Raw genomic sequence first — 72089 nt, 5'->3', positions numbered from 1 at the left:
ATTTCTGTTATCACCCTATCTACCAGAGGATGCATAATTAACTTGCTGCAATTTTCCATTCATAATGTCATTCTACTTTTTGTAGTAGTCTTTAGCCATATGACCCATTTTACCACAATAGTAGCATTCAACATTGCTGTTTGCATTTTGGCCTCTCTGCCATCCACCACGACCTCTTTGGCTCCCCCTGCCTCTAGAGTTACCACGTCCTCCTCCATAGGACTGGTTTTCTTGAGCTTGCTGCACATTCTGATTTCTACCATGGCCTCCAAATCGACCTCCTCTACCTCTGCCTCTACCTCTTCCAGCATTTGAGGAGAAGACAGTTTCTTTTGAAGTTCCTCCTCAAGAAGATGCACCACCATTTCTCTGCTCTTCAGAAATTAGAAGAGCAAACAACTCTTCAAAATCAGGAAATTTTTCACGGATGGCAATCGATGTCCGAAACTGTGCATAATCCTTTCTAGACCATTCAAGGTCACAGAAACTAAATCATCATCTTCCACTGGCGACCCAATGGAAGCAAGTGCATCTGCAATTTTCTTCACCTTCATGTGGTAGTCATTGATGCTCATATTTTCTCTCTGCACATTGTGCAACTCCTGCTTGAGTTGCATTTTCTTGGCTTGCGTATTTGTGCTGTACATTTTTGCCAAAGTATCCCATGCCTCCTTTGGCGTACTTGCATCTTGAATATGCACAATCATAGAATCCGAAATACTGATAGACAGCCAGTACATAGCTTTTCTAGCTTTTGCAAATCTGCACAATAGGATGTGCAGTATCATCACTAGTCTCCACAAATCCTAGTTTTTCTATTTTCCTTGCATCTTGCATCCATTCTGCATGACCTATCATGTGGTTTGACGCACTTGAGTCAACATACCACACATCATTGCTTTCTTCTGTACTTGTCACATGTGCTACACCATAAACAGATGCTCATTTCTATCATCACCCTGTCTACTAGAGGATGCATAATTGCCTTGCTGCAATTTCCCAATCATGATGTCATTCTGCTTTTTATAGTAGTCTTTAACCATATGACCCATTTTAACACAGTAGTAGCATTCAACATTGTTGTTTGCATTTTGGCCTCTTTGCCATCCACCACAACCACTTTGGCTCCCCCTGCCTCTAAAGTTACCACATCCTCCTCCATTGGACTGGTTTTCTGGAATTTGCTGCATATTTTGATTTCTACCACGGCCTCCAAATCGGCCTGCTCCACCTCTATCTCTACCTCTTCTAGCATTTGAGTAGAAGATAGCTTCTTTTGAAGTTCCTCCTGAAGAAGATGCACCACCATTTCTCTGCTCTTTAGAAATTAAAAGAGCAATCAAGTCCTCAAAATTAGAAAAATTCTCACGGACGGTAACGGATGTCTAGAATTGTGCATAATCCTTTCCTAGACAATTCAAGGTCACAGAAACTAAATCATCATCTTCCACTGGCGACCCAATAGAAGCAAGTGCATCTACAATCTTCTTCACCTTCATGTGGTAGTCATTGATGCTCATATTTTCTCTCTGCACATTATGCAACTCCTGCTTGAGCTGCATTTTCCTGGCTTGCGTATTTGTGCTATACAAGGGATTGTAAGTTCACATATAATACCTTGTCTATGACTATATTCTTGAAATTGCTCAAATACTCTCCTCCATTGTCTGACCTAAGAATCTTGATTTTGTGCCCGGTTTGAAGCTCTACCATATGTTGATAGTCGACAAAACATTGAAATTGTTCTGATTTTCATTTGAGGAAATAGACATGCGTCCATCTAGTGAAATCATCAATAAATGTCATGTAATAATAGCTACCTCCCTTTGAAGGTATAGGCATGGGGCCACATATGTATGTGTACACAAGCTCAAGTGGTGCATTAGCATGAAGTTCTTGTCGATAGAAGGACCTATGAGCATGCTCACCAAAGATGCAAGACTCACAGTTACCAAGTTGGGGATATTGTCACGATGGAGCCGATGCACCAAGCCATGGTTACACATGTATTTGATAGCGTGAATATTGTTGTGGGCAAACCTCTAATGCCAAAGATCCATAGTGCTCTTACTTGTGGCTAACATTACCACATTTTTGATATCATGGGCATCTATAAGCATGTACAATGACTATTGCTAAACCCCACAAGCAAATGTCTCTCTTGTGACCTCATCACGTATAATGCAACCACTAGCATCAAACTCTATGATCATCCGCCATAAGTCGGGCAATAGAAATTAAACCACGTTTGAGATTTGGAACATACAATACCCCATATAGTCAGAAACATCACTAGAGATGAACTTCTATATCACCAACACCTTTGATTGAATGCTATGAGTCATCTCCCATTCGTACATTACACTTGATAGTGCATGACTTGAAAGTGATGAACCAATCACGGTGGTATGTCGTGTTGGTTGGCACTCGAATCTAAGATCAAATTGTCCACTATCTTGATGTGATTCCTTCATGCACATGATGCATCTATGGCTTTTCATAAGTATGGTCAATGGAGGACTGATTTGACTTGATCTTGTTCAATTGTTTTTTCCAAATCTGCAAGTTTTCTATGACATTCAAATTCAAAATGACCTTCAATGTTGCAATATCTACATTTACATTTCCTTTGTGTGCCTCTTCCTCTTGAGAAAGATTTGTTTATAGGTGCTACCATGTTCGATACTAGTGCATGCTCTGTAGAAGTATTCTTGATCATGCTGAGATCAATACGCATAGTCTCCTCCTCATGAAGTGCATCAGCTCTGCTTGATCCCACATTAGAACTCTATTTGTCATTAAGGCACCACAAAAATTATGCCACGAGCTTGGAAGAGATTGTAATAATTTGAGCTTCTATTATTCGACACAAACCTTGTATGCATCTCCTGCTCTAGCAAGCTGATTGAAGAGCTCCTTCATTGCATGCACATCTATCCTCAAATCCTTGCCTTTAGTATATTGCATGTTCTCTAACTTGTATGAAAAATGTGGAGAATCTCCACCTTGGAATGCTTCTCATACTTTTGTATGAGCCATTCCCAAAGGCCATTACTTGATTCACATGGAACTTCTAATACAATATCCTTCTTCAAACTGAGCCTGATTGTGTCTAGGGCTTTGTCTTATCTAATTTTCCATGCTTTGGGCTCTGCTTGGTTGTCAAGCTTTTTCTCATTGCCAATCATGATAGTGTAAAAGCCTTCTTCCTTCAGATGCAACATCATCATGCGTTTCCAAGCTTCCAATCCTGTGCCATCGAACAATGGGACCAAACAAAGAGTGGAGTTGCAGAACTCATCTTCTTCAACTATTGATCAATCAAGCTAAGCAAGCAAATAACTATGTTAGCCAAGCTCTGATACCAATGTTGGAAATGATTAGTAACCTAATCGAAGCTAATGTGTTCGAATGCACAACACAATAATTGAAAACATCTTGAAATGGAGATGATAGACTTGAATACACATTGCATAAAGAGCAAAAACTAATGGAGATGATAGACTTGAATACATAACAATAGTATCGTGCATACACCGTGTTGTGATTGGTATAAAACCTTAGGACTTATAGACCTTCTGCACCGCTTCATAAGCATGAACTTAGCCTAGAAAACTAGAAACCATGTGATTTTACGAGTGGATTTGCATCAATCAATACATATCAATGAGATATCACCATGCATGTGAAATCTCCATGTGGCGAATCAATCAGTTCACATGCATACATGTGGACACATACATGCATATACCTGAAAGTTGGAGAGGGACATGGTTGACTCATTAATAAGCAACTAGCAATGCATGATGAGACTGTTGAGATATCGAGCTCCACTCGTGATCTCTCTGGAAATACCAACAACTCTTTGCAAACTCATGGGCATCTTTAATGATAGTTGGACACCACAACCCTGCTCGAAAAACTTTCTTTGTCATAATGTCACTTGCAAAATGACCATCGAATACACCTTGATGTGCCTTTGCCAATACTGTATTTTGTTCATGCTCCAATACACATCACCTTAACACTTGATATGCTCCTCTGTGATACAGCATTCTAGAAATCACTATAAAAGGTAGGCTATCCAATGCCATCCGCCAAGAAATTCTATAAGGACACGAGATGATTTGGGCTGATGGCTTGCTAGAGGTCAGTGATCCATGTCTAATCTAGGATGCTACAATTTGTCACTTATGTCTAAGGGCAAGGAAGATGATGATAATTTAAAATTCCATGTTCAATACTCTAAAGATGATGGAGAATTATAGGGTGCCTTGTATGGATGGCTTCCTTATAGAATTTCATAGGGAATTTTGTAGCTGTAATACTGGGGCAACCTTTAGCAATCGAAATTCCTTTTGTTGTTCTTGCCCCCAACTGAACGAAGCGTCCTTCTTCGTCAACCTGGTAAGGCAATGGCAAACATATGACAAGTAGCGCAAAAATCGGTTGTGCCATTTCACTTCATGCACAAACCTCTATAATTCCTTGACATTCTAGGGAACCTTAGCCTCCTAGATGGCTTCTACCTTTCTAGGATCAATTGCCATTTCTTCTTCTGAAATGATGTTACCTAGTAACACTCCTCTCTTTACTGCAAAAGCACACTTTGCTGAATTCAAACTCAACCTGACACTTTGACATTTATCAAAACATAAATGTAATTCGTCTAGATGCTCAACTTTTATTTTGAAACACTAAACTCATCCAAAAATACCTGCATGAAGGTGGTTCAAAGACCTTCTATATCCATGTCTAGAATATGGGTGGTCCATTCTTCAACGCAAACATCATTACATTGTTGGCATAAACTCCCCATTTTGTAACAACCACCATTTTATCCTTGTCCTCCTTGGCCATCTAGATCTAGTTGTACCAACTAAAGCCATCTAGAAAACTCTACATTTCATGACCCGCAACCGCATCTAACAAGGTATCACAAAAAGGCAAGGGAAATGGATCTGTGATCATCACTGCATTTAGCTTTCGATAATCCACATAGATCTAAAGTTTCTCGTTCTTCTTTGGAATGATTACTATTGGAGACAACCAGTTTACCTTATATGTTAGATGGATGAATCTTTTCCTTAACAACTTATCAATTTCCTTTTTCACTTGCTTTGCAAAATTTGGATTCATCTAATAACACTGCTAGATTAGGGGCTTGGCATGTTTCTTTCGGCTATTTTAATGAACACAAGAGGGTCAGATCTACTTCTTCATATCCATGTATTCCCATGCAAAAACATCTTTGTATTCCTACTTCAAGCTAAACCAATTCTTGTTAGAATGCTTCGTAGCAAACACGCTCACTTTGATTGGTTTCACATCATCTTTTGTTCCAAGTTTAAACTCCTCCAAATCATCCTCTTTCACTCGAGACATCCTTTGCATATGTTCTTCATATGCTAATCCGGCCATTAAGATTCAATCCTCTCCATATTTTTGGTAAAGTGCTATCTCTCCCTCATTCGGTTTAGGATCTAGTATGGTCGGTTGGCCACCCTCTAGTTTGAATACCTCATTTGGCATTGGATCTTCTTGTTGTTTACTATTCAAAAGCCTATAATGGGCTATGTCCCCCTCAATTCTCTGCTGGACTATTTCCTCCACATCTATCTCAAACAATGGAACCACTAATGGATTCGCACCTAGGAACTTCTAATCCTTGTCATCATCATTTTTGTCCCCATATTCACACCTTAGACAATGATAGGTCACTATTCTTCTACATGACTGTACTCATAATCATTTGCATCTTTAGTATCTTCTTACCATTTCGTATGGTGATCATAGAAGAACCCCAATCTTGCTTCAAACTGGTAGCTTTAAACCAATCCTGCTTCATTCAGGTAGCTTTAGACTAAGTCCTACCCAACAATAGGATTATGAAATTTATGCAAAGCATGCGTACCAACTAATTACAAACTATTCCAATGGGTTGATTTCTCCTTTAATCCACCATGCGAACCTAAAATGGGGTAGGCTCCAACCCAGAAAGTCCCAATTGCCTAAACATGTATTGTGGTAGGATGAGCCTCCATCCAACAAGACTCCTATCAATTTTTGGCCTTGGTACCTCACTTTTACTACCAGTACCATGTCATCCACATCATCAATTTTTGCCCGACATACGATTGGTATATCCCTATTCACATGCTTTGGTGGTATGAACTCCAAGCTTGAAACTCTAGGTGGGGCCACATCATATGTGCCACCAACCTTTTCTTGACTTTAGGGACCATCCTAATAGGCATTCTATCAGAATCGTCACTTTTTCCTTCTTCAAGGATGTCAGCAAGCCTTCTGAAAACTTTCCCAATACATGAGTTTTATCACATGAAGATGAACCATAGGTCTTACCTCCATATCCTTCCATTGTGCTATACTGGTTCCAAGAGACATGGACCTAGCTTCCCATAATTCTAGTGTGACTAGTCACTCCTCCTCTTATTGTTTACGGCCAGCTTGAATCTTCTCAATTTGCTTCAAGGTTGCCATGCGAACCTCTTCCTAGTCTTTCCACTTCAACCACTTTTCCATCTTTGGTAACACCTCCTCTGTAGCTTCTTGAACTAGGACCTTAGACCACGTTACTGCATAGACATTGATTTTTTCTCCCTCAATGTATGACAGCTTGCCCTACTTTATGCATGTCAAGCAATCACACTGCTGCCACTTGTACATGTATAGTGCACTTTGTCCAGCATAGAAATGTATCTCCCCATTCTTCAATCACATTTGTGTGTGTCAGTGGCCGCTCCTGTTGAGGTAGTCCTCTTCTTGGTGGCCAACAAGTGATCTCTAAACCTCTCTCCATTCTATGTTTGCACCACAATGGGCAGTCCAGGCCCTATCTGTGCATGTTCTCCAAACAATACTTGCAATTGTTGTCGATTCTAGAATTATGTTAGTCCCACACTATTCGTGGATTCTAATTTCCCCTCTAATTTCAATTGCCTCTCTTATTCTAGTTGTTTCTCTGCTGAATTTGGACCACATTTTGTGCTACTACTGGATCAATTACTGCTTGATTGGTAGTTGTTGCTTGTGGGTGAGGTACCTATTGCACCGAATTCATACAAGCATTTGGGTTATACTAGTAGACCTCCTTTGGGTGGTCTTCATGAAGATATGCCACTTTAGCTGAGACGTTGAGTTTATTGCTCCTAAACCCTTCAATTTTTCTTCCAAGAGTCTCTCTATCTCACTTGTTTTCTTCTTCTCCTTTTTGGATTTCTTTGTATGTTTCTTGCCTAATTTCTTCTTCTTATGCTTGCTCTTCTTTTACGACTTAGTGTTCTCATATTTTGAGTCACTTTTGGATTCATCACTACCAGATTCAGGGTCATTATCTGTATCACGGTTGAATTTGTTTATTTGATTTTGACTCATAGCTGGAGCCATCATCCTTGGATCGGCTTTTAAATAATCTGCACCATCATTCTACTCTTCTGGCGGCATCCACCAAATCATTGAAGCCATTCAGGCCTTAGATCTCCAATCCACTCATTGCACTATGTATCTCTTTCCATAATCCCTTGCAAAAATGCTCTACTAATGTCTCAATGGTGGGTCTTTCTACCACATCCAATCGGGCATTTTGGTTTCAAAATTTTGGGCATAGTCTTACACCATCAATTTCTTCTGATGAAGCTCAACCAACTTCCTAAGGATATCATTTAGTGCCTTTTGCTTATGCAAACTATGTAGGAAAGATGTTCCCAGTTCCTCATAGTCCCTAAACTGTGCTAGGCCATATAGGCTGAACCAATTCATTGCCCTTCCACTCAGGGTACTTGCTCATCGCCCTTCCACTTAGGGTACTTGCAAACTACTATAGCTTTTTTATATTCCCAAACATGGTGTCAAATCCACTAGCCTACCGTTGGGATTCAAACTGCCCCATGTGGCTATCTGGATCATCCTTCTTCTGGCTCCTAAACTCCGTGAGCTTGCACTTCAAGCTTGTTGCATGTTGATTCATTGGATTGGCTAGTAGTGCTAGTATTGGTACAATTGTCATGACTAGCACTTGTGGTATTGTTGGCACTACTGGCACGTGTGGTATGGTTGGCACTACTTACACTTGTGGTACAGCTGGCACTACTAGCACTATTGGTTTTAGTACTCCTTTCAAAGTTGATTGCATTGCCAAATTTGGCTAAACTATTGGATTAACTTGTGCTTTTAGATTCAATTCATTTTCTGTATTCCATGGGGAAACAAAATTCACTTGATTTACCGAGATTAATGGATCTACCAGATTTAAGAATGTGGATGGATTGAATTGGCTTACTGGATCTTTTTGTTTGTTCGAGATGAAAAATTTTGCAAAGTTCAATGTTGTGAAACTAAACTCCTGAAATGGATTCAGTTCGTTACTTTGTCCTACTAAATCCTCAAATACTATGCATGCTTAAATTTTACTAGCCTCTCCTTTTGCCTATGTTCGGCCTGATCCAGCACGTCTTGGAGCATAATGGTTCTGGCCTCTCCTTGAATTGCTACTAGATTCGGATACTATGGGCTACTATGGGTACTGCTAGACTATTGATCTTTGTCAGATTCTTATGTTGCTTCTTTGGCTATGGGTTGCAATCCTTCTGCTATTGGCATATGACTTTCCTCATCCTCAAGTTCTATGGCTAGATTCTTTTGTCTAGTCCTTCTAGCTTGAAGTGGGTTATATTGTATTTGATAGTTGATTTGCCACTGCACCAATGCCATGATTTCAATTACCAAAACCAAATCACATTGTAGGCATTCTTCTGATAGAGACGTACCAATGTCATCCTGAGATGCCATTGGGATGTTTCCATCCACCCCTAAAGGTTCTTCTACGTTTATTGTTAGTTCAACAACATGTGGATCTGCATCCGGCTCTTGCAAGCACTGTTGTTGTGATTGCATATGCAAAGTGATGGGTCTCAACTGATCCATGAAATCTGACATGCAAACCATTGCTCATTTCTTTCCATTCCACCCATACTACCAAATATGCTTTGAGAATGCTTCTCCTTTGCACAGCATCTAATCTTTATCAATTCCATAAGCCCAATAATTTTGCCACATAATTGCATCTGTTATGCTTCATCTTTTGCCTGGAACATTAACTTCTATGGCAACTTTGTTCTTAGAGTTGGCCAGGTATACGAAGAGCAAGATTGCCAATGTTCTGGGGTTAATTTTAGACTAACAATTGTATTGCTCTCATCTCTCAAAAATAGAGAAGATTCTATCAAAAAACTCAAGAACGTTCTACAACATTGCACTGTATCTTAAAGGTAGTGCTAGTATTATGGATTGCACAAAAGATCATCATTGTCACATAAATCAAAAACTCATAACACTATCGAATTGCAAAGAATGAGTCAATAGATACGGAAAAGTAATAGACATTCAAAAACTGTATATGCTTATGGATAGAGGAAAATATCTCATAACAACAACTATCCACAAAACATTTCATTCTGATTCTCATACATTCCAAGCGTGGAATTGAAGAGGTACATCAGATAGGTGGTGATTCTTCATATCTATAAGCACTTAACTATGCATAAATACTACTAAAATACTATCTGGATGTCATAATATGATGAAAATAAATAGGTGATTACCAAGACAAGATCTTGGCCAAATGCATTAATGATGCATTTTGCATGCAAATGCATATGAGAACGTACTTTCATAAATGCAACATAAGATTGCATATAGAAATTTTAAAAGAACATTTAGAAAATCAATACATTTGGACTATTCCATCCTGCAAATCCAATGCCGATAAACACCTTTTTAAGGCATGTACATTTTGTAAATTAGATACGTCATGCATCCAATTAAATTTTGTTTATACATTAAAAGAAATAGCTAGGAAATAGTTCCACTATGGACTAATTAGCTCCATTTTCAAAAAAAAACTATAGCCACAATTGCCCTCATTGGGAAGAAATAGTGCCACTAAATCTTCAAAAATGTTTCTTGCCACCACAATCATTTTAGTTTTTCCAAATCCAGCCTTGCTTTGCTTACATGACCTTCATCTAGTCCTACTATTTCAATGGTTGAATTAGCAATTCAAGAGAAAATTCCATCCTATTTGTATCCCATGTACCAATTTTTTTGTCATCAACTTTGGGTCTATTAATGGCCATATCCATCACATCTTTATCTAACTTACATGTGCTTGATTGTCCAATATGTACCCTTATTTTGGTCCCATTACTTTGTTATGATAATTCTACCATTTTTTATATTCTCTTGAAGTTTCTATGGTCTTGATTTCTTAATGTTCATATGTAGTATTATATCTTCTCAAACCCTTTTTGTGTTTGAATTCTTGTTGTGAGATCTAACTCTATTGGTTTATTCTTTCCTTAGTCCTTTTTTTTCCATGGCTCTTCCTCATGGGCCACCTTTGGATCTTTTCTTTTATCTTCAATATGTGTTCGTGCATCTTTGATAGAAATGGAATAAACTGTAGATGAAGGAACTCTTCCTTCTTCATGTTTTTTTGTTTTGGCCTTATAAACACCTCGACAATCCCTTGCAATCTAGATTCTACAATCCACTCTATAAGATTTAGAATTTATTAGACCATCTTAACTAAAGAACTTTATTTGTTGTTTGTTCTTGGCCCCATCATAATAGAAGAGTACCTTGGCCATTGAAATGCTATCCCAAATAATCCTCTCTCTTTTTGGCATAGACAACTTGAGCATAGTTACTTAGGACACCATATCAAAGTGGTGGTATTATTCATGTTAGGCCAATTCCCTTGCATTTTGTAACCTTTTGCATTGTGATTGACATAAAGGTAAGCATCTCATTTTTCTCCATTTGGACCAATGGAGTCCATATATCAAGATGAAGCATCCAAGAGCTGAATTTATCATCCACCTCTACATCCAAGGCTAGAAAAATATATAGGTGAGAAATCATTCCCCTTCTGTCATGTAGTTCTCTTCCACAACACCTACCTCTCTCCATTTTTATAATCACACCATGAATGCTAGAGCAATCCTATAGGAGTAAGCCAAGCATTGCATACACGTCTTTTGCTACCCATGGACATTATGGAGTCTTGAAAAACTCATCTCGTCAACAAGTAGTGGAGACATTGATGAACTCTAGGCATGAACTCATGGAAAGGGATATGCATGTATGTAACACACACACACACATGTATGTACACATACATGCGTGCATATATGCATACATACATACATACATGTGTGAGACATGTGTGTGCATGTGAAGATGAAGTGTAGACAAGATATAGTTTGATGGAGTTTTGGCATTACATTAATATGTAGTGTGAACAAGATGTAGTTCATGGATTCATGGAATCTTGGCAACAACTTAATTCCATCAAGAAGTAGTGTAGACAAGATGTAGTTCAAGGATTCTTGATGGACATGGTTTGTGAGGATGGAGCTCATAGAATTAGAGTATTTAGTCCTTTTGCTATACAACCTCCTGTCAAGCATCCCTTTTGGCACTTAAAGAGCTAAAGTCATAGAAGATGATACACAAAGTGAAATCAAAATTTAGATCCATGCATTGGCCACAATTGTTAACTACAAGACAATACATCCAATGTTGCTAGATGTGGATGCACAAATAATGCAATTAGAACCACTAATATAGCATGAAGTACTAGATATGGTGAACTCTCCAATCTTCATGGAAAGTCTAGTGATCAAGAAGATATGATGCAAAATTTGACTGCGACCTAGAAACAGAGGCTAACAATGCCATATTAGAAGCCTTAGGTCCAAGTCTTTGATAATAATTTGGCAATACTTTAAGAATTAATGGCAGGTGAGTAGCCCAAGCTAAACCCTCCTACACTAGCAAATAGTAGAAGGTTAAGGGAAAAGAAAAAGCATGTGCAATGTCAGAAAGATAAGATGGAGAACTCCAATGAACATGAAAGCATACAAGAAAAAGTGGTGGAATTTCCCTTAACAAAGCCCACACAAGAAAATGTGCTTCTAGAGGGCTAGTAGTGATGAAAAATTCGAGGTAATGTGGTCACAAGACAACCAAAGTGGACCAATATCTTTCCATAAAGCCATTGATAAAAAATGTTGGTTTAAAATTTCTTATAAGGATGGCTGCATGCCCTTACAACAACAAGGTGGTATCTTTTTTTTTGGAAAGAAGAGTATGCATAGGAAGAGTAGAAAAGGAGTGGCTAAAAGTAGTGGACAAGGATGGATGCTTAAAGGTAAACTACTTTGGCATAAAAGATTGGTCTTGATTTGATGGAAATAGAGAGCCAATCAAAAGCTAAAGGCTTGCATGGAGTGGATGTGATCCCATGGAGTTGTATGGCAATGAAGGTGCAATTTGGCAAGGGAGTGAAGGCACATTACTCACTTGTAGGTCATTTGGTTGCCCTTTGATGGCCTTGTGTGAGATTTCAGGTGCTCATGGGGTTTTTAGTGTAGGCATCCTCCAAATAGCTTGGTGGCGACTTCTGAGGATCATTTTAGATTGTGCTACAAGAGGCAGGCAAGCATGGTGCATGCTGCTTGTAGCAAGTCCGAGATGATATGAACCAGAGGCTATTCTGCTTTCTCATTTGCAATAAGAGATAGTATGCTTGCAAGTTGTAGCAAGCACTTGTGAATATTGTTGTCGAGCATGGTCTTGTTGTGAGAATAGATGGCAAGGCTTGCTTGTGATAGCAAGCACCTGGTGATGGTTGCTTTACTTGATCACAAGAAAAGTTTCTATAAGTGATTCTTCAAGTAAGCAATTCGGCAGATAGCATAGGTGAGCACAGTTTGTTTCTTCAAGTAATTGATTCTTCAAGTAAGCAACTCGGCAGATAGCATAGGTGAGTATAGTTTGTTTCTTCAAGTAATTGATTCTTCAAGTAAGTGTTTGGGCAGATAGCATAGGTGAGCACGGTTTGTCCAATAATGTAGCATCTTGGACAACATTTTGACTTTTTTGAAGGCTCTTGATTGGGCCTAGGATGAGTCTCAAGCTCTCACTATCCTACTCTTGGATTTTGAGAAGGTGTATGATAGGGCGGAGTGGCCCTTCCTAGAGGACACTATGTAGTTGTTGGGTTTCCGAAACATGTGGTTTAGAAGCATCTCGACTTTGTATGTAGGCAGCTCTAGCTAGATGGTTATTGGTGGTCATGTAGGAGATGCCGTCTCTCTCTCTCAATCAGTGCAGTAGGGCTACCCCCTTCCTTTTTCTTTTTGTGTCGAGGACCTTGGTTTACCTTTTACGCTCGTAGGTGGGGGTCTTCACAAGAATGAGACTTCCACTCTAGCAGGATGATGAGTTGCTAGGCTCAGAGTTCACAGACAACACGACACGGCTTGGTAAAGAGTTTGAAGGTGGTTAGGAGGCTCTACCGATGTATTCCATGGCCTCGAGTTCCAAGATCAACTAGGCTAAATCAATGGCCTTTCTTACAACCACCACTAAGGAGATTCATGGACCCCCTCAAGGGAGAGGCATTGGATCGAGTAGGAGGTCCTTAGGGAGATTATTCCTCATTTTTGGTTGCATCTCTGGTCCAACCTATGACCACAAAAGATCTCCTATATTTTCTAGAGGATTTCCCATATCGGCCCGTGGCTAGAGTAGATCAAGGTCGATGGCAAATGCCACTATTGCACAGATGGAGTGACTGAGATGATTCTACTTATGGGGATGCCTTACTGCATAGAGAGTCTGGTGAGTAGCTCTTTGTATAGTAGCGAGTACCCAGCACAAGGAGAGGGACTTCACATGGGGGATGGTTGCCTAGCTCATGGGGGGAGCCAACGCATTCTTGATTGACCCCACAACCCCTGCCTTTTGGATTCACAACTAGACAGTGACCAGGGTTGAGGCACATGAGGCAGTTCCTCCTAGGCAGGTGCACCCCTTAGCCTTTGTAGAGGATACTATGTGGGAGACACCTGGAAGACAGTTGCTAGCATCACCGCATGGCACATCTAGGTTGCTTGATGCAGATGGGTGATGGGAGGCTAGCCGAGGGAGGCTAGCTAATCACTTTAGTGGTGGGAGGCACATGAGGCAGTTCCTCCTAGGTGGGTACACCCCTTAGCCTTTGCAGAGGATACTATGTGGAAGACACCTAGGAGACAGTTGCTAGCATCACCGCGTGGCACATCTCGGTCGTTCGATGCAATTCAGTGATGGGAGGCTAGCCGAGGAAGGCTAGCCGATCACTTTAGCGGCGGCCACCCTTGTCGCCATCTGAAAGGATATCATTTTTTACACACTAAGATCTATTTGGAAGCGCAGGACTCCTAGGTCTAGAGTGACCACCGAAAGGTGGAAGTGCTTTTGCCTCAAATAGCCTGCAAGCTCCTTCTATGTTTTTACGAATAGAGGTATTTGATGGTTGTATAGGCCGCCACTATGATTGTTAGCCCCCATTCTAGAGACTCCCTAGGCAATAAGCTAGGAGATCAAGAAATAGGTTGGCCCTATTCAGGCAGAAACAAATTTTTCCTTTTCTTTTCCCATGGTCAGCACCTTCTTGGTTTTTTGCTAATTTGCATGGTGGTTACTTCAAGCATTAATAGAAGTTCCTTTTTGTAGGGAAAAAAAGGTACATCAACATCAAGTGAATGAGGTACCAGTCTTTCTATGTGTACTAATAGAATCTCTGTAAGATTTTGAGTATGTTTAGTAATTTCAATAACTTCTACATGCAGCTCAAATTAATAGTGCTCTAACGCACCATAGAGAGCAACAATCTCAAGAATGCTCAAAGTTGTCACATCATAGACAAAGTGTTTGAAGTATCCCAATAAGTATCTCAAGATCTTTATGGATGGTACGGATTAACAGAAGGCCTATTTGCCATAGTTCATGAGAGTATCAAAATATATGAAGGAAAAGACATTTGTGCAAGCACATCTATGGGAGGTCTTTTGTGTCACAAAAAGATTCTAGCTACGGTATTTTTCAAATTTTCATAATGATCCAACAATACCTCATTGCATGATCATGTCATGGGAAGGTGCCCTTCCAAGAACACTATATATCCATCTTGACAATATGGCAAGAGAAAATAAAAGCCAAGCATTTCTCATGTACATGTGTATGCTTGTGGATAAGAGAATTTTTGAAAAGATTAAAGTTGGTTTCCTCTTGGTTGGTTATACTCACTATCAAATAGATCAAATGTTCCGTACATTCTCCAAAAAACTTGGGAGAATTGATGGATTCACTTTGGTAGAGATGATGGAGCTTGTGAAAGAATCTTATACTCCATGGCATGAGGTTTATCAATTGAAAGAGAACTACAATTTCAATAGACTAATTCAAGGAAGAGAAGGTGAGAAATGTTGTACCAAGAGATTGAATGACTTGAGCTTTTAGTATCAACTTAAAAAAAAGAACATATCTATATGCTAAGCAATATTCTTGTTCTCTAGATTGGGCCCATGGATGCTTTGCACTTTTTTACTTCATTCTAGTCCGTGAAATTCATGCTTGGTACAAGAACCTTTATAGATTGATAGTGATGTGAAACAAGCACGAGATCAAGGAAGGGAGGTTGACTATGAAAGGTGCATGTCTAAGAGGAGAAGCTTGATTCAGAAGGAAAAACCATACTCTAAGAGTGGAGATAATGGATTGTGGTGAAATACTTTCTTTGAAGAACAAGCCTTATCCTTAATCTGATTCAAGAGTAGCAATATTACTTTGTGCAATCCTTTTGTATGGCCAACACCTTCTTCTCCTTCAAGATAGCCTGTACAACCTCAGAGTTTATTACTTGAGGTAGAAGCTTTAATCAACATACCTATACTAGAGATGTAACTTGGCACACACCGATCTTACCAAAGATTCGCCAGAGATTTTTATCGCCACCCATGTAGATGATCGTGGCCCATTGATGCGTTGCCTGGCTGCCATGCGATAGTCTAGCCATGCATTTAATGGCACACCTACATGTGCACTAGTGTGCCATTAGCCATGTGGTACAAAGCCCCCATGGTTCTTTGTGTCTATGTCAACACTGTGTTGTCTACTTCTACCCATTAAGAAGTGTGCATAAATTCTACCACCATATGTAATAGCCCGCCAAATTTAAAGCACAGTAGCAAATCAAGTACTTTCTAGAAGGTAAGTGCCTATATCCACATACCTTATCACACCTCCACAACCTTCACACGCAACCAATCGTGAGCAAACGCCATAAGACATTCCTCTATTGGAGAAAAAGGTGAAATTTATAGAAGCGCTCCTCCATAAAATGAATGGTCCCTTTGGAGCATGAAGGGTCCTTTAGTCTTTTTCGTTGCCTAATCGGAAATGAAGAGACCTTTGCAAACAATATGCCCATGAATTTGAAGGGTCATTTGCTTATTTTTTACTTATTTTTACACATCACCACCCACGTGTGCATGCAAAATTCCTTTGTTCCTTCTATAAGCAAGGGGTTGCTTTTACCCCATTTTTGCTCAATTTTCAATATAGGTCCTGAGCTATTAGGCACATTAAGTGCCATGTAAAAAAATCCTTTTCATCAGAATTGTCTAGAAAGTATATCATTTCTCAACCTGGATTGTCAAGAAGGGGTGTGTGTGTGTGTGTGTTGTGCGCACGCGCGCACGCATGTGCGTGTGCATGTGTGTATGTGCACGCATGTGCATGTGCGTGTGTGTGCATGTGCGTGCCCACCTTCCATAAATTAAAATTGAAGTCTCAACAGAAAGAGGTTAAAGGGGCTTATATTGTGTATTTACTATTCAAGAGCTACCTGTATGAGCAAAAAATACAGGGGCATTTCCACCTCTCCAATCTACACATAGTAGATCATACCAACTTCAATGAGACAAGTGTGGGGAATACTTAGAGCTACTGCAGGACCCCGACAATTTTTCCTGAGAAAATTGTATCCAACATCAATTGCAAACTTTTTTAACAAAGATGAACTACTACTTGCTTTCACATACGAATGCCCAAGTATGTAAGCAACACCAGCTTCCTTTGCATCAATGAGTTCCTGCAGCTCATCTTTGACTGCCTGATCCACATGTAAACTCTTTGGAAGCTCAAACCTCACTTCTTTTCTCCTTAAAAAATTAGATGAATCGATCTGGTCAAGATGTTGGAAGCTTTGACAACTGAGGGAGTCATCACACGATAAGGAAAGTGAAAGGTCTTCAGCTCTTTCGTCAATTGGCAGCTGTTTCATTACAGGCTGACTTGATGGTCTCACCAGAGTCAATTTTTCATCCAAAAACATCTCACTTGTGGGAGATGCTGCTGGATCTGTTGCATCAGATTGAATGAACTCTCCAATGTTCAGTACAAGCTGGTTTTCAAAGTCATTGTCATCTTTGTGAACATCCTTGTATCCATATCTCACTATACACCTGAACATCCGATATTCTTTGGGTCCGATGCGCCCCACCAAAAACCTCTCATTTGGTGGAATATGTGGAACAGGGACTGATTTGATGCATACAAAAACAACTATCTTGTGGAAAGCTGGGAGATTAGTCACAAAATGTGAGAAAATGGCTGGAACCCCAGAAACTAGTTCAGTATAGATGAGACCTATGCCAGGTACACGAACGATTCCAAGACTTGGTCCAAGAGTAAGTAGCCATTTCATAGAGACCTTGTTCTGCAAATCAAATTCATACTTCTTCCTGAGTCCATAGTGCCATATATACATAACTGCCATAAATACCATAGCAAGAACAAGAGGGACCCATCCACCTTGAGGTACTTTAATCAAACAGGAGGAGAAATATATTGTTTCTATAGATCCAAAGAAAAAGAGAAACCCAAGAGCAACTAAAATATTCTTTTGCCAAACAGTCACAATAATTAGTGACATAAGACATGTGGTCACCAACATGACTGTAACAACTGCAAGACCTGCCAAGAAAAAAACTGATCAGTCAGTATGTGATTATTTTCCCCAACACCAAACAATTTTTTGTATTTGATCCATAGCGAACACATTTTTTGACCCAGATTAGATTCTATAAAGGGGACACTGAAATTTAGCATAATGGAGGGTGAAGCAGCGTGAATAGATTGAGACAGACCATAAGCATTTCCAATGAGGGTTGTGTCCCTGAAACCGATTGTGATAGCCAAACAAAGGATCATCAGAATCCAGTTTATCTCTGGCACATAGATTTGACCGAATATATTTTTGGATGTATGAACAATCTTCACACGAGGAAAACAGCCTAAAGATGAGCACTGCTTGACGATAGAAAATGTTGCTGAGATAATCGCCTGGCTACCAACAATAGCTGCAAGTGTGGCCACAACAAATACTGGCCAGAATACAGGCTCTGCAATCATCAACGTTTTCCAAGTGCATCATAAGAGCTTCATTAGACCAATCTTGTTGCAAATGGGTCAACCTTTGCAAAAATGCTCACAAAAATTCAGTGCACTGTGATATTCTAACTGGAGCACACAAGGTGCTGATGACATTTTACAATCCAATCAACATTCACGACATCCAGAGCTTAGGCCAGAAACAATTTACTTGGAATTGATTTGTAAAAGCTCCATCCAATTTGTTCACGATTCCTAGAAAGAAAGGCTGCCTCTCCCATGTAGGCTATAATTAAACAAGGATAGACAGCACATATGAAAGCAATCTGCACAAAAACACAGGATTTAGAACCGCATTCGAGATTTCTGCAAAACAAAAAAAAACCATGTACATTGCTACAAATCATAACCGATGCACACACTTTGTAAAATGTCCAAAAGATCAGACCTGTATTGAAAGCTGTGAGAAGTGTCCCAAATCTGCGAACATTGCCTCCGCTCCTGCATGAATAGTCAGGAAGTCAGTAAATATTTCAATGTTGAGCCCCACAGAATGTGCTGCACAAGGACTAGCATCCTCGGATGCGTAGCATAGACCCTAACATACCTGTGATGCAAAGAACAACTCCTCCCAGGGACATCCATCCATCTGTTCCAGTCTCTCTAAAGAACTTGTACACATAATATGGTGAAAGTCCTTTGTAAACATTGGGGTTCCAGTGACAAATATTGTAGATGCCAACAGCACTGATGCAGAAAAGCCATATGATGACAATGGGTGCAAATATGAACGCAACCCGATGTGTGCCATAATGTTGTAATGCAAATAGACCAACTAGAATAAGGCAAGCAAGCAAAACCACCACATCTGCCAGACAACAATACATACATAAGTCCTCCAGTAAAATCTTAGGTGAGAAAGAGAAAAATAAAAGTGATATGCATGTGAAGTCTAAAAGTGTCATTGAAAAAGCTATGAATGACAGCAAGACCTCAATATAAAGCCCTTAAGTTCATCATTCGGACAGTCTAAACCTTCTAAATCGGTTTTGACTATTCAATCGTGTAACAAAGTCTAGGACTTAGACCTTCAACTTTAAAAAGTGTCCTAAGGTCCCATGAGTCAATAATGAAAAGTCATTAGTAGCATGGCCCCCCTTCAAATCAGACAAGCATTGCATGTTAAAGGGGCTTCTAGGAGATTTTGGCCCCATTATGTTGAGTTTAGATCCTGCTATTAGCTTGGCTCCTACTACCAAAATGAGCCACGCACTTTGTGAACACTACTCACCTCATACATCCTGCATTCCATGACTCATCAAAATACAATTCTCTGATTTCACTCTGATTTTGTTTGTGTAAGTCATTGCAGTACTGCTGATGCTTTATGATTTGAGTATATCCAGCCCACTTAATGGCATAAACCTAGATGAATCCAGGAACATTCCCAAACTCAACATAGTGCAGTTTCAATCTCATGATAGTCACTCACAAGGTTGAAAACCATAAACTCCATCATGCATAGCAAGGACTAGCTAGTATGACATCCCCACTGACGTCATCAGCGCCCAACAGTGGGTGTAGACCATAGTATAAAAATATGCTCTCACACATACAAAACCACACACCCACACATACTTGAGCATCCATTTATACAAAGTCTTCGTACTGAGTTTCTGTCGGCACTCCGGAGGTGAAGGGCAGACTCAGCCATGATGAAGGCTAGCACTAAAGGAGAAGGCTAATCAAAAGGTAGCCCACTTAATGGCATAAGATTGCAGGCCACAAAATGATGCAAATCAGCCAGTTGGGATATAGATCTTGTTACAATATCTGCATAATAACCAATGCTGTTCACAACCAGTTGTATACACTTAGGGTTCCTATGTCAGGACATGGCACTATGATGGCTATGCATGGGATGATGGTAGGGTAAAGCAGCTTGGACATCGACACACTTTTAGGAAATAATATTTGCTACTGAGCCTTTTCATCGTTTAACTCATATGGATCCCCTATGCATTATGATGCAAGTACATCTGTCTCTGCTCATTATCTAGCATCACTATGCACTCATTGCATTCTTTTCATGCTTCTCGATCCTTAAGGACTCGTGACATAATCTTACCCCACTGTGTGCTTGAGGTACTGCAAAAGCCTTCATGTAGCCTCTTGATTCCATGTAGTTTCAAGTCTCCCTCCTTAGGGACTGCAACTCTTGAAGCAACCTGATTTTACCACCATCTGAGAGCACTTTGACCCAAAGGTTGAACACTTCACCAGACTCAATATCGGGTGTGTTGGAGCTTCGGTGACATAGCTAGGAAAATGTCCCTTGTATTGACCTTTATACACGCACATATGCCCTCCTTGCCCCACCCTGTGGTGTGCATATCCTCTTTAAGCCTATACATCATCCCATGTTCCTTAAGAGGGAAAGGGGGGAGGCCCTACTCAATTAACATAACAGGTGTTGTCAAAGGTTCTCCCCCATGTCAAGCTAAGGCAAGAGAGCAGAATGATAGCAAACAAAAAAAATGAGGTGCTGCATTGATGCCCCTGTTGCTCACAATCGATAGCAGAATCCTATCACTCTACATTGGCACAATAAAAGCCCCCTCAAAGTTAGCAGTTTGCAAAATAGGGAGGGTTAAGTAAGCCCTCCCAGATTGTGACAGAAACAGCTCAAGGGCTTGAGAGCAACTGCCAGCAACATGGAAGGTAGGAAAGCCCTTGTTAACAGGCAGCTAAACAGATCAACCAATAGGGTTCTGCAACAATGCATCTGTGCCTAAGCTCTGGATGAGGTTAAGGAATGTGTTTTAGTTCTTGGCATGTGTGATCGATCACAAAGGGAAGAAAGGGTGTTGACTAGCACAACAGTGACCTTAACATTGGAGCTGCCTGATAGGAACTTGGTGTTGAGCATTCCAGTGCTCTTGTTGTTCTAGCGTCACAACTTCAAACTCTAACCCACACAACAGACTGTACAAAAGCCCAAAAGAAATAAAGGCTGGAAGGATCAAATGGAGCTGATCTTTCATGGAAAAAAAAAAACGGAGCTGATCTGAAGCATGGAAATGCAAGCAAGGGAGCACAAGGGGGGACAAGGAGTGGAGGCGTGCAGTGGGAGTGTGGAAAGTGGTGCCAAGATTGTATCCTCTATATCAATGTAGGCAGAGGACCATAGGGATAGGGTGCAAGGAGGGGAAGGAGAACATATATGAAAGGGTGAATGGGGGAAGCAGTCATGAAAGGCTTGATGGAGAAGTGAAAGGAAAGCATGAAGCTGAACACGAAACAAGAGAATGCATATAGAATGAAGAAGGGTGAGGTCCATATGTAGGCACCTCTACATGAGCCACCAAGCTCCACAATCATCTCCTCAATCAGCTCCTAGAATCTCTCAATCAGTCTATGTGGCATCTACCACCACCTAACAATGCTTATGGGCACCTAACTGTGCCTCTAGCACACACACACATAGAACCCAAGGTGTGCCTAGGGCATGCACCTTGAGATATCCCAACAAACCCCCCCTCAAGGGAATGCCTCAGGCTATGTCAAGGATACATCTAGTCACATGGTGTCTCAAGCCATCTCATGGTGGTCAAGGATAAATCTATGGCTAGGATCTCATGCTAGCAAGGGTTCCCAAGGGTGTGAGGCAAACAAAGGGATACATAAGACCCCCCAATGGTTATCTCCCTTGCATGTACATGCACACAATGTCTGCAGGAGGTACTAGGGAGCTAAACACATACACATGGCCTACATCATATGGTGACCAGAGGTGTTTACAAAGAACACAATAGTTTATTCCATTCATTTTGGAGGACTATCCAGGCAGAGTACCTTGACTCAACGTAAAAGAGAGATATGGAGCATATGTGGAGCTAGTTCAAAAAGCATAATCATCATAGGAGGCCTCATCTTGTGGAGCCACATCAGCCGAAAGTAAATTGGCAGTTTCTGGTTTTGTAGTTGCTTCCTTCTTGGCCTTACAAAACTTTTCATGGTGATTGTTTTTGCCACAATATTTGCAAGGATTGATCTTGAAGCAATCTTTTGAGAGGTGATTGGTCTTCCCACAATGTTTGCAAAGTGGAAACTTGCCCATTTGAGTTTTTATGGCATAGGCTGTGTCACTGCCTCTCCGGAGTTCCTTGTGCCTTTCTTCTTCTTGAAGGGCAGTAATAAGACCTTCAAGAGTAGGATTAGGAAGATTTTTCAATGTGGTGAGAACATGATCATAATCTTCAGGCATACTTTTGAGCAATACTGCCATTGCATCATCCGTAGTGATTGGAGAGTTGATAGAAGCAAATTGAGTCATGAGACTCCTCATGTAATTGACATGGGCAGCCAAGGAAGTGCCACTAGCCATCTTCAATTCAAAGAAAGCAATCTTAAGTGACAATTTTGAGATATGAGAGCTAGCACCAAAAAGAATATCAAGCTTTTGCCAAGCTTCAGAAGGAGACTCCATATCAGAAATGTGATGAATATAGTCATCTCCTAAGCCAAGAGCAATAATGCCATAGGCTTTCTCCTCTCTAGCAGAATCTCGTGCCGGGCATGTAGAAGCTGAGGATTCTCCAGCATTAGAGGTTGTTGAAGAAGAAGTTGAAGCAGGTTTGACAAGCCCCTAGAGGTTTTCCCTCATCAATGCAAACTTAATTTTCATCTGCCATGTGTGAAAGCCTTTACCATTGAACTTATCAATATGCAAGAAGGTAGCCATGAGAGGGTCTAACCCAAAATGGGCAGTGTCTACTCTCTTACAAGGCTAGAAATAAACTGAAAAGCGTCAAAGTATAAGCATTTGATGTAGAAAAGACTTGTAACCAAAAATCATAGTGGAAATGATACTTCAACTTGCATGCTTCATAGAGGTGGCTAAATGAAAGTATTCCAAGCAAATCCAGGTATAGCAACCTAAAGGAAAGTTGTAGCCACAATTGTATTGACGCTATTCAACACTTTAAAATATCAGAAATGCCAAAGTAGCATCTAATGTAGCACCAAATTCACAACACTGTCAAAACTGTCCAAAACAAAGGCTTGATCTTGGAGGGCTTGTATCTCACTCTTCAAGACAAAGAAAAGAGGGCTTTTTAGGTAGAAATAAAGCTGGTATACTAGAGAAGAGCCACTGAAGAGGAAAGTCGAAATGCCGCGTCACGTCACCATAGCCAGGAGCTTGATTGTCAACTGGTTTTTTCGCATTTGCTCCCTCCTTGGTGGACCATTTCACTTCAAATTTGGACAAGGGCTAGCTCATGTTGTTTGCAAGTGTGGCTCAGAGGAATTTTGAAATGGTTGCTCCAACAAGTCGCATTGCACGAAATGGCATCAAAAAGAAAGCAGCTGTTGTGCGGGTCTGAGGGCACCATTCCCTAATTGCTCTGACGTGGGAGGTCGCCTATATGAAGGGTCTCTCCAGCCAAAAGGACTCTAGAAGAGGTCGCCTGTAGGAGGAGAATTCAGCCCTCCAAGTGGTTGGGCAGAAAGGGACAAAAATGGAGAGGAAGGTGGGGAAGAAGAAGAAGAAGATGATGATGACATGGCATAAATGGGCTCAAGGAGAATCATAGTGCTCTGACACCATGATGGAGAAGTGAAAGGAAAGCATGAAGCTGAACACGAAACAAGAGAATGCATATAGAATGAAGAAGGGTGAGGTTCATATGTAGGCACCTCTACATGAGCCACCAAGCTCCACAATCATCTCCTCAATCAGCTCCTAGAATCTCTCAATCAGTCTATGTGGCATCTACCACCACCTAACAGTGCTTATGGGCACCTAACTATGCCTCTAGCACACACACATAGAACCCAAGGTGTGCCTGGGGCATACACCTTGAGATATCCCAACAAGGCTCAACATAGAGAACAGAGTAGAAGTCACATCAAAAGGAATAATGAGAGGAGGGGCAGACTAATGTAGCCTCTTCTCAAAGCATGGCACCCCTTGATCCTAAACTACTAACTTCCCGACTAACTTAGCTAGATCTCCCCTTTTATTACACAATCCATCAATTCATAAATCATCAGTGTGTTTCAACTTTGGACTCGATATATTAGATAGATAAAGTGCACAAAGTGTGCACGCCCAACTATCTTAAACGTGTGAGGATTCAGCATAACATTCTGCCAATGATCCTGACATGCATGCCTCCATATGAAGACTTGCCTGAAAAGCTAAACCCTAACTCAAAGAGTTCATAGAAGACTGCATGAACCGTCCTTCCAAGATTTCATCGTGCTTTGACTACAATGCAAATCCGACTGCACCCAATTACAAGGCCTACAGTACAATAAAATCACTACAGCATTAAGCCGAAAAGTCCCTAAAACCCAGATAAAGACATGCAGATTGAGACGATAAAAGATCTCCTGACACTTGTTCCTACCTTCCCCGCACCATGTATCCAACTCACAAACTGAAAGCACAATGGAAGGGGAATGTGCTAGAACCAATTGAAACGGCACTCTATCGATGCTTCCAAGCGATGAACCAAAAGAAGGGCCCTTAGCCCATAGTGATCAAGACAATAAAGGATCTCACAGGATCTCACAGGACTTGGTCCCAATGTCCATGCATGCTACCACAGATACCGTGTAACAGCTAGAAGTTCGCAGCCAGTGATAACTACAAGAATGTCACTACCCAAGTGGTTATGGCACTTTTCAACATCAAAAGCTTCCCTCTTATTGCTGGACTACTACAATTTAAGCATAATACAAGATGATCAGTATCCCCTTGAGACCTTCCTGCACAAGCTGTCTTGTAACTAAAACTTCAGACTGTTATAAAGAGAAGCCTATAAACTTACAAAACTAGTTGGCAGAATCAGAGTTTCTCCTGTAATTTATAAAACTGAATGCCTTAAAACAAATTCCAAGAACCATACAATACGTGTTAACAGCAAACACAGCTCCAATCAGTTTTACAACATCAGATATGCCTGCCTTCTAGAGAAAAACATGATTGTACTGGCTACTCACGTTCATTGAGATCATTTGTTGCGACTTTAATGCCAGAGACTGCTGATAACACTGCACAACAAAGAAATTTCTGAGATCTGAATCTAAGGCATCACCTGAAAAAAGGAATTCAAAATCCTTAGCAAGGCAACAATCCCAAAGCAATTTTCAGGAGGTTTTATGGATGGCAATGACGTGAAAATAGTTTACCCCAAAATAAAGTTTACCAGAGATCGTTGGCGTAAGTACACCGTCACCAATAACCATACATGTACCAAGAAGAACAATAATGAGGAGCATAGAACGTAAATATTTATGCTTTTCAAGAAAAGATCTTATATTGTCTTCACGATTCCTGTCACATAAAAGGTCCAATCTGTAAGTAGATAATTGTACATCCACTTCTTGTTGATTTGGCAAGTGGCTCAGGTTTGCATGCCGACACAAGAGCGAATATAGAGCAAATGTGCCACCTGCAACAATGGGGCATCCAAGAATAGATATACCAATGTCTTAGCTCTCTCTCTCTCTCTCTCTCTCTCTCTCTCAAACACAGGTCGGGGCATCCCCACTATAGCTCGATGCTGCATTCCAAGTCATCACATATCTCTTCTGCATTAAGCAGTATGGATCTTGCACCACAGGACGATGTAGGCTTCCTTGGTTGGCTCCTCCATGGCATTGGCAGCATAAGGTGATCACAGGTGTTGGTATGCATGTACTTGCAAATGGTTTGAGAGTCTGGGCCTCCATATAGTTAGGCTACCTCCCTTCGAGTATAGCATTGTGGCCCCCTCTATCCCGCTCACATATAACGAGGTGAACCAGGTCATCCAAGAGGATCTCCTACAGTTACACATTCAGGACTTGGTTGGCAACTCATGAGCTCCTTGTAAAGCTCAATTTCTATAGAGACCACTGCCTACGGATTTCAGCAGAGGGCTTCATCGACCCACCAACTCCATGAAAATTTCAATTGTACAGTTTCAAGTCCCATCTCCGTATTGAGAGTGGTCGGGCGGAGGGCATACCCAAAGATGGCACATTTGCACCTTATGCGATTCTCGGGAAATCGAGTTAGAGGAGCATTTCGCTCTTAGATGCCATGTGTACTACGAGATCAAAGGTCGCTATCACTACCTTTTCAAAGATCCCTACCCAGCTTCTTGTCCTACCCAAACCAAAGATGCTTGGCAGCTTTCATCCATGGGGGCCGTACGACACAGGGAGCAATTGCTCATGGCACATAGGGGAGATCATGACACACAGCCAGACTTCACTCAGAGCATGATCACTGAGTTCTACATGAGCTCAGAGAATCAGCTCAAAGAGTTTTTCTCTATATGTGCCAAGGCCATTATGATCAAGGTTATGGATTTTCTTTTGTACTTGTTCTACGTGCTGATGCCCCCTTAGTGGTTCCATCCCTCAGCTCATTGTATCAGCTTCTTTAGTCTCATATACCTTTATAGTCTTCCGAAGACTTTTAATAAACTTTATATCTAGATGAATCCAAGAACATGCCCAAACTCATCCTCTAAAAACACAACATAGTGCAGTTTCAATCTCATGATACTTATAAGGTTGAAAACCATAAACTCCATCATGCATAGCAAGGACTAGCTACTATGGCATCCCCATTGACATCATCACCGCCCAACAATGGGTGTAGACCATAGTATAAACATCTGCTCTCACACATACAAATCCACACACCCACACATACTTGAGGATCCATTTATACAAAGTCTTCGTACCGAGTTTTTGTCAGCACTCCAAAGGTGAAAGGCAGACTCAGCCATGACAAAGGCTAGCATTAAAGGAGAAGGCTAATCAAAAAGTAGTCCAAAATCTCTTCATTCAAGCTACTATGACATCCCCACTGACTCATCAGAGCCCAACATTGGGTGTAGACCATAGTATAAACATATGCTCTCACACATACAAATCCACACACCCACACATACTTGAGCATCCATTTATACACAGTCTTCGTACTGAGTTTCTGTCGGCACTCCGGAGGTGAAGGGCAAACTCAGCCATGACGAAGGCCATCATTAAAGGAGAAGGCTAATCAAAAAGTAGTCCAAAATCTCTTCATTCAAGCTACAACTTCTTGTGAAAACTTTTAATAAACTTTCTTTCTTTATTTCTCTCTCTCTGTCTCTCTCACACACATAACATATTGCCACCTCATCCCTCCAAACAGCCAGCTCTGTTGTCACAGATAATTCGGGAATAACAAATCACAAAGCAGAGAACGCCTAAGAGATAGCAGATGCTTTGAATAAAGACATGCTGATTGTCAAGTTTCACAAGTTTGGGGCAAGGCAGACCGCGCTGACAGAGGGCAATGGCAATAGGAATATACACTTTCATGGATGAAGATCTCACTAAATGCAATGTATCACAAAAGAAATTGCATGAAGCAAGTCTATGATCAAGGAAAAATGGGCAAAGGGCAAGCTGTCTAAGGAGGTGGTAAAATTCACAGACGGGTGGAATTGTAACAGTTTCATGTGCGCTATGCCAAGGAGCTTATAGGAATGCACTGAGAAGAAAAAAAGGTATCCATCTCATAGAGACATCTGTAAATCTTGAGGGCTATTAGAGGTCTCAAGTATACTCAGTCCATCAAGATGCGTTCACTAAAGAATTGGGGTGGGGAGAGGCTTCTTCAAAACATCAATAGACAACAGCTATCACTATGGCAACCAATTGAAGACTTGAACTACATGAGGGCGAAAATGTGCATGCTTCATTCATGGGAAGCAAGGTACAAGCTACCCAATCATGAGGCAAAGCAAAGGATGTAATGTGCTTGAGTACCCTCAATCCCTAATATCTTCCATCATCAGAGTTTTCCTTACTACAATGCCATTAGCTGATCACGCAATTCTCTCTTTGGCTTTCACACACTGTAGTCCTCTTGTGCCTTCCTCCAATCAACACCCCGATACCTCCCTGCTAGGATCACCATTTTGACAACTCTTATTGCTCACATAAATCCCTCAACACTAGCCCCCATACAACCAGTCATTGTATACAGTCTAGAGTGGTTTTTCTATTGAATTCCCTTCCCTCTTCTGCTACCCACATACAAAGCCCCACCATGGATGCAATCTAGAAGGTCACGTCCCACAAATTGGTAGGTACAATGAGCAATGCAAGGACTATAGATGAATCTCATAACATGGGCAGCAAACAGTCCAAAGATGCTTCAAAGTGCCAAGGAATCATCAAGTTGTCAAGGGCCTCTCACTTCACTCCTCATTTCTTGGAGACTTGACTTGCTCAAGCAAGTGCTCATCGCTGAAGCACCTTTGTCCAATCACACCTCCTCTCTCTATAGGGGTACTTGGATGCCACTAACATTCAGTAGAAAGGGGAGCATGGCTACTTGAAATAATAATGAGGTAGAGCTCCCATTTCAGCATAATTGGGTAGCTCTCTCTCTCTCTCTCTCTCTCTCTCTCTCTCTCTCTCACCTCTTCAGAGATGGTCTCAACTCCCTACCCAACCTTCTATCCTACCTAGATCAGCGGTTCTTGGCAGTGGAGGCCGTCCGACACAAGAAGCGGTTGCTCAGAGCACGTAGGGGGACCAGGGCACACATCTAGACGGTGTTCAGAGTATGATCACCCAGTTTTTCCGACCAGATAGTTTTGATCAGGAGGGTTCTCACAGAGGCGATGACCATGGGGACCCGAGCTAGAACCAGAGACACGCCAGCGTACTGAGGCACAGATCATGCTAGGGGTAATTACCTTGATGTTTGCTTGACCAGACGCACGACCCACGGGAGTGACTGTGTCACTTGTTCTAAAGCTAGGAGACCATAGCGGACTGTACATGCTGACAGCCGCCAACCCCTTATCACAGGATCTTTGCCCTTACAGCATCCTCACACACCGATGCCCCCCTCCTAGAGTTGACACCCTCGTCCGATTCCATCCAGAGGGTCTTTTGCTTTTATTTACCGACACCTATGCAATCATGGGCAGGACTTCAAAAAAAAATGGGGTAGTAAACCCTCACAATCCATGCAGCAAAATAGAGAGAGGGCATACCTAGAAAGAGAGAAAAGAAAGAACACTTATTAAGAGACTTTGGAAGAACAAAGGGTCTATGAGACTAAAAGAAACCTAATACTGATCTGAGGGATAGAGCCGCTAAGCGAGCATCAACACCCATGATGAGTACAAAAAGAAAAGTCCATAATCATAATCATAACGGCACTAATACATAAAAAGTTTTTAAAAAAATTCTCTAAGGGCAAGGCATCAATCCCAAGAAGTGAGTGTCGCCGCACAAGGCTGCTGTGGTGGCATTAAACTTGTGATGGAGCGTTGGCGGCTGTTGGCATGCATGGTCCACTGTGGTCTCCAGGCTATGGCCCTGCACTGCAAACAAGCCCCATTGTCACCCCTGTGGGTCGACTCTCCAGTCTAGTAAGCATTGAGGGAAGGTTATGATATGCGCCTCAATCCGTTGGCATGTCTGTCGAACCTCTGGCTCGGGTCCTCGCATCCGTCATCTCCTTAAGTCCAATTGGTCAATGCTATATAGCTGGAGAAACTCAGTGATCATGCTTTGAGAGAAGTCTAGTTGTGTGCTTTGATCTCACCTACATAGTAGTGACTACCTGTGTCAGACAGCCTCACAAATGAAGGCTGCCAAGCATCTCTGATTTGGGTAGGACAGGAGACTAGACACGTGCCCGAAACCATCCCTGAAAAGCTAGAGATAGTGACCTTGGATCTCATAGTACACAAGGCATCTAAGGGCAAAGTGCTCCTTTGACTCGATCTCCCACTCATTACATGGAGTGCAGATGCGAGCCTCTCTCGGTATGCCCTCCGTCCGACCACTCTCAATATGGAGACGATGTGATGAAACACAAGACTCTCCGATTGATACCCTCAAGGAGTGTGGAAAGTGAATCCGTGTATATCCTAGTGGATCGATGAAGCCCTCTACCAATACCTTTGCAAGACTCATCACCAGCCAATAAGGACCGACGTCACAATGATGCCTCTAGATCTAACTTTGTTATGAGCACAGGAGGAGACGAGACGCATTTATAGTGCTCATACATACCACAAAAGACAATGTGATTCCATTGATTCAAAAATGACCATGATGCATGAAGGGATCGATATGAGACCAACAACTCAACAAGGGTAATAAACCTCCAATACCAATTACATTCATCCAAGCACATAAAGATTTTATTGGACCCACTAGCTTTGTCTACAAATTTGTTGAATACCAACAAGCTTTTCTTGAGTAAGATACCGTGCAATTATCAATGCTTCATCATAGCGTTGAACACAAGTCAAATGAGCAAAGCTATCACATTTGAGGGACAATTGAGAAAAAGAAGATGTATAATGGTATAGATACTGACAAGGCTTTAAATACTCAAGCAAAGGGCAAAGCAAGGATCTCCAAAATTGAAAGGATGGTAAAGAGGATAAATATTTAGATTTCAAGGAAGAAGAAGAAAGCCAAGTGCTTCTACTGCAAGAATATAGGGCACTACGCCAAAGTGTGCACAAGTCGATGAAGTCAACCTCATCACCCAATCTCAAAATTTGAGCTGTCTCGCTGTCAGGCTCTTCAACAAGATCACTTTCTGATGATCATCCCATGGTTGTAAGACACGTTAAGACACGACACTTAGACACGAGTGTCTAAAGTGTCTTAAAGATAAGACATGTAAGACACGCCATTGTGATTATAATAATAAATATTCTAGCATAGCTCACTGCTAGATTCTAGGAGTACAATAAGCTACACTTAAACAATGCAAGAAGGCACTTGTACAATGTAGTTAAGAGTCAAGACTCATCACTCAAGACTTAAAACTTGAAGTTAAGACTCGTGACTCAAGAGCTCGCAAGTATTGAGTACTTAAAGGTTTAAATGGACAATTGAATCTTGTCACATGTGATATGAATGAAATCTGCATCTCGATACATATAATTGAAAGGAAACTTTCGACTCTCAAGACTCAAATCTCTCAAGATTCATCCTAATCTGAATCTACAAGGTCACTGCCACTGCTAGATCCAAAGTCGCCATCGATGATAGCATGGCTAAGTCAAACTCAATGTTGTTATTACCCCCCACCCACCAAAAAAAAAAAAAACAAGAGTGTCTAAAGGTGTCTTAAGGTAAGACACGTGTCTTAAGTGTCTTACGATAAGACACGAGTGTCTTAACAACCATGGATCATCCTCAACCTTTGAACCGAATTCATGGAGCTGCTTTAATAAGGCTTGCATGCGGTTTAGAAACATAGCCAAATCTTCATTGTCATTCATGTGTAGATCATATAGTTGTTGCTTCAAATTGGCCTTGGACTGTCGCATCTTCACTCCAAATAGAGCTTCTAGTATCGTCCAATTGACTACTGTAGGTTTTGTTACATCCAAATGGTGAAAATAATCTTCACCTAGGGCTCTCCCCATCATCCCAATAGCCTTATCACTATCTTTCTTTCATACGCGCTTCTATGCTTCAGCGGCAGTCAGTTCCTTCTCCGTACCAAAGACAATACCCCATAATCCTTTTGCATAAACCATAGCTTGGTCTCCTGTACTTTCGTGAAAAAACAAATGCTTTTGCCTCAGCAACAGCTTTCCGGATAGACCTTCTCGACATGCATGCAAAATCCAATGCCTCACACAAATCACTCAGGAAAGACCAACCCTCTCACTCATCCTCACAAGCCTATAGAATCACATGCTCTAATACCACTAATGGAGTTGGCAAAAGAAACCAAAACGAGATCCACTCTTCACATATACCTTGTTAATACACATGCAATAATAAACCAGAATCTTTCCAAGCTATGAAAGCATGTAGATCAGAGATACAAGCAATATTGCAACCAATTTCTTCTATTACATCAAAAAACACATGACTCTCAACCTTGCCTCACCTCTACTAAGTTTGTTGGAGGTAACAAGACACACGACTGATACGACCCTACTACTTTGATAAGCAACTGCTCTACCAAGAGACCTTTCCTACAAGCTATGGCACACGGTGTTGGGGTAAAGGCACATTGCCACCCCTTTATTAAAGATATGACACCTATGACTGTCTTAAGACAGTCATAGGGTGAAAAACCTAATCCTAATAAAACCTATGAGTTTGTGGTGTGGCTCATCACTTCACACCCGCATCTTGAGTGTCACTTCTCTCTCTCACTCTCTCCCGGTTGTTCTTCTCCCTCATCCCTTTCTCCCTTCAACTGGTATCAGAGCCAGCCTCACTCCCTCCCTACCCCTGCCTACCCCTCTCTCTACCCTTCCCCCTCCCCTCGGGCTTCGTGCCCTCAGCATTGTGCAGGCAGCGCGGGCCAGCGGGAGAGCAAGGGCAGCAGCCAGGGCGTAGCGCGGGCAGCTGTAGCGGCAGCGCAGCGCGGGCCAGCGGAACAGCGCGGGCAGGAGCGCAGGGCGCATCGCGGGCTGCAGCAGGGCGGCGCCGAGCAGCGCCAGCAGCTGCACAGCAGCAGCTAGCTGCTGCTAGCTGCTACAGCCTCCGGGCTTCGTACAGGGCGACACGCAGGCGCGCGCGTGTACGGCCGTACGTACAGGCGTCCGTACTGTACGGACGCCGCCATACGTACAGGGAGCAGCGTCAGGAACTTCTTCGACAGGGAGCTGCATCAGGGAAGAGCATTTCGGAAATTTTTTTTTCTTCCTTTCTCTCTCTGTTCTGGGATTTCGTACCCTGCACAAGTACACAGGTACAGCAGGTACAGTGCTGCCAGTACACAGGTACAGCAAGTACAGCATTTTTCTTTGGGGAAAGAAGGCAAAGAGAGAGCATTCCCGGCTGTTCAGTCCTTCAAACTGTTTTTTTTTTGAGAGGTTTTTTATGCTTTTGCTGAGTGCAAATCTCAGCTTTTGGGTGACATTTTCAAAGGGCTTTTGCCTGGAAGCTTATGCAGTGTATGCCTTGAGGCAATGTGGAGCCAGGGAGCCCACATTGGTCTTGTTTCCGCAGTGTATTCAGTGACATTTCTACAGGTCACATTTTGTGTACGACACCTTGGAAAATCTCAGTTGAGCCACGTTTGGCCAGGGCGCATCGAGTTTACTCGGTCCCTAACTGTCCATCGTTGACAGTGCTCAAAAGATTTTCTCTTCAGTGTTTGTACGTTGGGATCTGTGTTGTTATTGTGTACACAGGGCTGTTTATGCATTGCATTGTCACGTGAAAGTGCCAAGAGAGCGCTGTATTTTCTTTGCTACCTCAGTGTTGAGGTGTTTTTCACTTGGTACAGGTGTTAAATCAAGGGGCTTTTGCCCAGATTTTGCTTGAGAGCACTTGGGTTACTGTCAGAGATCTTCAGATGCCTTTTATCCCCTTGGCAGAAGGGTGATTGCTTGGGATTTATCCCATTTTCTGTTGCAGTTTGTGACAGGCTGAAGTGTCTGGAACCTCTTTTTCAGTGAACAAAACAGTGTATGCCAAGTGGTTTATGCATATTAAATCAGTGCAATACCTCATCTGAGGTGGGAGAAGTGATCAGGACAGCAGTGTTTTGTGCTTTGTCAGCTGATGATGCACTGTTAAAGCACTTGTGGAGCAGCTGCAGCATTCTGAAATTACTGTTTTTATGCCTATTTGAGCACGGTACAGTGTGTCAAAAGGTACAGTAACTGGAGGGAATTTTCTGTTTTGCTGCAGATTTTCTGACAGTAAAAAACAGCACTATTGTGAGTGCTCCTGGCTCTTGATAGAGCAGGTTTTTTCTGAAAAATCAGAATTTTATTCAGTCCTTTTTAACTTACAGGGAGTCAGGTACTTTCCTTATCTGATATGGCATCAGGGGGAAGTGAATCATCAATTCTGAACATAAAGAAATTGGAAGGGGCACACAATTATGCATTATGGGCAGAACAGTGTTTGAATGTACTTCTGCTTAAGAAGATTTCTAAGCCCATAAGGGTGAAGGGTGTCAAGCCATCTGGGATGTCAGATGATGAATGGGAGGAGCTAGATTTGTCCGCGAGGGCTGCTATCATGCTTACTCTCAGTGATTCTCTTGTGTACAATGTTCAGGCTGAAAAGACCTCTTATGGTGTATGGCAGAGGCTAGCAGAGTTGTATGCCCAAAAGAGTTCAGCCAGTAAGGTGTATTGGTTGAAGAAGCTGGTTGATCTTCGCATGAAGGAAGGTACAGCTATGACCTCACACTTGAGTGAGTTCAATGCCATCTTTACACAGCTGATTGCACAGGGGTTGAACCTTGATGAGGAGTTCAAGGCTACTTTCTTGTTGTGTACCCTTCCTGAGAGTTGGGACACTTTCAAGACCACCTTGTCTAATTCAAATGTCACTCTTATATATGCTGATGTAGAGAGCTCTCTCATCATGGAGGAGATGAGCAGGAAAAATAATGCGGGCAGCAAGTCTTCAAATGCTTTGCAAGTACAGGAAAGAGGCAGGACTCAGCAGAAGGGGAGATCTACTAGTAAGTCCAAATCCCGGAGTCAGTCCCGTGGTAAAAAGGATATTGAATGCTTTTATTGTGGCAAGAAGGGACATGTGAAGTCTAAGTGCTTCAAGTTTATACGGGATCAGAAAGCCAAGAAGGCTGAAGCAAAGGATGCAGGCAGTGGAAGCAAAGGCAAAGGCAAGGCCAAGGTAGATGACTTGGATGCAGTGAATGTTGCAGCAGAGGACAGTGACAGTGACAGACATGATGTTTTATGCTCTTCTGCTGTAATTGCACATACTTTGGTTATTGATGGCCATGACATGCACACCTGGCTCTTGGATTCAGGTGCTTCTTTTCATGTTACTCCTCATAGGGAGTGGTTTACTTCCTACACAGGTACTCATGGAGTTGTTCACCTTGGGAACAACTATGCATGTCAGATTGCAGGGATTGGCAGTATACAAATAGTATTCCCTGATGGACGCACATTTATGCTTGATGGTGTTCGCCATGTGCCGCAAATCAAGAAAAATCTGATTAGCACTGGCTTATTGGATGACAGTGGTTACCACACCACATTTGGGGATTCCAAATGGGTGATTACTGATGGCCAGGTTGTAGTGGCTGAGGGTTTTAAGAGTGATACCTTGTACCCTCTTTATGTTTCCAGTGTAGGTAATCATGTTGTTGCCATAACCGAGCTGCCAAAGATTTCATTGTGGTTTTCAGATTTGCCTACTTGTGATCATTGCATATTTGGCAAGCATTCTCTGACTCCTCATAAGAGGAGAACTCCCCAAAATAGAGCACCGCTTGATCTAGTGCACACTGATTTGTGTGAAATGCCACAGTTATCACTAGGGGGTGCAAAGTATTTCATTACTTTTATTGATGATGCCACATGCAAAGTGTGGGTCTATTTCTTGAAGCATAAAAGCGATGCCTTAGATGTTTTCAAGAAGTTTGTCGCTCAGGTTGAAAATCGGACAGGTCGTAGGCTGAAATGCTTCAGATCCGATAATGGGGGTGAGTATGTGTCACATGCTTTTGTGCAGTTTTGCGAAGCTAAGGGCATTAAACAGGAACTCACAGCCCCTCATAATGCATCTCAAAATGGTGTGAGTGAGCGGATGAATCGAACTATTCAGGAGAAAGTTCGATGTATGTTGTCTTATGCTGCATTGCCCCATGGCTTTTGGGCAAAAGCCGTGCAAACAGCAGTTCACATTATTAACAGGTCGCCAAACAAGGCTTTGGAGTTGAAAGTGCCAGAGGTGTGGTCTGGCAAGCCACCCTCATATAAGCACTTACGTGTGTTTGGCTGCGAGTGCTTTGCTCATGTACGCAAAGAACTGCGCACCAAACTGGAGCCAAAGTCTTTCAGATGCATCTTTATGGGTTATGGTGACGAAGGTGAAATGGGGTACAGGTTATGGGATCCCGTCAAACGGAAGATTATACGCAGCAATGATGTCATCTTTAAAGAGGATAGTGTACACAAAGAACCCGTGCAACCTGTGGAATACAGGAGGGTTATTTATGATGATGTCGGACAGCAAAGAATGCCCATTAATATGCAGCAGCGGGCTGCTGCAGATAACCCTGTTCAAGAGGGTATACAGGCTGAAAATCAGCCAGATAATTTTGCCAATGATGCACCACAGGATATGCCAGCAAATGGGGCTGTAGAACAGCCAAATATGGTGGTACAGCCACCCATCATGCATGACGAACAGGCTGGACAGCAGCCTCCGGAACATTTTGTTAGGAGGAGCACCCGTGTACAACGGCCTCCTGACAGGTTTGTCCCAGGAGCCAATAATGTGGCTGATTTTATTATGCTGACAGATTGTGGTGAGCCTTCCAGCTTCAAGGAAGCTATGGGAAGAACAGAGAAGAGGAAGTGGGAGAAAGCCATGCAGTCAGAAATGGACTCCCTACTTCAAAATGATACATGGGACTTGGTGCAGCTACCTGCAGGCAGAAAGGTTTTGCCATGCAAGTGGGTTTACAAAGTCAAAGTGGATTCAAATGCTTTACCGAGGTATAAGGCCAGATTGGTTGCCAAGGGATTTAAGCAGGAGAAGGGCATTGACTTTGATGAGATCTTTTCCCCTGTAGTCAAGATGACTACTTTGAGAGCAGTGTTAGCTCTTGTTGCTCATGAGGACATGGATTTATGTCAGATGGATGTGAAGACTGCTTTTCTTCACAGAGATCTCCATGATGAGATCTATATGAGTCAGCCAGAGGGATATGCTGTTAAAGGGAAAGAGCAGCTTGTGTGTAAGCTCAAAAGGAGCTTGTATGGACTCAAGCAGGCACCAAGAGAATGGTACAAGAAGTTTGATGCCTTGATGCAGTCCCAAGGGTATCATAGGTGTGAGACCGATCACTGCTTGTACACCAAACGGGCAAAGGATGGCAGTTTGATGCTACTCATTCTCTATGTGGATGACATGTTAATTGCCAGTAAATCTCAGCATGAGATTAGTGCTTTGAAGAAACAACTGCATAAGTCTTTTGACATGAAAGACTTGGGTGATGCAAACCATATTCTTGGCATGCGGATTACTCGTGACAGGTCCAAGGGACTTTTGTTTCTGTCACAGGAGTACATTGACAAAGTACTGCAGAGGTTTAAAATGGAGGGGGGGAAGTCTGTTAGTACCCCGTTGCCTCCACATTTAAAACTCAGCAGTAAGGACAGCCCCAGATCAGATGATGATAAGGCTGAAATGGCCAAGGTTCCGTATGCATCTGCAATTGGTTCTTTGATGTATGCCATGGTTGCCACTCGTCCGGATATTGCTTTTGCGGTGGGAGTCATCAGCAGGTATATGGCAAATCCAGGTAAGCGGCACTGGGAAGCAGTGAAAGGTGTCTTGAGGTATCTCAAGGGTACCAAAGACTTGTGCATATGCTATGGTAGGCAGGATGCATTGGTGCATGGTTTTACAGATTCAGACTATGCACGGAATGCAGATAACCGGAATTCTACTACCGGTTATATTTTCACATTTGCAGGAGGTGCTATATCATGGGTGTCTCGGTTGCAGAAATGCGTTGCACTATCAACTACTGAAGCTGAATATGTTGCAGCCACTGAGGCTTGCAAGGAAGCAATATGGCTTACTCGGCTGGTGGGAGATTTGGGCATTACAGGAGATATGCCAGTTTTGCATTGTGATAGTCAGAGTGCTATCATGTTGGCAAAGAATCCGGTCTTTCATCAAAAGACAAAGCACATTGATGTGAAATACCATTTCATCAGGGAGGTACTGGAAGACAAGCGACTTGAGCTTGTGAAGATACATACTGATGATAATCCTGCAAATTTGCTCACTAAGAGCTTGCTTACAGAGCAGTTTGCACATTGCCGCCACATCATGGGATTAGGATGAGACCATTCTTATTTTATGGTCTTGTATACAGTAACTGTATATTGCTGTAATTTTTATTCTTTTCTCCCTTTAGGCACATTGGCCTTTAGGTGGGAGGTTGTTGGGGTAAAGGCACATTGCCACCCCTTTATTAAAGATATGACACCTATGACTGTCTTAAGACAGTCATAGGGTGAAAAACCTAATCCTAATAAAACCTATGAGTTTGTGGTGTGGCTCATCACTTCACACCCGCATCTTAAGTGTCACTTCTCTCTCTCACTCTCTCCCGGTTGTTCTTCTCCCTCATCCCTTTCTCCCTTCACACGGCACTATGGCTTGTGGCCTCAACAAAGAGACAAAATGAGTCAGCCCATCACATATATGTACAGCAACCACTTGTGTGAACCGCTTCAACTCAATGCTCCTAGAACCGCCCACACATTGCTGCCATTTGAATGCCACGTTGCAGCCATGCACAGTTCGACCAATCACCTCTTGCATGAACCTATGTTGTAAGCCGCCCAATCACAGACCAGCTCCAGCATCACGTACAAATCATGAATCACGTGGAACAAAACTTGCCAACTAAGCAGCCATGAACCTTAGACCAGATCCCCATGAGGATCATCATTCCAACAATGACGAATTTCAAGAGTCTACTAGATTGGAAGACAACCTTAATTCATTGCAACTACAATAGAGACACCACAAACAGGAAAGACTTCGTTGACAACATCAATTCATTGCAAGTTCAAGAAGACCACATTAACTTTGTGGGCTTTGCCTTGATAGACATTCAAGTGCTAAAGATGTTTGTTGATGAAGCGGAGTTAGATACTGGGAGGACGTCATGAAGGTTGAAATAAAATCCGTACCCCCGAATCATACTTGGAATATTGCAGCTAGGCTGCCTACAAGGAGAAACATCATGGATTCCAAATGGGTCTTCAAAGTAAATATAAGTCCAATGGCTCACTCAACAAGTACAATGCCAGACTTGGGTGACCATGAGGAGAAATCCAATCAATTAGTTCCCTTGGATAGATTACATCAAGACAATGATGGTATCATGGTCTTAGGTACTCAAGAGTATGTCATCGGATACAATTCACAACACCAAAGAAGTGGAGAATTTTTTCTCAAATTAGAATTTCCATCAATGATCCATTAGAAAGAAGAGCCCACCCTAACCATGTGATAGATATAGAGGAAACTAATGCTAGGTGGAAGTAACTTGTGTCAAACACAACATGCATAGACTGAGTATAGCCAATGTCCAAGTGCTATATAAATCCACGAAACCAAAAGGACCGGCTAACTTCTTACTTGAATGAAAATTAAGAACTCCATGAAAGTCCATTTGAATCAATTATGTATGTCACTATTATTAATGTTCAACAACATAAAGATTGTACAACAAAGGGAAGCCCCCAAATGTTTTGTTGATCAAATGCAAGAAATTACCTTCCCCGTTGTCGTCAGCCCTAAGCACAATAAAAGCATACTTCGCCACCAACACCAGAGTGAGTGTCCAAAATATCAAAGATAGAACACCATAAATCTCTGTGTCATTGTCAGACAGCTCCACAATCCCTGCAAATGAGCTTTTAAAAACATACAAAGGAGAGATGCTTAAATCCCCGTAAACAACACCAAGGCTTTGATAGGCGAGAGTCAACACCGTTTTCCAAGATTTCCCCTGCAAACAAACACAAAATATACAGCTTCAGGATAGTAGCCTATTAAAAGGGTAAACGCCCAACAGTGGGTGTAAAAAAATATGATCTCATACATACAAATCCACACACCCACACATACTTGAGCATCCATTTATACAAAGTCTTCGTAATTTCATTTTAGTCTCTCCCAGACGAGCATCCAAGCATAAAATTTTTGCTTAGTCAATCTAGTTGATAGGACAACTCACCACTTAAGATAGAAAGAATTCGCACAATGTTTACTTATACTTGATAGACCAATCTTTTTTCCAGAATGAGAGGTGGAACTAGGCTAGAACAAGCATGACATGTTGAACTACTCATGTTCACTTCATGTCATTTGGGGTGGATGCTTGTAATGAGGGGTGCTAAATGTGGCACATCCTCCCATTGTAAAATATCACAATAATGTGAATAATCTCTCTCTCTCTCTCCCCCCCACTGACCAGGAGGTCAACCGGCTCATTCGGGCGGATCTGCTCCAGCTCCACACCTGGCGGACATGGTTTCTTCACTCCGAGCTTCCTGTGAAGCTCGACTTCTACCGCCGACACTGCCTCCAGATCTCACAGGAGGGCTTCATCACACCTCCGGGTTACACACAACTTCATCTACCACATGCGCTCCGGATCTCCCTCGGTCAGTTTAGGGTCTCGTCACACCGATTACGGATCGAGAGTGGACGCGCAGAGGGTATCCCACGAGAGGACCGCCTTTGCCCACTTTGCGACTTACAGGAGATCGAGTCGGAGAAGCATTTTGCTCTCAGATGTCCTATCTATTATGCCATTCGAGGCCGATACCACTGCCTCTTCCGCAACGGATTCGGCTCCCTCTCACACATGCTACAATTCCCGGATCAGCGGTGCCTTGCCGCTTTCTTACATGAGATGACCCGCCACCGAGATACTTCTCTCCGAGCACGGCGACACGAGCAGCACACACAGCGTGAGGATATCCAGCGGCCTATCACTGACTTCTTTCAGCCACAGGATACCGCCACCCCCGACGACCGAGCTCGACTAGGCCGCGTGACGTCAGAGGCCAATCATCTATCGCAGGGTTTTTTCCGATTTCCCATTTGATGGCCCCTCTATGACTAGTCTCTGACGATCACCACCTGCACATGTATACTGTATCTCCCTCCTCTGCCCCACTTTTTTGTGCCCCCCCCTTCTTCTTCTCTGTATCATCTGGAGGTAGACACATATATTTTTTATATCAGGACTAGACACATAGTCCTTCATAACCTCTTTTTTTGTAGAAACGGTTGGTTGGCCCGTTTTGAGACCACCACCGTTATGCTCATTGTGTCAGTTATCTTTAGTCTCATAGACCTTCACGGTCTCCCAAGACTTTAATAAACTTTCTTTCTTTCTTTCTTTCTTTCTCTCTCTCTCTCTCTCTCTCTCTCTCTCTCTCTCTCTATATATATATATATATATATATAAGCTCACAGGCTGCTGTGCCAACCTGCCACAACCCCCAGGAGCTCCAAAAGGCTGTTGCGATTTTGCCACGGCAGCTTGTTGCAGGTATTGCTGCCTGCACGACCTGTCCTCCAAGCTCCAGGCCCCCCATGGGACTGTTAAAACCTACCGGCCTAGCTGAAGCGATGTGAGACTCCAAGAACCAAGAACTAGCTCACATTTCGTTAGGCACCTGTGCTGAGACCAAGAAACAGCCCATATCCCCTGAATCAGTCAAGAACCTGTGCACACCTGCTCCAAAGCTGCTCCAGTTCTGCCTACTGAGTCCAGAAATCGCCCTTATTGCTGCCCAAAGTGCTCCTGGACCTATGCATGCAGACAGTAGCACAATAAGGCTGAAGTGTCGCTTGGCACTACACCGTTGCTGTCATGTTGTCTCTGCTGCGCTTACACAACTGCTTGCTGTTGTGGCTGCTAGACAACTTCGTCGCTGTTCTTGCTGCTGTTACTGTGCCTGTTTGAACACAACGAATGGCTGTACATCAGACTGGCATATATCAAGCAGACTGAGGGCTTAGAAGAGAACAAGTGACTGGACAGACGAGCAGCAGATTCAGGGGGCAAACTGAGACATAAAAGTTGAGCAGCTGCAGGCTGAGAGAAAGTAAAAGCTACAATTGGCAAGAGGGGAGACTGGAGAAGAACAATCATGCCTGATACCATGCTAGAATGTTGGAAAGAGAGTGCACAATGGAGAGAAGCTCAACATGGAGAGAAGGATAGAAGAAGGTGAACCACAGCAACAAGATAAGCCGACACATAAAATGGTATTGACTCTCAGCCTTACATATGGAAAGGCTACTATGGGATCCACACAAACCACATAGGTATCACCTAACTTATAGGCTACCAAGTCTCCATCACCCTATCCAAAATAATGACCTCCAATCATCATGATGTTCAAATCTCAACGATGATGTCCTCCCACATGAATGGAGGAAAGGGTTACACCCCTGTAATACAAGGAGAAAGCCTACTCACTCTCTCTCTCTTGCTCACTAGTACTTGAACTAATAGAATAATGCACTCAAGACACAAGTGGAACTGTGAAGTGAGTGTGAGAGTCTGAGGGAGGAATATAATGGGGCTCCCAAGAGAAAAGAAAAACTGAAACAATGTCTTCCCCAAAGGGCTGAATACAACTGTAAATAACTGAAAGGACTCAGTACCGTATGGGGAATGGAAATACTGTATGGAGCAACTAAACCCCTGCTGAACTACGTGCTGATGGAGATAAGGGACTGCTTTGATGCAGAACCCTGACTGGTGCTGTCCGAACTGAACAAGGCCTATAGACAAACTTGTAGATGCCCAAGATGGGGGCAAATCTGCTGCTGACTATCCTAGGCCTGAGCTACTGCTGATCCCTGTGGTTGCTACTGAGAATTGAAGCCCCAAACAGCCCTGGAAGTGGATGATAAAATGAGGGCCAAGAGGCTACCTTTTATAGGCCCCCTTGGGTCCCAAAACTGGCCGACCAACGTGCTGGAGTCACCTGACTGGATGCTGACATGTCCGACTATTGCTGACATCACCCAACTGCATGCTAATGTCATCTGACTTACTGACATGGCACGTTGATGTGGTGCTGACGTTTGCTGCTGTACTGTACTCGTGGCTGCTGCACAGTCTGCTGACGTGACTCCCTGTGTGGTGCTTGCTCTTGCTCACTACTACCTGAACTGATAGAACAATGCACTCAAAACACCAGTCAAACAGTGGAATGAGTGTGAGAGTCTAAGCAAGGAATATATGGGCCTTCGAAGAGGAAAGAATAATTGTAATAATGTCTTGCCCAAGGGCTGAATACAACTGTAAATAACTAAAAGGACTAAGTATTATATGGAGACGATGACCCCTCGCTCCAAAAGAGGAATGGAAATACTAAATGGAGGGACTAAACCTCACTACTGAACTATGTGTTGATGGAGATAAGAAACTGCTCTGATGCAGAACCCTAACTGCTACTGTCCGGCCTGTAGAGGAACCCATAGTTTCCGGGATGGGCAAGTATGCTGCTGACTGTCTTGGGCCTGAACTGTTGTTGATCCCTGCGGTTGCTGCTGAGAACCGTCTAACTAGGCCACATTCACACCCACCATGAAGGATTCCTGTAGGCTTAGTGTTCCCACACCTTCGGCAAACAGCCCTCGAAGTGGATGAAAAATGAGGGCCAAGGGGCTGCCTTTTATAGGCCCCCTAGGGCCCCAAAATTGGCCAACAAGCCTTCTCTGGAGGCACCCAACTGGAGGTTGACGTCACCTGACTGGATGTTGACATCACCAACTGTTGCTGACGTCACCCAACTACATGCTGATGTCATTCGACCTGCTGATGTGGTGCTGGTGTGGCGCTGCTGTGCTGTACCTGTGGCAATCCAGTGGTTGATGTGCATTCTGCTGACATGGCAGCCTACGTGGCTGCTTTTGATGTGGCTGCCTGCATGGCAGCCAGTATGTCCACGGGCTGTGGATGCCCGTGACAACCCCACATGATGTTAATTTCAGATCATCACATACCTTGATTGACTCATGCCATACTGCATGACAAACGCCAGCAAACAAAGACTACCTCGGCGAGCTCTCTCATCACATACGCAGCTTGCCAATGAGGGGGGAGGAGCAATGTTGTTATGCACAGGATGGACAGTTGGAAAGGGTGAACAAATGGGTGGAGGAATATTTGAGGCACTTTTGCCATGATACTCAGAAGTCTTGGGATAAATGGTTGGCACTTGCTGAATTTTGCTACAACAATACCAAGCATCTCTCCATTGGCATGAGCCCGTTTGAGGCAATGTACAGATACAAGGTAGGGATGCCTTCTTCAATTGCTGACACCGCTGTAAAAAATAAGCAAGCACGGAATGACTTGGAGAGGATGAATGCCCTTCTGCAGTTGGAAAAAAAGAATATGTAGGATGCCCAAGCCAAGCAGAAGAAATATGCGGCTGAACGCAAGAGATATTTGTCTTTCAAAGAGGGAGATTATGTGCATTTGTGTCTCCATAAGAACCGTTATGCCTCGCTGAATGGTAATACCAACACAAAGCTGAGTTGCCACCTATGGATGAGGAGGGCCACATCCTCTATGTTCCAGAGCGCATCGTGGGTTTCAGAGACCATGTACTCCGCAACAAGGTCTACATAGAGTATCTTATCAAGTGGCGGGGACTCCTTGAGGATGAAAATTCATGGCAGCCAGAAAGCATTGTCCAGGACCACCCCTATCTCCTTACCGGGCTGATTAGTAGTTGCTGTTTGTTGCACTCTTTTTGGACAGCCATGCTGTAAAAAATTGAGGACAAAATTCTATGGGAAGGGATGGCTGTAATGAAGGGGGGAAAAGGGGCAATTTAGAGAACCTTTAGAGACCTCTTAGGTGGGAAATGTGGAGGGACTATATAAGTCCCCATCCACCCCTATTTCTGTACCTTTTGATGTGCTATCTAATCCTATCTACTCCCACCTCCTTCCTCCTACGTGCTGCCTACACTCTCTCCCAATCTCTCTCTATCTCTCTTCCCCTCACTCTTTCTCTCTGTTCCTCTCCCTCTACCTCTTTCCCTCCTATCTCTCTCTCCTCTTTCCTCTCCGCTCTCCTCTTCCCCCTTTCCTGCCATCTCTGGCACTTCACCAATCCAACCCTGGCCTCCTTCATTGCACAGCAGGTGAGCTGCAGTAAAACCCGGCAAAAAGCACCTATAAGCAAGGGCCTTTAAAAGACCCAGAACCAGGTCGGGGTGCAGATTAGGGACAGATTGTCAGCCCAGTCTGTTGCTGGCTAACAGACTGGTTGGTCGGTCCATAACTAAGTCGGTCTGGTTGGGGGAACCCCGTGTGGGGGGTCTAGCTGCAGATTACCTCAGAGAAGTGACGAGCAGTGGGAGCCCCTAGTGATCACCACACTGAAGGAGTTCTTGCAGAAGCAATAGTCCTTGACATCTGTAGCAATACTAGATGCATACGTTGAAGGGAGCCTTGTCTGCAGTGAACATCAGAGCAGAACTTTTGCAAGAATGATCTACCTTTGAGCAACTATTGAAGCCAACATAAAGGCATGTAGTAGAAGAGTAGGAGCCTACTTCAGGGGTGAATAATATGGAACCCTCTTTTGGTACTTAACCTCATTGTTTGTTTGCTGAAGGTGTTTGTACATGCCTTGATAGATTTTGTACGTGGATGTGGACACCATGATTCCCCATATCCAATTGGCAGCTACAACAAATGAAGCATGGGAGATCTTGAGGGACCTCTATGAGAACAAGAATACGTGGAGGATCATCGTGCTCCAAAATCAGTTGTTCACCATGGCAATGGGGGAAGGAGAGTCGGCACACGATTTCCTTGTTAAAGTGAAGAGATCAACTTGCGGCAGTTGGTCAAAAGGTGGACAGTAACTAGTTGTCGATGGTTATGATTAATAAAGTGAAGAGACCAACTGGCGGCAGTTGGTCAAAAAGGGGGACAGTAACTAGAGGGTAGGTGACGACTCTCATAGGAAGAGGACCAATTGAAGTCAACGGCATGGCAAAAGTGGTAGTAGCTCAACTTCTCTTAGTAGTTGCTCCAGCATCCCTGACGGGAAGTTTGCAAACCAAGGGGTGACAGTCTTCATGCAGGACATTGCGGAATGGTTCACAAACTTGGACTTTTGAGGTGAAAGATAGCAGATGTTACTTTGTCAAAGGACCGCAGGATGAGGCCCGTACCATGGATGAAGGTGAAGACAGGCACTACGAGGTCACAAGGGTAGTACACAGTTGCACGATGGTGGAGGATCCCACCATCATAGGCACTCCTAGGATCTTGGTTGGTACTTTTGGAATCTAGACAGTTGATTCTCTGTCGATTTTGGATTTTGGATTCATTACTCAGCAAGGGCCCTTGCACCAGCCCATGGTGGCTTGTATGAGGAACCATTCTTTGTTGTACTCTGTCTCATAGGCCCGTGAGGCTTCCAGAAGACATTAATCTCTCTCTCTCTCTTCTCTCAGCCTCCTTCCTCAGCCCATGCATCTCCCTCCCTCCCTCAGCCCACCTGCCTCCCTCCTTCAACCCATGCTTGAAATCTGCTTCAAACAGTGCCAACAAGTCGCGCTGTTTGTGCTGTGTCATTCCTGCCTCAGCAAGCTGCTCAAACAGTCAACAAGATGCCAGCAATTGTGCTGTCACGCCAACTCCAACAAGCTGCCAACAGTTGAAGCCACTCCATAAACTCTGTTGTTGGGGTGCTGTCCACACTGGACTGCTGATTGGTTTCTACTTTCTGCACTTACTCCTTCCAGATGGAGTGCTGCTGGGGCCACTGGGAAAGTTGCTGCTGTAGATGCTCGGTTAGTACACTTGCTGTACTGCCAGCAGGGTGGGAAAGATTGTTTTTTGGACTGCAACAACAACAATGTAAGGGTACAAAGCAGATTTTATGCAAGGTAATCTGCTATGTAAGGCATAAATTGCATTTCAAAGTACAGCAGGAAAGTGCAGAATTGTGTACCCAACATGGACACCTCGGCAGATAAAAGAAATAGAGGTGAGAAAGAGAGGATATACAGCTCAATTTGGGCGAGCACACAAAAGATAAATGACCTCCATACCAAGACATACCTGAATTCCATGCGAGAAGTATGCAAAATGCAGGATACGGACATTGAGCGTCTACAAAAGAAGCTTGGGGAGAACAAGGATAGTGATGGCCTTATGCATAGGTTGCCTATGTCCATGCAAGAGAAGATGGACAAGTGGAAGGCAGACATACAAGTACGCATGGGATCTCAACTAAGCAAGATGCAGAAGGAAATGGTCCAATGTTGGATGCTAAAACCAGCCACCATCTCTTCTTATCAAGGGGATGGAGACTCGAATCACCACCCTTAAAGTGGAAAATGAGACCTTGACAGCACATACTCAATTCTTCAAAGAACAGATTCAGCCACCCATCAATGATGAGCTGAATAGCAGATAAAGACCCTCGAAATACAAGAGAAGAAGAAGGCAAATGAAGAAACCACATGGGCTGAGACTATTAATAAAGACACAAACGACTAGAGAATAAAGGGATCCTTGGTGGCACGCAAGGCAATTGAAGAGTTGAAATAAAAGCTCAGGAAGGAAATGGCAGCCATGCAGGCTACTATGCAGGGGAACCGTGCTGAATTCACACAGCAGATAACTAAAGGGGAGGCACATATGTTAGAATGGAAGGAAGTAGTCAAGAAGGGTACAACAGCCCTAAAGGAGTTCATATCTGATACCCTGAAGAGGACAATAGAAGGAACAGCCAAGCCCTAAATGCCCTTGTCAAAGGGCTGGCAGTGGGGGATATCCCGCTGGTGGATGCTGAAGCACTAGATACCAAGTTGGGTTATCAACTTCACTTTTGAGGCAGCTTGGAGAGTGGGCAACGGCGGATGTGCCTACAGGCCCAATGGTGGTGAGATTCCAGACTGCAATGGACAAATCCACCTTCATGAGTATGAGGGCAACTTTGAAGGGGACCAAAATGTACCTAGATGACAACCTCACACTCTTGCAACAAGAGCATCGAGGGAAGGTATGATCCGAGTGATGGCAGTAAGATAGAAAGGGGAGTGGGCAGCATAGAGGGACGATAAAATAATTAATTCGAGAAAAAATCAAAAGAGGAGAGGGGGATGCATATAGCATATGATGATGGGGCCTATGGGCAAGGGATACAAAACAGATTGCATGGCTGTGTGGAACTGCAAGGGCACCTTGTGGTCCGATCCAAGAGGCTCTCAAAGACTTACACTAACAGACATGATGTCTTTTACATTGAGACACACAGAAGTGTAGAGAGAGGACTAGCCAATAAAGACGTAGGCTATACCTAGGAGTCGGCTCATAAGAAGGATATGAGAAGAGACAGTGGGGATCGAGGCTCTTGGGACGTAGCAGTTCTCTTCAAATCGCATTTAAGACTGCTCATATCCGTGATGCGAGGATGAGCACGCATGACATATGTGGATACAAGTTAAGCCTCTCAATGCAGTATGCTACTTCCCTCCGGATACATCATCCTATGTGCATGTGCCATGAGGTCCCACAAAGGACCACATCCCATACGAGACAATACACCATGATATCATGGAGTTCTCTAGACAGGGAGAGATCCTGCTCCTAGGTGACTTCAACAATGCACATATGAGGAGCAGACAAGTGGGCCTTCGATCGGATCCCCTCAGAGTACAGAGATGGACCTAGCAGAGCTTGGGATAGTGAGACACTGGGAGGATCCACCACACATGACAGATGTGATGCACGTGCAGAAGCATGTGAGAGAGAGAAAGAAAGAAAGAAAGAAGAAAGGTTATTAAAGTCTTCAGAAGACTGATGGGTCTATGAGATGAAGAGAACCCTGATACAATAAGCTGAAAGGGTGGAGCTACTAAACGAGCATCATCACCCATGCTAAATGCTACGTCCCTTGGCGAAAAGAGTGCAGGAGATAGAATGAGGTGAGTGCGAGAGATCGGGGACCGGCTGTGGTGAGGAATGTCACACAATGTGCCAGATCTGGGTGTCTGTGATGCGTGACGGGGATCGTTGCTCAAGCAGCTTCCGCCAAACCAGCTGACTGCAGGGGGGAGGTCTATAAATGCCCCTCTGGGCCCCATTTGCAGGCCCTTGCTGGCCTGCCTGGCCACATGGCAACCAGCCAGTGGCCCAGGCTGATCCAGCCCTGTTCTCTACCCCAAATCCAACCCATATCTGCCACAAACAGTGTGCCTCTTCTTCCTGCTGCTTCTGCCTCTGTTCAGCCTTAGTTTCAGGTCTGTACAGCCTGTAGAACCCCTCCGTACACCTGCTGATGTCATCACGCATGATCCATATTGCTCCTGATGTCATCCCCTTGTCCACGCAGCCCTTTCTTGCTGGTTTCCCTGTGCAAGCCTGTCCTCTTCATCCATGAGCCACGTGGCACTGCTGTACCATTTCTGCCCACCATGGTGGCCAGGATCTGCCAGGTACTTTCTCTACTGCCCACATTGCAGCAGCCCATTTGGCAGCCCTATGACCATTTCTATTATCTGTAATGAAGGGGAAAAAGAGGCCAAGTTAGAGGCCCTTTAGGGGGGAAATGTGGAGGGACTATATAAGTTTCCATCCACCCCCTACTATGTACTTTTTGATGTGACATCTAATCTTATCTACTCTCCCTTCCTCCTTCGTACCTACGCTCACTCACTCTCTCTCTCTCTCTTCCCTACTCACTCTCAATCTCTCCCTCTCTTGCCTACCTCATTCTCTCTCCTACCCTTCCTCTCCCTCTTCCCCTCTCTCTCTCTCTCTCCCTTCTGCTCCGCTATCCCCTTTCTCCAAATCTGTCCCTACGCCCTTCTCTACATTGGTATCAGAGCACCGACTATGACACCCTTGCTTCCCCTCTCACCGTTCACTTCAACTCTTACACAAACGTCAGAAGGGTGAATCTGGCCTGAGAGAGAACAGCTATGGTCTAGCAGGTTGCCTAAGTGGAGAAACCAGTGCTGCACAGTAGACCAGCCTAGAGAACCAGACAGAAACAAACGAAGCAACCTACAAAAGCTGCGCGCCATGGACAGAAATAAACGAATCATCTTCAAAAGCTGTGTGCCATGGACAGAAATAAATCTTCCAAAAGCCATCTACGCTCTCCATCTACCGCTGTCCTCTCTGCATCGATAGACTACCGTTCCGCGTAGCCCTTGCGCCACCATGAGCCAACCACCATCCGTCGTCCCGCGTAACCCATACACCAACGTGACTGCAGCCATCCCGTGTCAGCCAGTCAGCCCACGCCCCGCCCCCATCGTTCCTGCTTGTCTCACGCCAATGCCTGCAACAAAAAAAACCTTAGTTTCCTAAGGTTCAGTTAGCTAGGTTAGTTGGTTGGTTAGGTTAGTTTAGGTTTGGTTAGGTCTAGCTAGTTAGTGGGTTGAGTTACCTTGTTTAGGTTGAGTTAGTTTGGTCTAGTTAGCTTGGGTCAAACTAACTAGGATTGAGTACCTCATGGATTGGTTAGGTTAGACTAACTAACAGTCCTAGCTGTCTTACCAATCATAGGTTAGGAGTCCTAACTATCTTAGGTGACTTAGGGAACCCCCCCCACCCAAAAAAAAAAAAAACACACAATCTCTTTTTAGGGGCCTTTCAGAGCCCGTTTGGAGCCATTTTGGCTCCGTTTCGAAACCTCTTCGACGACCTTTCTTCTGAGCCTCTCCATCGACATTTTCGTGTTTTCCACACACTATCTCAGGGCTCATTACATCATTTTGTTATCCATTTCTCCTTGCCTACATTCGAGCTCCTCTCTTGAGGACCAGTCACCATGGCACTGAGGCATGTCCCTCGTGATACATCTCATGACACTGATGAGGCTGCTTAGTATGAGCAAGTGCCTACCACAGTGGTTGCATCCACTGGTGGTGCAGAGGTTCCTTCCACTCAGCCTCTCTCTCCTGCATCCCAGGAAGTGCAAGCAGCGCAGACGCAATTTCTAGATGCCCTTTCCTCTATGCTCCAGGGTGCTTTCCGCCAGATAGGACAGGAGTTCAGCCAGCAACTTACCACAGCCATGGCTATACAAGATACGGCTCTTGTCCAGATGGGACAACAGATTGGTCAACAGATCACATCTGCCATTGCTATGCAAGATAAGGGTAAGCAACCTGCACCCCAACAAGGGGACCATTCAGACAGCCAAGATGGTTTGTCTACTCCACGCAAGGGTTTTATGGCAAATGCCCGTCATGCCTATGAGCATCAGTCTTCTGGACCATTGCATGTACCCCAGCTTGGGGATTATCTCGACATAGATGATGCATTTTCTGTGCCACAAAGCACCTTCTTGCAGGATGTCAGGCCATCTTTTGGCTCTCAGCTTTCTGCATCTATGCAGGCTGAGCCGTCTCTTTTGGGCAGACCCATTGGTATGCATTCAGCCAGTGCTCCTTTCACCGCACTAGCAAGTATACCTGGAGTTGGCTTGGGTTTATATGGCAGCCCACACCCCTGGAGAGAGGTCAGTCCTCTTCTTAGCCCGATGCCATATGCCACGCCTTACTGGTATCCTGATGCCAAGCTTGGAGGCAAGCCTACTGCTGAAAATGAGCAGGCTGACATAAAACAGCATACACGGGCAATAATGGACAGCAGAAAGAAGGCCAACTTATGTTTTAAATGTGGCAAGAAATGGACTCCTGAGCACAGGAATGTGTGCAAGATGCACAACAATGGTACTGCCAAACTCAGCATGATTTTTTATGCACGTGAAGATGCAGGTGGTAATGCTCTCGTGAACGAGGATGAGGTTTATTGGGATGCCCAGCCAACACTTTATACTATTTCCATGCATGCCTTGATGGGTGCCAAAAGTGTTGATACTATAAGATTAATAGGGATGATTAATGGCAGGATTGTGCATGTGTTGGTGGACAGCGGGGCAGCACCCACAGTTTTGTTAACTGCAAGACCTTACAAAGGGTTGGACTGATTGCTACTGAGATAGACCATGGGCTGAGAGTAGAAGTGGCCAATGGACAGCATATGATCAGTAGATCTTGCTGCCAAGATGCAAGGATTAAGTTCTCTAATGACTATACTTTTGCAGGTGATCTCTTGGCAATTGACATGGGCCCAATAGATGTTGTCCTGAGCTGTGATTGGTTGCAATCACTAGGAAAAATCAGCATGGATTTCAATGCCTTAACACTCAGCTTTGTCCACAAGGATGGATCAGTTACATTGCATGGTATTACAGCTCCTAAATTGCAGGTCATTTCAGCAAGGCAGTTGGCCACAGAGCTCAAGAGGGGCAGCTCCATATATGCATTAAATGTGTCAGTAACTAAAGAGGGTGGCACTCCCCGTGTTGATGATTGTGATATGCAGAGATTGCTCTCAGAGTTTGCAGATGTGTTTGCTGATTTGCCATCACAGTTGCCTCCGAGAAGAGATGTAGATCATGCCATAGTCCTGGAACCTGGCAGTAAGCCAATCAATAAGGCCCCATACCGACTCTCTAAGGTAGAACGGGAAGAAGTGGCAACTCAAGTGAGGGACTCACTTCAGAAGAGTTTCATCACTCATAGCACTTCTCCTTTTGCATCCCCTGTACTCCTGGTGAAAAAGAAGGATGGTTCTTACCGTATGTGCATTGAGTGCAGAGACTTGAATAAGGTAACCACCATCAAAAACAGGTTTCCAATTCCCAGGATAGATGACCTATTGGATGAACTCAAAGGTGCTCAGTTTTTCACTAAGATTGATTTGAGATCTGCCTATCATCAGATTAGAACGAAAGCTGGGGATGAGCACAAGACAGCCTTTCGCACAGAGAGGGGACTGTATGAGTTCAAGGTGATGCCTTTTGGATTGACCAATGCACCAGTACTTTCCAGGCACTCATGAACAAGATTTTGCAGCCTCTCCTTTTCAAATATGTGCTGGTATCTTTTGACGACATCCTCATTTACAGCAAGGACAAGCACGAGCACATCAGACATGTCAAGCAAGTGCTGGAAATTTTGAGGTTGCATCAGCTTTATGCTAAAGCCAGCAAATGCACTTTTATGGCACAAGAGGTTGAGTATCTTGGTCACATTGTGAGCAAGGATGGCATTCGAGTGGATCCTGCAAAGGTGAAATGCATTGAGGATTGGCCGCAGCCACGCAACCCTACTCAGTTGAGGAATTCCTAGGTCTTGCTTCCTTCTACAGGCGCTTTATTCGCAAGTTTGCCAAGAGGGCAGCCCCTCTGACAGACCTTTTGAAGAAGGATGCTTTTATGTGTTCTACAAATGCACAACGCAGCTTTGAAGACCTGAAATTCGCCCTCACTCGTGCTCCTGTGTTGGTATGCCCTGATTTTTCATGTACTTTCATTGTGGAGGCAGATGCCAGTGGCAAAGGATTAGGGGCTGTGCTAAGACAGAAACATGGGGTAATTGCTTTTGAAAGCAGAAAATTGGATGCCAAGGAACTAGATTATCATGTGTATGATTAGGAAATGTTGGCTATCCTCCATGCTTTCGAAAAATGGCACCACTACCTGTATGGTAGCAAAATCAAGGTTAAGACAGATCATAGGACACTCAGGTATTTCCTTACGCAGCCGAACTTGTCAATGAAGCGGAAGAGATGGCTGGCTAAGGTTCAGTCTTATGATTTCAGCATCGAGTACAGGAAAGGGAAAGAAAGATGCCTTATCCCGTATGTGGGCTTCCAATTTGTCTGCATTCCTACCATCTACCAGGAGTGGATTCCTAATATTCAGGAAGAATACATGCAGGGTTCTAAGGCAGCTTCCATATTTGTGGAGTTACAGAGGCCATCAAGCTAGGGCATGCTGAATTTAAGCTGCATAATGGGCTGTTGTGGTGCAAGGACAGAATTTATTTGGTTCCAGATTCAAAGTACCGACTGCTGGTCTTACAGGAAATGCACTCATCTCCTATGGCAGGACATGCGGGTATTACTAAGACATATGACAGAGCTTTATCTGGGATGGCTTGTGGCGGGATGTAGTTAAATTTGTCATTTTAGGGGGACTACCTAGGACAGAGGACCCCAAAATACATCAAGCTGTAGGAATAATAGATCAGAAACAAAAGTCCCGATCATCAGGTACATAGACCTCTTAATAGAGAGAGATCTCTGATGTCGGCAGTAAGAGCATGAGTCGGTGTCGAAGCATCATCTTCTTCTTCGTCTTCACTTGTTACATCCCCAACCAAGTTGACATGATCCTTGTGTTGTTGCTTGGCAAGCTTTTGGAAGCAGCGATTCTCGGTGTGACCAAGCTTCGGATGGTGATTGCATTTGAAAGGCTTGAATTTGCCTTCGCCTTTACCCTTGGAGTACAGTACAGTGGAGTCCCGAGTTTCTGCATACCGTCTGTCATGATCGATAAGCATAGCAACCATATCATGATAACCCATTTGTGTCACACACAATGCTGGTATGATCTCCCGGTACTTAGAATTTTCCTCAATGCTCGAGAGGAGCACAGCAACTTGATCATCTTCCCCTACAGGGGCCACCAAACTAGCAAGCTGAGTGACAAGGGATTCCATATGATTCAAGTGAGCAAGAAGAGAGTCTTCATGCTTCATTTGCAGCTTGAAGAATTCCTGTTTGAGGAATACCTTTGAGTTGATGATTTTGTTGCCGAACAATTCTTCAAACTTATCCCATAAGTCGTGAGCAGTGAAATCAAAATCAAAATGATGAATAACGTCATCACCCAATCCCAAACCAATGAGAGAAAGAATGTTTGCCCTGCCAGCAAAATAAAGTGGACAGCCGATTACCCACGGGTCTCTTGCAGCCATTACCAATTCCAGAAGGCAAATGGACTCACATTGCTATGGATTTCATCACAAGGTTGCCTTCCACAGAGCGGGGATGGGATAGCATTTTTGTGGTGGTTGACAGAATGACAAAGCAGGCCCATTTCATACCCACTAAGACCCGTTATTCAACATCACAGGTTGCTTGGCAGTTCATCGAGCATGTTTTTAAGCATCATGGTTTCCCTCAGGAGATTGTCAGCGACACAGATGCAAAATTTATGGGTCACTTTTGGCAGGAATTATTTACAGCAGTGGGTACTTCTCTTACACCTAGCACTGCTTACCACCCTGAGACGGATGGATAGTCAGAAAGGGTGAACAAATGGCTGGAGGAGTATTTGAGGCATTTCTGTCATGACACACAGAAGTCTTGGGACAAGAAGTTGGCACTTGCTGAATTTTGTTACAACAGTACCAAGCACATCTCTATTGGCATGAGCCCGTTTGAGGCTATGTATGGATGCACAGTGGGTATGCCATCTTTAGTTGCACACATGGCTGTGAAAAATCAGCAAGCAAGAAATGATTTGGAGAGTATGGATGCCCTTCTGCAATTGGCTAAAAAGAATATGCAGGATGCCCAAGCCAAGCAGAAGAAGTATGCGGATGAACGCAGGAGGTATCTGTCTTTTGAAGAAGGGGATTATGTGCACTTACGCCTGCATAAGAACCGTTATGCCTCGCTGAAGGGTAACACCAACACGAAGCTTGCTCACAAGTATTACAGTCCCTACAGGATCATCCGCAAAGTTGGCGAGGTGGTGTATGAGTTGGAGCTACCCAGGACCTCCAGGATTCATAATGTTTTCCATGTGTCCTTGCTGAAGCCACATATCGGACAGCATGTCCAAGTCCTTCCTAAGCTACCACCTATGGATGAGGAGGGCCACATACTCTATGTTCCAAAGCGCATCATGGGTTTCAGGGATCACGTACTCCGAAACAAAGTCTACACCGAGTTTCTTATCAAGTGGCAAGGACTCCCTGAGGATGAGAACTCATGGCAGCCAGAGAGCATTGTCCAGGACAACCCCTGTCTCCTACCAGGCTGATTATTATTTGCTGTTTGCTGCACCTATTTAACAGCCCACATATGAAATTTCAAGGGCAAAATTCTATGGGAAGGGATGGCTATAATGAAGGGAAAAAAGAGGCCAAGTTAGAGGCCCTTTAGGGGGGAAATGTGGATGGACTATATAAGTCTCCATCCACCCCCTACTATGTACTTTTTGATGTGACATCTAATCTTATCTATTGTCCCTTCCTCCAACCTGCCTACGCTCGCTCACTCTCTCTCTCTCTCTTCCCTACTCACTCTCAATCTCTCCCTATCTTTCCTACCTCATTCTCTCTCTCCTACCCTTCCTCTCCCTCTTCCCCTCTCTCTCTCTCTCCCTTCTGCTCCGCTATCCCCTTTCTCCACATCTGTCCCTACCCCCTTCTCTACATTATCCTATGGTCCACCCCCCCCCCCCCCAATGCACTCCTCATTTGGGGGCTCACAAGTGGGAAGGTGATCAACCCTAATTCCACACCCCCTCTCACTGGCTCACCCCATTCCCAATCCGTTAATGAAGATGCTCTAGTAGCTCCCATGTAGTAGCCCTCTGGATCACTTTGGTGTCATCATAGTTTCTTGGCTTTTCATCCAGTGGCTCCTACTCTGCTAGATCCAGTGCCGCATAAGCACACCAGTCTGGTACATAGGTCCATCCAAGGTAGCACCTAATGGTACCACCACCTTCAGTCACGAACCCGCCTTCAAACTCGAACAATCCAAGTACCAGCATCCTCCAACCGTCCCCCTCATGATGGGTGAACAGCCTGAAGTGCTCTAGGCACAAGCTCCCAAGGTCTGTTTCAACCCGTCCTCCATCTAGCAAGGTCTGTAACCAAACAATATACCAAGCATAAATCCAAATTACCTAGACCGTAAAGCTCCATATATGGTTCTGTGTTGTCCCCCTATAAGTCACAACCTCCGTCTGCTCAGCTCCTGTTGAAGCTTATGTTGCCCCCCTGAAGTCACAACCCAGATGGCTCCAGGCACTAATCATTGTCCATCACCTTCACAAAAGATCTTGACTCCTCTTCTGACCATCTCTCAATGTCGGACATCCTAACAGTAACACCGGGTTCCGTATGCCTAATCTCAGCAACACTAGGAGATGCCACCAAGAAAAGTTCTTCTCTGACCATCAACTCAGCTTGACTCCTCTGACTCTGAGCTGGCCCCCTTCTTCATCTGATCAGCCTTTTTCTTTTTGTAGTCCTTCACAAAATGCCCTAGCTCATCACAATAGAAGAATTTCTTATCCTTCTTTCTCTTCTTCTTGTTCTCTTCATCTAAGTGTCCGCTCCGTCGTCAGATTTGTCCTTCTTGGACTTACCTTTGCTAGGCTTACCCTTGCCCTTCCCTTTGCTCCTGTCCTGAACTACTAGGGCTTTAGCATCCATTCCATCATGCTTCTTTTCCTGAGTTTCTTGTTGCAGCAACAGTGGAACCAGCTCCTCGAAAGTCACCGGCGCCACCCTCTGCCCTGCAATCATTGTAGTAACAAAACTACATAGCTCCAGGGTAGCATTCCCACCAGCAGCCTTGCCATCCTGTTCAAGCTCGTCCTTTTTCCAGCCTGCAGCTGATCCCGCACCACCTTCATCTTGGTGACGTGTTCACCTTCATCTTGGTGACGTGTTTCCGTACGGATGCCCCTTCATCCATGCTCAAGCCATTCAGCTCCGCCGTCTCGAGGTCTGAACGTTGTTTAGCTCATACATGTCCCTCAATATTATCCAGGCCTCGAAAGAAGAATCTGCCATCTATATATGAGGAAGCACTGAATCTGCCAGGGTGCCCACAATGATAGCCAAGGCCTCCCCATCATGGGTCTACCATGCTCTCCCTATAGGATCCACAATTATATATTTCCATCCAAACCGGACACAATACCAAAGAGATGTGGAGTCCCACCAAACCATGGTCCTCCCATCTTACCAATGCTCTCCTACTATCTGCCTGGCACCTCTAGATCCCTAAGCCCACGTGCTCCTCTGAGCTAATGTAGACTCTATGTCCAGTGATCCTTCCCACCTTGCTACCCGGCTAGTCAGCCTAGGTGGGCAGCCTCTCCTGAGCTAAGTCTGCAGCCTTCTATGTGCCTCCTTCACCTTCTGGATGTTAGGCCCAAGGGAAGCCCTGCCTGCTGCTCCTTTCTGCTCTTGAACTCCTGCTCCAAGTGATGCCTTTTGGAGGCCCCAAGGCCCCCTTTTATAGGGGCTGAGCCCCCCTTCAAAAACCCAACCATCCAGGACTGCAATACCCCCTACCAGCCGACTGGGTGGAGCTCTATTTATGCCCTCCTGGGCCACATTTGCAGGCCCTTGCTGGCCCACCTGGCCACGTGGCAACCAGCCAGTGGCCCAGGCTGGTGGTCCATCCCTGTTCTCTGCCCAGATTTAGCCCTATCTGCCATGAACAGTGCGTCTCTTCTTCCTTCTGGTTCAGCCTCTGTTCAGCCCTAGTTTCAGGTGCATACAGCCTGCTGAACCCCTCCATACACCTGCTGGTGTCATCATGCATGTAGCATACTGCTGCTGACATCATCCCCTTGTCCACGCAGCCCTTTCTTGCTGGTATCCCTGTGCAGACCTGTCCTCTCCATCCATGGACAGCCACGTGGCATTGCTGTACCATTTCGGCCACCATGGTGGCCCAGATCTGCCAGGTACTTCCTCTCTTTCTCTACTGCCCACATGACAGCCCCTGTGCTGCCAATTTGGCAGCCCCATGACCGTTTCTATAATCCTATGGGCCACCCCCCTGATGCACTCCTCATATGGGGACTCACAGGTGGGAAGGTGACCAACCCTAATCCAACACAGGAGGCATTTCTTCAGCTAATCATCATACTAAGAAGAAGCACAATCCGCAAAGTTGAATTGGTGTTTGATCTCACAAAGGACCAGATCTGACGTTTATGACCAACATGTAGGTGTATGACATCCATTAGGTATATCCTCAATCAATCTTACGGGGATATGATCCTTATGAATTAAAGGCTAACAAAAAACCCGCAAAGAGCATTCAACAAAAGTGTACACTATTAAAGTAGAAAGCAAGAGCTACCACCACTCCGACAAAAATCCTGAATGCAACTTTAACACGTCTGAAACAAAGACATTCAATTTAACAGCTAGGTTTTTATCTGATGTTAGCATTGCAATGTTAGCGAAAAAAGGTGCAATCAACCATGCAAAGTCCATCCCGAAGCTTCCATGATTGATTTTGCCCTTTGCCATTTAGAATATAGGCTACATAAGTTGACAATCCCACCTAACATGGGCAGCTCTGGTCAAACGAATGGTATATGCTCACTATCTAAACAGACCGACACCCTAGGTTTGCCTTTATTCTCCTTAGAAACAAGGGTAGCACAGCATCTAGCAATACAGAGCACATCAACAGCATCATATCTGCAATGTTTCATACAACTGCTCAAGATCTGCAGAAAGATATGGGGCCTTGCCTCCCTATCTTCTACAAACAAACAGTGTGGACTTACGCTGTCTGTATTTCCAAGCCTTACATCCAAAATTAGTTCCCCTCCACCCATATATTTGATAATTTTTCAAAATCCCACACCCGTCAAATAGAAGGGAAATGCATGTGTCATCTCGTGGATAAAATTGCTGGCTGCTGCTTTAGTGCAACTTCAAAGTCTTTAAGTGAACAAAAGGCAACAGAGCAGTTGCAAGGCATATTGGAAGGCTTCTCGACTGGAAGTAGGGGACAGAAATTTCTTAGGTATTCTTATCTGAGTGTGGAGTTTTTATCATGGCTGGATCTGATGACATCACTTCAAGTTTTACACTTGAAGGAACAAAGATGCCATATAGTAAGGTTAGCACCTACCCAGTTCAAGAACTGTAATTGATAGTACATAATAAGTAACCACTTCAATCTGAGGAGATGGAAACTTGAAGTCAGTCCCAAGCTGGAGATTCGACTTAGCAGCAGCAGATACAGCTTTTCAAGCTTGCTTTTCATGGGCATCCCTTCTGCAAGCATTGGACTGCAAGCATTGGACCTTCATGCAATTTCGAAACATTTCACTACTGATCTTCCCGTTCCCTTTTGTCACACCTTTCCAAGCTTCTTTCTCAGCCACTTGTTCACGGAAATCCTTTCGTTTACACTAATTGACTTCGAAAGAATGAATAAATAGGTCAGCACTCTCCTGTTTGAGGTGTATTGACAGTAGGCATTCGAGTTTACTGGCGGCTCGCAATCTGCACATTTGCACATGTGCTTGTGCTTCGGGAGGCCAACTTACCACTCACAGTTTGCTGTCACTACATCCATAGTAGTGAAGCATTTTCTCTCATCGCTCTCCTGGAAGTTACGCATCACGCTGAGGTTGTAGCGTGATGTTGTCCTCCTGTGCTGCATCTCAACCCCCCCCCCCCTCTCTCTCTCTCTCTCTCTCTCTCTCTCTCTCTCTCTTCGCTGAGTATGTTCTCTTGTGCTCCTGGATTAGTCACCCTCCCATAGATGCATCTTGGTTATGATACACCGGCTCAGTTACTTGACTTGTGTGAACTTCCTTGGATCTGTTAAGAGGGCCAGTTTGAGCGAGCCACGTTGCATTATCATCTTTTCTAATTTGTAACGTGCTCTAGGTGTATCGCACTGTGGTTTCTGTCTGAGAGATAGAAGCTCATTATCCATTATCCAGAACCTCATTATTCATTATCCATAGCTTTCAAACCCACAACATCTTTCGCACCCCATGCCATTTATCATCTGACAATTTCACCTAGGTTGGGAAGTGAGAGGTTTGAAGAAGATACCATAACACATGATACAGTACCAAACTTCAATTCTGTCCAGCCACTAATCCCACTCTCCCCCCTGCAAGAGATGCAGATGGCCTCGGAAAAAAAGTTTGGGATTTCATCAGTGCTTGACTTTGTCGTGCAATTACGTTGGAACCCTGCATTCTCTGTTGTGGGAGGCCTACAAACTAAGCCAATCTCCGTTGCCCTTCCTTAACTGAATATTTAAATTGCAAAATAATGTCACGGAATAAACAATAAGAAACCACTAGAGCTGTAGGGTGACTCGTGGAATGGGTCATTGGAGAGTGCTTAAAAATCTAAGAAAGAGGTCAGACAGAGAAAGTAAGTCCTGGGCAGCCTCTTTGACGGACTTGCTACAGACTCAGCCACCGCAACGTGTATATAGCTATCACGCTCATGGCAGTTCGTAAGGCCCCAGCACAACCAAAATCTCATCTTAAGCAAGAAGACCGCCTCAAATGTCCAGACCAGCGCATTCTGTAAGGGGTCCTTCAGAATAAACCATCCGCGCCTTCGCACATGTGCAATTCTCCACTCTCCAGGCGTGCACAGTGACAGGTAAGTGTACCATTCAATAGACACCAGATGTAACTAGCATATGATTAACAATGCGATCCCGCCAAGAACTGCAAATGTATCCAGTCTGCTTCCAGTGCTGGTGGAGGCAAACCGCACCCACACAACGTTGATAGGATCTATACTATGTGGTCATCGTAGTAGTTATCATACCGGAATGGGCGACGACGATTAGCACCCAGCACCATTGAAGCTCGGCCATTATCTTCGATTGGTCTATGCAAGATCTCCAAAATATTCTCGCTCAATGGGCAAGTTTCCGGGAGTGAGATGTGCCGTCTCCAGAATACTCACGTCTGGAGCTCAAAGAAGGTTGAGCATCACAACTTCGATCCCTCTGCGACGTTGAGACTCTCACGCATAATCAAACTATGCTAAAAATTCAAAGTACCAGCTAGAATTGCCAGGCTAGTCCAAAAGAAAGACGCAGCAACACACTGTTAAGCAATTCATGAGCAGGCACATTTCTAAGACAAAACTCGAAGCCTCTGACATGAGAAAAGAATGAAGAAGTATCGTCGTGGGCATACCTTCTAAGGCAAGATACAAAGAGGAGGAAGCAGTTTGGAGACTCACCCTATAATTGTTGGAGTGCAGGCCTGCTTCAAGATCCATGGGGGAGTTACGTGAGCAAGAAGGAAGGGAAAAAACAGCAACCAGGACGTGGGTATAAAAAGAAGCTTCTTTTACGAGTGTGCATGTCTGGTCTTCTCCCACAGCTCATCAGAGGTTCCAAAGTGTTGAAGTGCAGTAGTACAAGAGCTGAAATTGGAAGCAGGAAGGGCCAAAGGAGCAGGGATGAATGCAAAAAAAGTCGAATGGCTTGTGTCCAGAAGCTGAAGGTTGGTATTTATGGGTATAGGAGAGTGCAGAAGCTCCTGAAGCATACCCCTGCACTTCAGGATAAAGGAACAAGGAACAGAGACAGAGGAAAGACAGTAGGAAAGCTGAACACGATGCTTGGAGAAAGCGATCCTAATTGATAGCTACATAGAGAAGAAAACAGGTACAAGCAATTAGCAGGAGTGAACTGCTATTCCCAAATGGTGGGCAAAGGTGGGCAAAGCTCAGGAGCGGTGGGATGTGGAAAGGTGTAGGTAGTGTAGATTATGGGGCAATGGGGTGGGGCATTGCATGCAGCTTGTGCTTGTGAGCCTCGCAGTAAACAGAATATCAGGCTTGACAGCATGTGTGGGCACTGGGGGACAACAAGAATGCAGAGACTGCGTGAGAGAGAGAGAGAGAGAGAGAGAGAGAAGAGAGGGAAAAGGCTTTCCAGGGCAATACGAACAGTAGTCAACTTCCTGATCGATGGCTGTGGATGGTTGCTTCAACTCTGTGTGTGTGTGTGTGTGTGAGAGAGAGAGAGAGAGAAAGAGAGAGAATTAAAAAAGAGGGATGGCCATGATGTGTGTGTGTGTGTGTGTGTGAGAGAGAGAGAGAGATTTCACCCAAAAAAATGTGTGTTTGCTGAGGGAGAGAGGGAGGGAAGGAGTATGTGTGTGTGCGTGCCCGTGTATGTGTGAGTGCATGAGACACTAGAGAGAGTGAGTGAGAGAGAGAGAGAGAGAGAGAGAAGACTAAGAAGAAGAGATAAAGGGAGGGTGAGCACAAGGAGCCTATGTGTGTGTGTTTTTTTCAATGAGGGAAAGAGAGAAAATCAACTTATATATGCACCAACATGTGTGTGTGTGTGTGTGTGTGTGTGTGTTTCAATGAGGGAAAGAGAGAAAAGGCCTACGGTCAACGTATATGTGCACCAACATCATATGGCAACAAAAGGGGGGGGGGGGGGGGGGGGGAGAGAGAGAGAGAGAGAGAGAGAGTGCGCAAGAGTCAGCATACACCCAATTATATGGAGAGAGACAGACAGACAGACAAACAGAGTCTGTGTGTGTGCGCGCAAGAGTCAACATACACCCAATTATATGGCAACAATGTGTGTTTGTGTGTGTGTGAGAGAGAGAGAGAGAGAGTCTCTCTCTATGCGCGCAAAAGTCAATATACACCCAATTATATGGCAACAATGAGAGAGAGAGAGAGTTCTGTGTGTGCGCACAAGCACGTGGACCCACGCATGTGCATGTAAGAGTCCACCTCCTTTAAGGCACAAGAGATTGGAGTAAAAAAATAAATGAGAGGGAAGGAATTAGAAAAGGTAGAATGTATCTTTGAGATCTATATTAATAACTTTAATGTTTGTCATGGGTCCTAGCCTGGTGGTCAAACAGGTGCGTGTGTATGGGCTATGCATAATTCAACCCTATCTGGACCCTTTACATTCTAGTCCAAGGCAATTTGCCCCTTGTTAGGGCCAGGTGACAGGATGAGCGTAGGTTTTATTTTTATTTTCATTTATTAACTTTTATGTATATTTTTTGCTTGAATTTTTTCCCCTTTTCCATTTTTAAGAAGAAAAACCTTGGAGAAAGTATAAAGTTTTAACAAAAAGAGGGTTGTACAATGTAGGGCTTTTAGAACTCTACAATTATGAGCCATTAACTCCCTAAGGCGCAATTATGTATGAGCCCAAATGTAACAAGAGCACATATAGCATCTATCTCCACCTATACCTTGGAATGCCCTCAAAAATCAACTAGTTTCAATCAACCAAGTGCTACCTACCAATTGTAATCAAAGTTTTTTTCCTCTTTGCTCATCTCCACTTGCATCCTATTAATTAATTTATTCCCTTTTACATGGCCGCAATCAACCTATCTTAATCACACTGATTCGTAGAAATAAATTATATGCATCGCCTCCATCAACCTCCGCCTTTCTTTGCACTCTCCTCTCTCTTTGCCTCTCTCCCCCTTCTTCCTCTTCCATTCCTCCTTTCATCATTGGGAGGCTTCACAGGGGCCCTTCTCCTCTACCCTCCTCCCTCCAACCAGCCTGCCTTGGTATAGTAGCTGTAGAACCTTCTAGAGAGCAAAAGTGGTACAATAGCTGGCGCGGCTTCTGTAATCGCAGCTTCTCAATTTCATTTATGAATCACTGCTATAATTCGCTTATGCTAATCGATTTCCAACCATTGCCTTACCTTAATCAAACATTTGCACCACTGGCCATCAAAACTAATTAATTAATTAGGGCCCGAATTCTCGCTTGGGGGCCCTATTAAGTTCAAGGAGGGCAGTGAACATCAATAAAGTTGCAGGAGGGGAATATCTATTTGAAGTCATTCCAAACCATCATGGCCACCGTACATGTCCAGGACAAACTTGGAGTTTTAAAGCACCCTTGTATACATATGATTGTGGAGATCAACTTCATTCTTTCTGACTGAATGTAGCTTCCAAACCATTCTAGCCACTGTACATGTCCAAAACAAATGTGATTGTGGGATAGTTGTCTCCACATTCTCGTGACCCTTGACACGCTAACAATGCTCTAAACTCCTAGATGGCCATGTCATTGAGAGAGCATCTAAATTGATTTCTTTATTACAAGTCATTACATTTTTTGGACTAAAGACCACCAAGGACTAAACGGTTGATCCAACCTCCAATTATTCGAAAAATATAGATGGAGCTTTGCCAATTATAGTTCTTCTAGTTGTTGCTGATAATGTGCGGCCCAAGTAATATCATCCCTTGAGCTCCTAAAAAATGAGCCATTGCTCTTCTAAAATTCAAAAAAGGAAGTGACTTTAAATAAACTAACCACTAGATATTATGTTCCATGCTAGCATCACCACTTAAGCCTCCCTTAGTCCGCGATCCCACTTTACCAATTAACACCCGCAAAGCTCCTACCATATGTCACCTCTCCACTCTAGGTTCCTCCATGTGCCTACTTTCTTTAGATTCTAGAATAAACCATCTCAAACAACTTACCTAGGGAGTGGTCAAGGAAAAGAGTGCTCCCAACCATTTGCAGTAGCATAAGGCAGCTAACTTCACTCTCAAATCAAGGACTATCCTCTAGCACCTTGTGGAATAGCAACTGCTTGCAACAATATGATGTGTACATATTTTGATTTCCATCCTTGTCTTCCCATATGAATTGTCCTAACTCACGTTCCAATGTATCCTAACTTGTCTTACAAAAATACCAAACAAAAGCCACATAAATAGGGTAAGCAACTAGAGCATGAATCATGACTCTACTCATTACAAACTTTACAAAGCGTATCCAAGTAACTTTGACGATGGCTTGCATCCTTTTGGTGAAAAGCCTTCTATAAATAATTAGTATTCTATCCTAATTTTCATATCTAAGAGTACATAAATAGGCTTCACTTCTATTTTTTGTGAAATTTTTTATAGCCACACCCCCGCATCTCAACCACACAACCAAAACCTAACAACCTAAACATAGACCCACTTATTTATATCTCACACACATAGACATTAATAAAAAAAATATAAATTCTATCTAACCTATCCCAACCACTAACACACAACAACACGTCCAAACACACTCAGCGCACACAGACACTAGTGCACACAATGGGTTACCAAGGACAATGGAAAGTAAGGTTTTTTTTGGGGGGGGGGTGGGGGGCAAGGGAAGAGAGAGAGAGAGAGAGAGAGAGAGAGAGCACAAAGGGGGCGATGTTGCAGAGGGAGGGGGAGTAGGGGCTCGACACTCAACTACTGAGGATGGGGGCGACAAAGTGGCAAGGAAACAGAGACGAGTCATGGAGCAAAGAAAGAAGCAACAAGGGAGCTGACTTTGAAGGAGGGAGCTAACGAGAGTAGGGAGAGAGAAGGGGGCTGACATGATTACACTCATTTACTCCTTGACTCCCCCCTTCCTACCTTAGTTTAATCATGCCCTAGGCCTCTTCCTTTTCACCCCTCTTTAATTTCTCCACAACTAAGACTCCCCCATCTACTATAATTTCAATTTCCTAATGAATAGGGGATATATTTACTCAAGTTCCACTTTGTAATCCCAATCTCCAAGGGGCCAGTTTATCTTAGATGTTACTTAGCATCCAATTAGATTGCTACTTTGTAGTCACTTCGACACCAAACGAGCATCTTAAATGTCTCCAGATGCATCCTATCTTCTACAACAACCAAGAATATTATTATGTCGCATTTTTCTATCATCTCTGTAATTATATTTATTTGCAATATAAAAATTGGATGGATCCTATTTTATGCCCCTTCCAAGAATATTATTTGCCACATCAATCTTTCACTTGTCCGTAAATGTTTTCTTGGCAAACTTTTGAAGGACGTTCATTCATATTAGTAGAAATACCCACATCTTACATATCTTTTATGCAAAATACTCATAAGAATTCAATATCTAGCTATTTTTAGTCGATTTGAGACTTTATTGCTTTTGGCACTCTTTAGAGCAATGACAAATAGGGCAATAATCAACTTACTTGATGCTCTAGCATCACCCTTGTTAGCCCTATCGCCTAGCCCTAAGGCATGACTTTGTGTTCAGCATCATGCTGATGAGTTAGCTTTACTTTACCTTGGCCAACATTTGATTTGTTGCACAAGATCATGATCCATAGCACTACTAGCATAGTGGAGGATGTGGGGGATCTACCATGTCGAGGGTGTACCCATGAGAGGTGGCAAGGCAATGAGAGATGTACCCATGAGAGATGTGGAGGAAATGGAGGGTGTACCATGAGAGGTGGCAAGGCCATGAGGGATGTACCCATGAGAGGATGTGGAAGGTGTACCCCTGAGAGGTGGCGAGGCCATCCTCCTCAACATTATAAAGGCCCTTGAGCAATAGTTGGTTGTTAGCACATGTTGCCCCTTATGTACACATGAGACCGATGCTTCTATCTTAGGCAAGATGAGTGGCCTTTTCTAAATGCAAGCATACCCATGTGACGCAACAAGTGATAACACATGCCTTATGCATGGTGACCCGTAAGAAAAGCACATCCATATCCTGCCACACAATGAGTCACCCTCATGCTCAAGGGTGTAATGTTTACAACTACAAACCTTATGCGTGCATTCCCTTACATGTTTCTTTGATGTCTATTGATTCCCTTATAGGTCTCTTTAATGTTTGTTGATCGGTCCCATCATTTGCTCCCAAAAGTTTATTTTCTAACCTAACAAATAACGGAGTATTAATGCTTATGGCATTACCTTGGGGTTTATTAGAAGTAAGAATTATGCGAGTTGAGAGAGAGAGAGAGAGAGAGAGAGAGAGAAAGAGAGAGAGAGAGAGATCCTAAGAGACTGTCACTCAAACCAAAGCTTTTACAACACTCATATTGGATGTTGGACCATGCACACCCTTCAAAAGGTGCACATGTGTTCTCTATCTTTTTGAAAGGAGGGGTTGACAAAGGCCCAATCTTCTAATGGGTTCTCTCCCTCACCTCTCTTGTCTCATTCCTCCTTAAAGAAATTTTCAAATTGACGAGAGTGTGTGATAAGCCTCTAAAAGTTTTCAAAAAAGAAAACATGCATAAGAAGAGAGAGAGAGAGAGAGAGAGAGAGAGAGAGAGAAGGGTCATCTTGATGACACATTGGTGACATAAATTAGCAACCTGATGATCGCCGACTGGTGTGAATAAACACACTTGACGGCCATCCTCCTATTCTATATGGGCATGTGGGCGGCGTTCACCAAGGCTAAGGGAGACTTCCAAGTTTAAAGAAAGCACGAGGTAGTAGTGCTAAATTATTATTTTTAGAGGCCTTAAGAGTGGTCCCCAATAATAAATAGAGTTTGAAAAATCACACAATCATCCACATAGGCTTCAAATTGACGCTTGTGTGCGCATGTCAAGGATGGATCAATCAAGGAAGTCGAAAATTGTGTAATTTATGTGCTGATTAATGTGTTTGTTATAAACCATCTGCGTGATATATTGTTCGGGGATGCAGACTTTTTGTGTGAGTATGGTGCCCACCGTTGTTTCGGTCTCCAGCTGCAGGAATCGAGCCTTACGCTAGGATTTTGGGGACCCATTCCCGCGATTGTTTTGAGGATTTGCAATACCGTGGTACAATGAGCGCAAGCCGGACATGGCTTTGTCCGAATTTGCAGGTACGAGTTTGGGTACTTGCTTGCTCAGAGCGTATTGGGTTCTGTAGCAAAGTTTTCGGCTTTGAAAATCTTGGAAGAACGGCAAAATGCACGGTGCAGCCTCTGAGATTTGTCGCGACCCCCTCCTTGCATCGGATTTCGGGAATCGACGGTTGAAATGGCGCTTTCTTGACCGACGGAGACCTCCGAGATTGAGAGCCGTCGCAGCCTTTTCGTTCGAGTGGACGCGTGGATTGCACCGATCGATTATTGGGTTGCAGCTTTTGGGAAGGACGGGAACATTCGCAGCTTCTCAGATCGACGGAGCTTCAGCGAGAAATTTCAGCTGTTGACGATAAGCTTTTCGAAATGTCTGAACGGAAATGATAGATGGGAATCATGGGATGCAGTAGCCACAAGATATTTGATCGAGATAAGACGTCAGGTGGGTAAGAAACGGCAAAGATTTCTGGAGAACCAAAAATCCGTCCATTCCGTCACGATGGCATTCGTGGAACAAAGATCCGTCCATTTCTCCATTTGTTCACATATTGACGTTGATTCGCGGATTCAATCCCCATTTTGCCCAACAAATCCGTTCGTTCTGGTGTGCACTTTAGAGTTTAGACTCTCGCACGACAAAAACTGGCTTTCCGCCCTTTTTAACCAACAAACAATATCCGTTCATACGTCCGTAACGTCCCGAACTTTCAAAAGAAGGATCGTATGCCGGATTTCGGAGCAGCCATGGTAACGAAGTTCGTCTACCGGACTCGACAATCCGTCCTTCGACGCATTTGTCCGATGTAAGGCAAAGCACCGAATCCGGCAAAAAATATTCGCATGTTCGGCGTCCCGAACAGCCATTTGTTATTGGCGGATTTTTGTCGTCGTCACGAGATCTGCGAGTGCGGAAATCCCATGTTCGAATGGCATGGCACATCGCCAGCACCGTCATTGTCGTCTCTCGCAGTCGGAGTTATGAGAAGAACGCATTCAGAAGTCTGTTGATTCAAACAGGTTTCTGTCATTGTCTGAGACAAGCATCTGTCAATCACAAGGGTAGCGTTGATCGGAGATGGAAGTGCGCAAATTTTCCAAAGATCACGTCACACGCGATGATGAAAGAAGGGGCCAACGAATTCGTTTGTTGAACGTTGATGAAGTTTCAATAAAAAAAGAAAACTCCAAATTTCGAAAAACAGGCCGGAATTCCGCAACACGACAACTAATTCCCAGCTGTAGAGTAATTATTTGAGTCCTTTGAAGTTTAATACGTGGCTTTCCATTTTATTTAAATGTTTCTTTTTTTACTTACGCAGCACGCCATCATTTCAGCGTCCAGCTCAGCCGTACTATCGCCTGCTTGTCGTACATTACATCAGCATCCCCATTTCCAGGCTGCCAGCTCCCCTCCGCGTGTCACCCCCATCTGAGTGTGGCCACTTAGGGGGTTTCACAAATTCACACCCGTTCACGCAGCACACCCGGGTGTCTTTGCGTGTCGGCCATATTGTGAAATGAAATTTTTTACAGACTTGTAGCCACTCCAAGGCAAACTTGTCAACTGATACAATAAGCGCTGCACCAGTTGCTCATTGCTGCGGACGAACTGAGCCTAGCTTGTAATAAGGGCTCATATTTTTGACTAAACGACCACAGTGCACCTCCTGATTCATCCACGATACTCTTGGGCACTGCATTTAGGCTGCGCATGATTTTTCTCATGCTCAAACATGACTCAGATGCCAGCGCATGTTTTTTGGAAGATGGGCGAAGGCGTGTGGAAACGAATTCGCTTGGATGCCATTTCTAATTGGGTGGGATGCCATGCACCGATTTGCTACGGTTGCGAAACCCCCTTAGGACATACTGGGCGGTGGCATACCCCTGGGGAGGTAGGAGGGTCTCTACTATCCACGCCCCCCTTTGCAAGGATCCAATTATCTGTATGCACTTGACAACTACTTACATTGACCTACACTCCTCTCTCCCTTAGGATGAGTACACATCGGCCCCTGCTTGCCCATGCCAGACAAGGGGCGAGTAGTGTGTGGTTTCACACTATATAGACAACAAATATTTTTTTTGCAAAAGGCAATCATAAAAGCAAGTTGCTACATGGTTAGAGGTGTAATCTTTTTATTTGTGGGGTTTCAAACCCCATCGTCAACGCATTTTTCAGATGGCAGGGAATGGGCAAAGAGTTTCCCACAAAAAATATAACTACAATAATTGAAAATTTGGAGGTTTTGTGACCTCGAGAAAAGGTTTATAAAATCAAAATAGAGATTTATAATCCAACAATAAAGCTTAGTTTCTTTGTGAACACTGCTTCAAAGCGCTTTTGTTTTCTTTATTTTTTTTAATAAAAAGGCTTCAAAGCGCACACATGATGCAAAAATGAGCCTCGATGTGGCTTACCATCATATTGAACCTACGCTCGATTATAGCCTCTAATTGTGTACACAAGCTGGACAAATGGAGTGAAATTTAGATGCAAGCAAGCTACTTAGTAACCTACTCGCGACATCCAATGTCTTGGCATTACAAAAAATATATTATTGTCACTTAGGAGAAACTTTGACTCAACTACGGTTTTTCCACACATAAAATATGAACAACGAACATCGTCTAAGAATGCACACCATTCCCACATCTTCACATCACCACTCAACTAGTCATTAACATCTTGGCCAAACACCCTTCATAGCATGTATTCTGATCTAGCAGGACCCATAGTTTTGCCCCTTGTGGTAGCCACTCATGGTAAAGCATTAATCTCCCTAGCCCAACGGGTTATCAAGGTAGCTTCCAATTGATAATTACGTGCATGCATCTTTCTATGATTTCATTCTACTCCTTCTAATGCTAAAGCTGCTCCAACACTAGAAATGACCTTAGAAGGCTATGGTAGCTAGCGCAACAAGTCATTCCATCTAACATGGCCACAAGAGTTTGACAAGATACATGGAAATTTAGAAACCACCTATGTACATTACTAGCTCCTCGTCTACAGAATGTCGAGCAAAATGCCCCTTTCATCACTCTATCTCTAATTCTCATAGGCATGCTCTTCCCCTAGACCTATGTGTAGAATATATTTTTCGCATGCCCCTTATCTTGTGTATCTATCTATATCCCTCTTTTTTTTGAAGTTTCATGTTTCTATATTTTTGGTCCTTCATACAAACTTGTGTTTATGCCCATACATGTGTTTTTTGTCCTCACTTGACTTCCACAAGGAGCTGCAATTTTTGTATTGTGACATACATCAAGCCCACCCTACATGAGATCATGGTCATGTTGGCTACACTACTTTTGATTAGGAGAGAAACTGGGATGCCCATTGCATATCATCCCATTATCTTCGTACTTCTTTTGAAAGCCACAATATGCTATGCCAAGAGTTTTGAGTTTTTAGACCTCGCTTCAATAACTTAGACATTAGGAAAACTAAATGCAATATGGTTGTAATGAGAGGGCTCCAAATTCAAATTTGGAATAAAATGTATGATGTCTGTAAGGTAAGTGGGAGGGATCTAGGTGCATAAGGCATAGGCTAGGAAAGGGATATGGAAATTTATCCAAAAGGATTTGACTTTTTTTAAAAGGAGGAGGAATCGTGCAAAAATGTATTAACATATTGTCCCAATCTTATCACTACCACGGACATTGATATCATACCTTGTAATCACTTTCATGAGGATTTATAGCTGGCACACACAAATCTAAGAAGAGTAAACAATGTTTTTATAGTTGAACGTCCGATTGCACAAGGGAAAATGAAATGAATATATGTGAGAGAGAAAAGGATCTCTTTAACAAGGCATGCAAACACCATGCTTTTTTACAAACGTTTAGATTTTGACTTCGTTTTAGATTAAAAGTCTACATTTTGGTTTTTTGCATGAATAAAAGAGGTGTTTTTAAATCACTTCCTTCTTTACAATAGCTTTAATAATTCTCTTGGGAATA

General features: G+C 43.6%; 1 protein-coding gene across 1 annotated transcript; it reads right to left on the bottom strand.

The window, feature by feature from the left end:
* Nucleotides 1–16647: 16647 nt before the first annotated feature.
* LOC147882612 (putative potassium transporter 2) lies at nt 16648–62461 on the bottom strand. The gene is made up of 9 exons (XM_087400949.1): nt 61716–62461; nt 39607–39841; nt 25521–25766; nt 25315–25365; nt 18911–19171; nt 18752–18804; nt 18515–18629; nt 18060–18314; nt 16648–17886 (listed from the first exon to the last, which is right to left on the bottom strand). Exons 1-9 carry the CDS (start codon nt 61752–61754, stop codon nt 16799–16801), a joined length of 2343 nt encoding a protein of 780 aa, XP_087257075.1. The 5' UTR covers nt 61755–62461; the 3' UTR covers nt 16648–16798.
* Between the last annotated feature and the right edge of the window lie 9628 nt (nt 62462–72089).

Source organism: Dipteris shenzhenensis, chromosome 29 (genome assembly GCF_047967505.1).
Source record: "Dipteris shenzhenensis isolate YYH24624 ecotype China chromosome 29, Dip_SZ_1.0, whole genome shotgun sequence".
In the NCBI taxonomy this organism is placed as follows: Eukaryota; Viridiplantae; Streptophyta; class Polypodiopsida; order Gleicheniales; family Dipteridaceae; genus Dipteris; species Dipteris shenzhenensis.
The sequence above is the reverse complement of the archived record's forward strand: the minus strand, read 5'-3'. Positions and strand labels throughout refer to the sequence as shown.

What these genes read in the sequence shown, in the direction of transcription:
- LOC147882612 (XM_087400949.1), bottom strand. Translation starts at nt 61,754, where the DNA reads ATGGATCTTGAAGCAGGCCTGCACTCCAACAATTATAGG. An exon ending in ACTTACGCCAACGATCTCTG is followed by an intron (nt 25,366 to 25,520) that starts GTAAACTTTATT and finishes TTTGTTGTGCAG; the next exon opens with TGTTATCAGCAGTCTCTGGC. An exon ending in CTTTTACAAATCAATTCCAA is followed by an intron (nt 18,315 to 18,514) that starts GTAAATTGTTTC and finishes TGATGATTGCAG; the next exon opens with AGCCTGTATTCTGGCCAGTA.